Consider the following 72,089-nt stretch of genomic DNA (forward strand, 5'->3'; position numbering starts at 1 on the left):
ATTATAATTAAATTACTATTTATTTCTAATATTCTTCTTTTCAAATTTAATTTTTTTATGTTTTTCATTCGCTAGAAAATATAATAAAGAAAGGGCGTTTCCAGTTTGCGATCAAATGTCTGCATGAAACTATGCAGATTAAGCCAAAAACAAATTTTGCCTTCAATCCGTATTGCATATATAATGGACTTTTTATAATATGTTTAATGGTCAAAAGTACAATTGAGAAGCGTCTAAGACAGATTCTTCATTTATCGAGAATCAGCAAATTTAATTTGATAAATTACTGCCATATAAATAAGGTAAATATTCCTGTTGCATTTTTACATTAAATGACAGATTCTAGAATGGTAAAAGAGTCAAAATTTGCATACCAGACTGTATAAAATAACATATGAAAACATATTATGTAAGAAAAGTTCTGTCAGATTACAACCTTTATAAAGTGGTAACAATAAAGAAATATATGTTAGCGAAAAAAGATTCGCGAAGCTTTGACACATATGTTAAATTTGTCAGTGAGGATTTTTTTAACATGATAAATCTTTTAATAAATGTCAGAAACAACTTTTATCGAAATATCTCTACAATTTTGACTCTATTTACATTAAGAAATGAAGTAATCACAATTTTTAAAGAATATAACAAACACACATAAAAATAATGCCTGCTAGACTCAAAACTTGAATGAAGCAATTTTAAAATTAAAGGAATCTGAAATCTAGGAAGAATCTTACAAATATTGGTTCAATATTTTCGGTTTTAGAATGATACATTTGTGGCTTTCTGCGATTACCACCATCACTATATGTTTAAATGTTGGATTAAACGTCAAATATATTTATCTAGTCTATTACTTTCTATTTTGGACAAAATACTCAAAAAAGATGTATCCAGCAATTCTGTGAAGAAATTAAATGACATCAATAAAATATTAAAGAAAGCGATAGATTATCACATTCTTGATCCCGTGAAATTAGCCGTAGTCAAGAAAGATATGGAATTTATTTTAATGACCTCGTTGCGTATATATGTTCAAAAAGTGAAAGTTCCAACGACTCGTACATCTAACGTACGAAAAGTATCGACTATTCCTGACAAACGAAAGCGTAATAGTTGTCAGCATCTCTTTATTTTATCTGACTTACATAAATTTTTTTATATTATAATCTTTTCAATTAATCTTAAACTAAACAAAAAAATATTTTTTAACACATTTTTTCTTGTAAAAGACACAACGCGTAAATTTTATTTCTAGTAAACGTGTACCTGGGTATCCAAAGAAATTTTAAATATTAAAAATTTGTTGGAATATTTTTCTTAAACAAAATATAGAGCTGTGTTATACGAAAACAACTTATTAAAATATAACGAAAAACACAATTGGTATCCAGGTACCCATACATTAATGAATAGGCGAATAAATATGCATTCAAGGGTCAAATTTTAGACTAGTAAAAATTGCAGATAAATGTTTTTAAAATTTTTGAAAAAAAATACTCTGATTTTCACCGCTTTACAAATTATTTAATTTTTTATTGTCCAACATGTGATCAAAATGTGTTTACGCAAATGATTTTTCATTCTTGAGAATGTAAAATGTAGATTCTCAAAACAATACGGATAGGACGAATGTATATTTCTGGGTTTCATTCATCTATCATGACCACTTTCGGTTCTTTGCTATATTCTTAATGTTTTTTTAGTCTTCTGTCCAGATCTAAGCATGCACGTGAGCGAGTTCATCTACGACGATAAAACCTCTCTGTTTGTGTTCCTACCTGCTTCATTAAACTCACAATCAGGTGAATGGAAGATGAAAAAGGACTCTACCAGTACTGACATTTGCGATTTGATTCAACGATGGACGACCAAAAAAGGAATCTCCAAATTGTGGAATCTGCTAGATAATGAGAGGACTGCATCATCATCAGAAGATGATGGCCGATCTTTGAGGTGGAGAGAAATTTGAATATCCGTGAGCTGCTGCAAGTCCTAGGTGCCGAAGAATTATTGATGCCCGAAGCAACTGAGCTGGAAGCTATGGAAAAGAGCAGCAGTGTGCACATCGGCAATGTCGTGCATCGTACTCGTATCAAGGTAAGGGAAGAGGACATCCTCGGGGGTGCCATCAATGTCATCTACACCGGACAAGAGTCCTTTCCGAGCACCAAAAAAGTCGTCGTAAATTACAACTTTCCATTCGTCTGGCTGATCTATGAGAAATTACATCGAGAAATTCTCTTTGTCGGCGCTTTCAATAAATTCGCAGAGCCTGTTTTCGCAAATTAGACGATCGGATACAAATTAAGTTTAGAAATACTCGAGTCGGAAAGACACTTTGACACGATTGGGATAAGATCTGTAGTTATTGCATAATAATATGTAATTGTAGAAGCTTTTTTTCCATCTTATACGCGCGATTCAATCTTTTGACAATTTGAGCTAACATGCATTATTTATATATTTCGTGGGCGATATATTTTAATGAGCAACTTCTGTTAAAAATTCGGTGGCCAATTAAATAATCTTTTGGTCTAATTTAAATTTAATGTGTGGCTGCATTAAATTTATAAATTTTTGAAATTTCTAGAAAAAAAGAAAATTTTGTATTCTTTGAAGTTGTTTCATAAATATAGTAGATTACTCAATTTTCATTAATTTATTCTAGCATTTGTAAGGTAAAAGTATCAATGCTTGGACATGCATATCTGGACATTGGTATTTTTTTAATTTTTTAATATGGATATCTAAACTTCTAATATGGAATGTATATATATATTAAATGTACGTACATATGTTTACGGCTAAAAGTTTAGATATCTGCATTTAAAGACCAAAAAAAACGTCCAGATATAGATGCATGTCCAAGCATTGGTACTTTTACCTTATTTGATTGTATTATAATATTTTGCCTTTCTAATTTATACCAAGAAAGATATAAAACATAACTTACACTAAAAAGCGTTGATGTTATTATTTGACGATATGTGTTTTAAATTTTGATAAAGCAGTATATATACATATATACACACATATATGTATATACGAGTGTGCATTTGTGTGTGTACATGCACACATATACATACATATATGATTATACAATCTCTCTAGATTTGAATATAAATTATTAATTCAATTTTTTTGGATTTTATTGAAGAAATATGTAGAAGTGAGATATTGATTGGCTGCTGTAAGTCAACATTTATACGCAGAATATGAATATTAGTTACCATAATTTAAAAGAGAATGTAAATATGGCTGAATTTTGCTCCCAAGCCAACAAATTTCCATAATTTTTTAGTTTTTGGCCGTAGGATGATGTACTTTTGCCAATCGTTTGCTATCAAAGTATAAGCATAATATGAGTGAAAACTTCACAAATGTGATAATTATAAATAATATAATATAATATAATGTAATATAAAACAAAATAATATAATATAATATTATATCATATAATATAATATAATATAATATAAAAAATAATATTATATATTTAATATTAATATAATAATTATATATATATATATATATTATAATATATTTAAAATATAACAAAAATCGGCTACTTTATAACAAACTCCTTTACAAGATAGATATCTTTCTATTAATACTTTATATTATATTATCTGATATTTAGTTACAATGTCCAAATTTTAACTGTGATAACTAATGTTTATAACTATAATTTAACGGAGAATTTCCCGTTAAACTTAAATCAAAGCTTATAAACACTAGTTACTATATAATATAATATATTATATTTATATCCTCATTCATCAATTTTTATGGTCCAACATTAACAAAATCAATGAATTTTGATTCCTATTTCATTTGACGTACGCTATATAAATAAGTGTCTATCTATTTCTGAATATTTTTATAATTGTATTACGATGCATAAGATAAATTATATAATTATATAATTATAAATAAATTCTGAATTTTTGACATTAATATCACATGGTATATTTGAATATTTTGTTTATATGTATCTATAAATGTGTTTGTATTCGTATGTATATCGGCACGTTATAATTCCAATAGAACGGTTATTTTCAGTCTACGAAGAATTAAGCGAGAGAAGCGATTTCTATATAAGCAATAATTGTTAAAAATTCGAATATCAATGTAATAATTTTTTGACTAATTAAATTTAATGTGTGCTTGCATTTTATAAATTTTTGAAATCTCGAGTAAAAAAGACTCGTTTTCTTCTAAATTGATTCAAAAATATAATAATGGAGGGTTACTTGATTTTCATTAATTAATTTTAGCATTTAAATTTCATTGTTTTATAATTTCTTACTTTTCTATTATTTACTCTAAGGAGGAGATAAAACATTACTTACATTAGAAAGCATTAGATATTTTTATCATATAATATTTAAAATTTCGATAGTGCAATGAATATTTTTACATGTATGTTTTTACAATATATCTCTTTATTTGAATAAACATTATTAATTCATTTTTTTTGAATTCTATTGAAGAAACATGTGGAAGCGAATATCGATTCGCTGCCGAAATTCAACATTTAAACGCGGAAACTAAATATTAACTATAATAATTTAAATTTTGCAGATAGGTATTTTTATATTGCACCTGAAATTTAATTACAATGTCTAAATTTTAGCTTTCGTGGCTAATATTTGTAACTATAATTCAATGGAAAACTTCCCGTTAAAGTTAAAATGAAGCTTAAAAATATTAGATACCATAGCCAAAATTAATTAAATTTCGATGTAATATATAGAGACATCTATGTGTAAAAAGTTTACATTATTGTAGATAATATATTTTTCCCGTGTATTATATTGTGTACATATTTATATTATAATAAAATAATGCTTACAAGTTTTGTAAAAGTATTAATTTTTTGGTGGCAATGTTATAGGACAGATATTGAACTATCATTCTTTTTCAAATATGTCATCATGCCATGTACTTAACTCTATTTTAAATTTGTTATTACTTTTATTATTAATTTTACCATTAATTATGCCATAATTATTAGCAATTCAAACTTATATTTTTTCGACAATATATTATCTAAATCCTTTTTTTATGATTTTCTCCATGTGTCGAATATTATTAAGAATCGATGATAGAATTTTGATTTTTTTTTCATTTGACGCCTACGCTAAATATATCTTCTTTTTACAATTTTCGTAGTTGTTTTACTATATATAAGAATATTTATATAGTAATACATAAATTTTAAATTTTTGACATAAATGTAAAATAAAGTGTTTTATTGTGTTTCTTAAATATCTGTGCGTGCGTGTGTGTGTGTGTGTGTGTGTATCTATGTGTGTATTGATGTGTATTTATTTGCGCATGCTTTGATTCTGACAGAAATGTTTTTTTTCCGTCAAGGTTGTATAAAGCTAGAGAACGGCTTCAGATTTAAATATTGTTCGATAGAATTTAAATGTATATCGAGAGGACAAAGCTATTTCACACTCGGTTCAACTATCTGTGCAACAATTTCATCCGATAATAACGCCAACTACAACAATACACGAGCGAGACTAAACGCTGCTAAATAATATTGCGATCAAAACATTATTTAATAAATATAAGACTTGTGCGCTTCATCTAGGCCACGCGTTTGTTCCTGCTCTTGCTATTTTATAAATAGAAATGAATCGAAGACCGATAAGATACCGATCACGAATTGGTAAGTTAAAATATTCTTGTATAAAACTATGTAATTTCTTGAGTTGTTTTATCGAAAGGATAATGATCTGTAATTTATATATTAATGTCAAAAGTATTTATAGTTCGATGTAATTTAGTGGCCATAACTTAAAGAAAATCTTGCTATTTGATAGATTTTATACTTTTATTTATTACTCTAAATTTATTACTCTAAATTCCAGTACTATTTCTCAAAAATCTGCTCGAAATCAGCGTTAACTATATATATTTTAGCAAATTGTGTTTCGCGTTTTAAAAATATACACAAAATAAGTTTAATTTTAAGGTGTGACTTCGTCAGCGTAGACGACAGAAAATATACTTGAGTAAAGTATAAATAAATAAAATAATTGTGAAATGGGGGTAATTTCTTCATTGTCATTATTGATAATAATCATTATTAATTTATATCAACAATTATTCATCGAATTTAAATTTTATGATTATTCTATGTACTGTTAACACAAATAAAAAATACCGTTTTTCGAATTCGTTACATATTAAAGGAAGATTGAATATATATAATCATGTTAGTAAACATAGATGAGAATATATTCGCGAATCTTTTTCTTTTTCTTTTTCTCTTCAGATTGTCAATATATATATATATATATATATATATATATATATAGGTATACATATATATATATGTAAATATAATAATTTATTTTATTGTATTTCGATTCTAGAATTAAATTTGAGTTGTAATAAAAAAATATTTTCAACATACGAAATAATTTTCGAATAATTTTCAATACAAAATACAATAAACATATTTTTTATTATATTTTATATTAATTTTTATTATATTTATATTATTAATTGTTAGGATCAATTTATTAATTTTCATTATAATTTATTGTAACTTTTTAATTGGTATAATTTTTTCTTTTATATTTTGCTTTATATTTTGTTTACTTGTATTTTCTATTCATCAGATGAAACATTAATGGAGGCGCATTTTCAGTTTGCGATTAATTGCCTGCATAATGTTATACAAATCAAACCGAAGAAAAATTTTGCCTTTAGTCCGTATTGCATATATAAGGGACTTTTGATGATTTATTTAATAATCCATGGTAACACCGAGGAACAGCTAAAAGTTATCCTTCATTTATCAAATGATTTTAACTTTAAACATGACATGATACGACGCACATTCAGCTTACACCATCACGTACGATCACAAGAAAATAATTACAACGCATTTTTGCACTAAAGAATGGAAACAATAAGAAAGTGTCAAAATTTGTATTGCAAACTTTTTATATATTGAAATGTAAAAACAATTATTAAACAAAAATTTTGCCACTGAGAAAGACTAATTAGTGGTAATAACGGGTACAAAAAAAATATATTTTTAAAATTAAAATATTTAAAGCTTGGATATATCTTACATTTGTCACTGTTCGATATTTTATTAATAGAGCCTTTAATAAAGTTCAGAAAGTTTACATATCGAAACATTTTTATAATTTTGACTCTTTTTTCATTTTTAAATTTAATTATAATATAATAATTTGGCGCAATTTGGAGTTAATTTTATTAAAAGTATAACACGCACACTTAAACGATTTTGCCTGCTAGAATAAAAATTTGAATACAAAGATTTAAAAATGACAGAAGTCTTTTATCTAGAAATAAGTGAAAATCTTACAAACATTTTCTTTGATATTTTCAGTTCTACAATAATGCATATGTGGTTAACTCTGATTACAATGATTATATTAAACTTTGGTTAAAGTGGGATGAATACTTAAGGTTAGTGCGTTTTCGTTATTTGAACGGTGAATTAAGAGTAGAAAGATATACTTATAATTTGAATAATTATAATTTGAACGATATTCCTATCGAGACAATAAATAAAATAAATAAAAAAATAAAAAAGGAGCAAATGGATCACATGATTCATCCTGCGCAATTAAGCGTAGTCAGAAAAAATATGGAATGTATTTTGATGTCCGTGCTCTGTTTTGATGAGCAAGAATTCCAAATTTCAACAGCCAGCCAATCTGACGCACCAAGTGTATCGACAATTCCTGACAAACGAATAAGGCGTAGAAGATGGGGCAAGTAATATTTAAACCATTTATAAAAGGAATTGATCATCGAGCCTGTGTCCAAAATCGATGCGAAAAAAAAGTTAGTGGCTAACAATTGTTCGCAATGCGCATGCGTTGATATCATTGTTGTAATGGTTTTTTTGATTGGCAATGGAATTGTAAGCTTTGCTTGAGCTTGACGTTTTTATTAACAATCGTTTGAGAACAATTGTTAGTTATTATATTATTCTTTCCTATCGATCTTGGACACAGGCTAGTTCCACGAAGCATACAGACAATTTCCCTTTCATTGATGTATGTCATAAGATATCATCTTTTAATTTCATCTGTTTTTACATAACATATATGTAAAACTTTTTATAATTACATTTTTTCAATTAATTGTATCATATTTAACGAAACTAATTGAAAGCTGTTTAACGAAACATATTTTGTACACATATTTTATCTCCTAAAGCACTCAGCGCTTTAAACTTTCTGTAAATGAACGGGAATCCAAATACCCAAAGCAACTTTAAATGTTAAACATGTCGAACTTTTCTTTGTACCAAGCAAAATACAATTAGCTTTGTATTTAAAAATAACCCTCTAAAATATAACGGAAAAGAATATTCAGCAGCTAAAGAAATATCACAGAACAAAAAACACGCAATTGGTACCTGGACATTAATAAAAAATAATAAAATTAGTAATTAGGTTCATTGACAGAAGGTTCAAATTTTAGAATAATAAAAATTGTTGCTTTAAATGTTTGATGTTGGAAACAAGATGCCGATTTTTACTAATTTGCCGCTTATTTTATTTTCAATTTTCCAACATTTGATTAAAATATGTTTACACAAATGCTTTTTAATTTTTAAATATGTAAAGTATTGTAGGAATTTTCAACAATGCACAATATATTTTACGCAATTATACGAATGTATTTCCGATTTCGTTGATTCATATAAAATATTAATCACTTTTTTTCTATATAATATTCTCAATTTCTTCTTTTTTTTTAGGCTTTTGTAAGGAATTAAGAATGCACGTGAGCGAGTTTCCCTACGAAAATGGTAACATATCGTTGTTCATCTTGTTACCTGCTTCACTAATGGACTCTGGTTACTGGAGCATCAAGGAAGATGCTACCGACACTGACATTTCCAATATGATCAAACGATTGTCGACCGAAAATGGAAAGAGCATATTGCGCGATCTGCTAGATAATAATAAGCTATTGAAAGAAGATACAAGTTCTTCAAAGTTGCCGACTTTTCGAGTAGAGAGAAATTTGAATATCCGTGAGCTGCTTCTAGCTCTAGATCTCGAGGAATTAATATCATTCGACGCGATTCACAAAATTCAAGTTTTTGAGAACATATCTTTCCTGCATCTCGGTAATGCTGTGCATCGTACTTATGTCAATGTCACGGAAGAGAACACCATCGCGGGTGCGGCCACCTTGATCTATACCGGACAAGAGTCCTCTCCAGGCACCAAAGTAGTCGACGTGAATTGCAATTATCCGTTCGTCTGGCTGATCTATGATAAATTGCGTCGATATATCCTCTTTGTCGGAGCTTTCAATAAACTTGCCTCAAGTTAGACGGTCGTATAGAATGAATTGAAAGGTACATGGGTCGAACACACATTTTGAAACGATTGATATAAGTGATTTGTAATTATTGCAAAATTATATGTAATTATATAATTATATAAAGTTTTATGTAATTATATAAAGTTTTTTCCCTTCTACGCGACTCAATCTTTTGTCTATTTGAGTTAAGATTAGTATTATATTTCGTGCACGATATTATTTTACGAGCAACTTCTGTTAAAAATTCAAAAACGCATAAAATAAATTTATTTTTTAGATCATTAAAATTTAAGGTATGATTGGGTAAATTTATAAATTTTCGGAAGATGAAAAGAAAAATCTCGTATTCTTTTTTTTTGAAAATGTAGACTCAATTCTCATTAATTTTGTCCCGATTTGAATTTCATTGTTTTATAATATTTTATGTTATTAATTGACTGAAGAGAAGAATTACTAAAATTAAAGAACGCTGATATTATTGTCTCTTACTAAGTAGATGCTAAATTTCGGTAAAGTCGTTAAAATATGTACATACGTATATATATATTTTTATTTATGTACATACATATAAGTACATAAATACATATATTTATATATACATATATATATATATACATATCAGGGACCCGGATCAAACCGGAATCAAAACCGATAACCGTTCCACAATCGTTTTTTTTAGTAGAACTGAAACTGTTAACCGTTTGAAATTCTATTGAATTTATAACACCGGAAGCATAACCGGACAGTTAATTTATTTTCGTTTTACGGTTCTTTTCAATATTTTTTTTTCTTATTGCGCAAATAACGGAAATGACGGTCATAAAATCTGATAATTATTTTTTAAACGTTCAGAAACGCTTGTATCATCGCAATAATTATAGCTGTGAGGATATTATGTTTCCCGTTTATATATACATATATATATATATATATATATATATATAAATTATTTATAAAAGTATATATATATAAATTATATTACTTTAAAAAACTTATTAATTTTTATGACATAAATAAACAACACTTCATATACATGAATACTTCATTCTACATAAATACACAAAATATATTTATATATATTCTATATTACATATACCTATAACTAAATATATTTTCATGTATAATATGAAGTGTTGTTTATTTATATGTTATAAAAATTAATAATAATTTTTTAAAGTAATATAATTTAGAAATTAATTTGATTAGAAAAACGAAAAGTAAAAATTAAAAAAAACCGAAAACGTAACCGAAGAAATCGTAATTTAAACGGTTTCGGTTTTCTTCATTTAAATTTATTTAGATAAAAAAACCGAAATTGGAACCGGAATAGTTGTTACATATTTTAGTAACCGTAAACGAAACCAAACCCTAATACTGTTTTGGTCCGGATCCCTGATACAAATTTGCACATTAATTTATTTGTATATATACATAAATATGTATATGCATGTTTGTATGTATATGTATAATATATAGCTGCTATAAATGGCATAAAAATATTTTTTTCAAAAACTTTAAAAACATTCGACGAGTTAACAATGTCAAAAATTATAATTTGTATATTATTGTGTACATACGTATTTAAATAATTTTTACAAAATTTATAAAATAGTTTAATTGCAAGGTAGTAATATATATAAGAAAAAAGACTAAAGTATTTTTCTATCTCAAATATGAGTAACCATGCAATGTGCTTCACTATTTTATAAATTTGCTGTGATATTGCTATAGCCGATAGTATTAATTTTAATTTTTCAAACAAATATTCAAATTTTCTATTTATGATTCTCTTCATGTTTCAAATATTAACAGAATTAATGAGAAATTTTTGACTTCTTTTTTCATTTGATTTATTATATATATATATATATATATATATATATATATATATACTTATTTATGTATATTTTCATAAGTATGTCAAGATGTATGAGATAACGCATATTTGTATAAACATTTTTATAAATTAATTGTAAATTTTTGACATTAAAATCAAATAATATGTTTTGATATGTACCACTGTGTGTGTGTGTATTTATTTGCGCATGCTTTGATTCTGACAGAAATATTTTTTTTCCGTCAAGGTTGTATAAAGCTAGAGAACGGCTTTAGATTTAAAAGTTGTTCAATAGAATTAGAAACGAATGTATATGGGAAGGACAAAGCTATTTCAAACTCGGTTCAACTTGCTATGCAACAATTTTATCCGATAATAACGCCAACTACAACAATTTGCGAGCGAGACTAAAGCTGCAAAATAATATTGCGATCAAAGAAATATTTAATAAATATAAGACTTGTGCGTTTTTTCTAGGCCACACGTTTATTCCTGCTCTTGCTATTTTATAAATAGAAATGAATCAAGAACAGATATCACAAATTGGTAAGTTAAAATATTCTTGCATAAATCCATATAATTTTTCTAGTTTTCTTGTTGAAGAGATAATAATCTGGAATAATTTTATATATTAATGTCAAATGTATATACAGTTCTTTGTAATTTAGAAGCCATGACTTGAAGAATTTTGCCATTTTTTAAATTTTAATAAGTTAAATTCTAGTACTTTTTCTCAAAATTTGCTCGAAATCAGCATTAATATATTTTAGCGAACTTTAAATATACAAAATAAATTTAATTTTAAGGTGTAATTTCGTCAGCGTAAAAATGACAGAAAGTACACTTGAGTAAAGTATATATAGAACTTTTGTAAAATGGGTTTCTCATTGTCAGTATTGATAAATATCAGTATTAATTTATATCAATAATTATTCTGTGAATTTAAATTTTCTGATTATTCTAATTATTGGTAAGACAAATAAAGTACCGTTTTTCAAATTTTTTACATATTAAACAAAGATTGAATATATAATCATGTTAGTAAACATAGATGAGAATACATTAGCAATTTTTTTTCTTTTTCTTCTCAGATTGTTATTATATATATAGTTTATTATACTGTATTTCGATCCTAGAATTAAATTTGAGTTGTAATAAATAAATATATTCAACATACAAAATAACTTTTTAATAAGTTCTAATACAATATACATTTAACATATTTTTAATTATATATATTAATTATTAAATAAATAAATATGATTTTTTAAAACGACCAATAGAGCCAAGCACGAATATTAATTATTGTTAGGATGAATTTAGTAATTTCAATTATTTTCAATTATAATTTATTGTAACTATTTAATTGCAATACTTTGTTCTCCTATATTTTGATTAATTGTTTTCTTACTCGTATTTTTTATTTGCCAGAGGATACATTGGCGGAGAAGCGTTTTGAGTTCACTATCAATTGTCTGCATATAGTTCTGCAAATCAACCCCAAGAAAAATTTAGCTTTTAGTCCGCATTGCATATATGAAGGACTTATGGTGATTTATTTAATAGTCCACTAACACCGAGGAGCGGCTAAAAGATATTCTTGATTTAACAAATTTATCGAAACATGAGTTGTTACAATACTACGAATTAAAATTAAAGAATGAACTTCCATTACGAGTAAATAATTATAAAGCATTTTTGTACTAAATAATGGAAACAATAAGAAAAGTGTCAAAATTTGTATTGCAGACTTTTTATCTATTGAAATGTAAAAACAATCTATCAACAAAAACTTTGCCACTCAGAAAGTTTAATAGCGGCTACAAAAAAGAGAATATATTTTTAATTATACTTAAAATATTTGAAGTTTGGATACATCTTACATTTGTCACTGTTCGATATTTTAATGATAGAGCCATTAATATATTTCAGACAGTTTACTTATCGAAATATTTTTATAATTTTGACACTTTTTCATTTTGATTAATTTAAATAAGGTAATTTTGCGCAATTTAGAGTTAATTTTAGATTTAAAAGAGCATAACGTGCACTCATAAACGATTTCGGCTGCTAGAATAAAAATTTGAACAAAGCGATTTAAAAATGACAGAAGTCTTTTATCTAGATCTAGAAATAAGTGAAAATCTTACAAATATTTTCTTTGATATTCTCTGTTACAGAATGCACCTAAGGTTCACACCCTCTACAATGATTATATTAACCTTTGGTTTAGGGAGGATAATTTCTTAATACCATCGCGCTCTTTAACATCGCATATTTCGAACTATGATTTAGAAGCACTCAATTTTATCGATTCTCCTATCCAGAGAATAAATGTCATAAATAGTATATTAAATTATATCTTATTGTATTACATGTCTCGTCCTATGAAATTATTGAGCGTAGTCAGAAAAGATATGGAATTTATTTTGATGACCGTCCTCCGTTTCAATATTCAAACATACCAAATTTCAACGGGCTGCCTAATTGACGAACTAAGTGTATCGACAATTTCTTACGAACGAAAGCGTAGAGAATGTAAGCAAATCATCTTTAGACCATTTATGAATGAAAAGAGAATCGATCATCGAGCCCGTGTCCAAAATCGAAAGCCGGAAAGAAAGTTAGTGGCTAACAATTGTACGCATTGCGCATGCGTTGATATCGTTGTGGTCTTGATTAATTCTTTGGTTGGAAAAGAGATTGTAAGCTTTGCTTGACCATGACGTTTTTATTAACAATCATTTGAGAACAATTGTTAGATATTATATTATTCTTTCGTATCGATCTTGGACACAGATTAGTTCCATGAAAGATACAGACAATTTCCCTTTCATTGATATATGTCATAAGATATTATCTTTTAATTTCATCTGTTTTTACATAATATATATGTAAAGCTTTTTATAATTACATTTTTTTAATTACTTGTATCATATTTAACGGAACTAATTGAAAGGTGTTTACCGAAACATATTTTGTAAACATATATTTTATCCTCTAAAATACTCAGCGCTTTAACTCTTCTGTCAAGGAACGGGAATCCAAATATCCAAAGCAACTGTAAATGTTAAACATGTCGAAACTTTTCTATACTAAACAAAATACAAATATATTTGTGTTTAAAAATAACCTTCTAAAATATAACGAAAAAAAATATTCTGCACCTGCTAAAGAAATGTCACAGAGCAAAAAACACGCAGTTGGTACCTGGATATTAATTAAAAAATTAATAATTATGCATTGGTAGAAGATTTAAATAGAAAAATAAAAATTTTTAGAATTGGTAGAAGATTTAAATAGAAAAATAAATATTTTTAGAATAATAAAAATTTTTGTTAAATACTTTTGACATTGTTGAAAAACAAGATTCCGAATTTTACTAATTTGCCACTCATTTTACTTTCAATTTTCCAACATACGTTGAAAATATGTTTACACAAATTGTTTTCAATTTTTAAAAATGTCAAGTATTGTAGGAATTTTCAACAATGCACAATATTTTATGTGCAATCAGACGAATGTATTTCCAATTTCATTGATTCATCAATCTTGATCATTTTTTTTCTATATAATATTCTGCATTTCTTTTTTCTTTTTTTTTAGTCTATTGTAAGGAATTAAGTATTCACGTGAGCGAGTTTCTCTACAAGTATTATATTTCCTCATCGTTGTTTATCTTGTTACCTGCTTCAATAGACTCACAATCAGGTAACTGCAGGATCAAAGAAGATGCTACCGACACTGACATTTCCGATATGGTCCAACGATTGTCGACTGAAGATGGAAAGCGCAAATTGCGCGATCTGTTACATGATACGACATCGAAAGAAAGTAGAAACTCCTTGAAGTGGCCGACGTTTCTAGTGGAGAAAAATTTGAAAATCCGTGAGCTGCTTCTAGCTCTAGGTCTCGAGAAATTAATATCATTCGACGCGATTCACGAAATAGAAGGTGCTGATGACATATCTTCCGTGCGCCTAGGCAATGCCGTGCATCGTACTTATGTCAATGTCACGGAAAAACACACCCTCGCGAGTGCAATCAACATGTTTTACACCGGACAAGAGTCCTCTCCGAACATAAAGCAAGTCAACGTGAATTTCAATTTTCCGTTCGTCTGGCTGATCTATGATAAATCGATTCGAAATATCCTCTTTATCAGAGTTTTCAATAAATTTGCCGAATCCTCAAGTGAGACGGCCGTATAAAATGAATTGAGAAATACATGAGTCGGACACACATTTTGAAACGATTGATATAAGTGATCTGTTATTGCAACATGATACGTAATTATAGAAACTTTTTTCCTTTCTACGCGACTCAATCTTTTGTCTATTTGAGTTAAGATTAGTATTATATTTCGTGCACGATATAATTTTACGAGCAACTTCTGTTAAAAATTCAAAAACGCATAAAATAAATTAATTTTTAGATCATTAAAATTTAAGGTATGATTGGCTAAATTTATAAATTTTTTGAAGATCAAAAAACAAAAGTAAAACTCGTATTCTTTTTTTTTTTGAAAATGTAGATTGTCAATTCTCATTTATTTTGTCCCGATTTGAATTTCGTTGTTTTATAATTTTTTATGTTATTAATTGACTGAAGAGAAGAATTACTAAAATTAAAGAACGCTGATATTATTGTCTCTTACTAAGTAGATGCTAAACTTTGGTAAAGTCGTTAATATATGTATATACATACATAAATATATATATTTGTATTTATGTACATACATATAAGTACATAAATACATATATTTATGAATACATATATTTATATATACATATATTTATATATACATATATTTATATATACATATATTTATATATACATATCAGGGAACCGGATCAAACCGGAACCAAAACCGATAACCGTTCCACAATCGTTTTTTTTTAGTAGAACTGAAACTGTAAAGCGTATTGAAATTCTATTGAATTTATAACACCGGAACCATAACCGGACCGTTAAATTATTTACGTTTTACGGTTCTTTTCGGTATTTTTTTCTGTTATTGCGCAAATAACGGAAATGACGGTCATGAAATCTAATAATTATTTTTTAAACGTTCTGAAACGCATGTATCATCGCAATAATTATAGCTGTGAGGATATTATGTTTCCCGTTTATATATATATATATATATATATATATATATATATATATATATGCGAAGCATGTTTTGGGACATTCCCCTTTTATCGGTTTAATTAGTGCTATGACATCTCACAAACAATACAATTGAAAATTTTATTTATAGAGCAATAAACACAAAAACATTGGTAATTTAGTAGTCATTGTATACTTTGAAATATTTTTAACAAAGGCATGGTTTGAAAACTGTCCTCAAATTATGCATTGATTCGAGACTGTCCTCAAATCATACCGTTGATATACCTGACGGAAATCTCCTTGAACTAAACATTTGATCAACATTTTCTCATCACTTTTAAGACATATTTTATGTTCCCAAAATAAACGTTTTACCTCTTTTAATGCTTCTCAGGCATATTTTAGTTTAAATATTAATTTTTTTGATTCACACGTTTCTTAAAAGAAAATTAAAAATTATGAATTAGTATTTCAGGTTCAAATTTCAAGACATTTTTTATAATTAAATATTATTTTATAAATATTTAAGAAAAATATAATTGTTATTAAAAAACTTATAGTGTGTGTGTGTGTGTGTGTATATGTGTGTGTGAGAGAGAGAGAGAGAGAGAGAGAGAGAGAGAGAGAGAGAGAGAGAGAGAGAGAGAGAGAGAGAGAGAGAGAGAGAGAGAGAGAGAGAGAGAGAGAGAGAGAGAGAAAGAGAATATTCATAATATTCATTAATTAAATTATTTCAAATTATCAATTTGAGTTATTGAACGCTTATTTTTCAGTTGTTCAAGTGCATACTTTGAAAACTTTTTAAGCCTACGAAGAATACGTGAAGAAAATTGCGAAGACTAAATTACATTTATCTGTCCTTAAAGAATATATGTATGTAATATGTAATATTTATCTGAATTATAATTTGAAACTCTCCATTTACATGCAATGCATGCTTCAAAGACGACTCTTATAAAAAATAAAAATGTAAATTTCTTTAAACAATTATATTTTTTAATATTTATAAAGTAATATTTAATTATAAAAATGACTTAAAATTTGATGAACTTGAAGTAATAATTCATAATCTTTAATTTCTCTTTTAAGAAACATGGACTCAAAAAATACATTCAATAAAAGAAATTATTACTTAAACTGTGTAAAATATGCTTGAGAAGCATTGCGATGAAACGCTTATTTTGGGGACTTAAAATATGCATGTGAGATAAATTGTTTAGTTTGAAACACTTTCGTATATCGATAGCATAATTTGAGGGCAGTTTTCAAACCATGCCTTTGTTCAAAAAATCTCAAAGTATACAATGACTACAAAGTTATCAATATTTTTTTGTTTATTGCTCTATAAATAAAATGTCCAATAACGTGTTATTTGTGAGGTGTCATAGCATTAATGAAACAAATAAAAGGGGGATGTCCCGAAATATGCTTTGTGCGTAGATATATATATGCTAAACTACCGATAATAACTTAATATATATATATAATAATAATTATTATAATACACATTATACAGGGTGTCGTTCACGCTTCACCTATCGTGGGCAGGTAGAGTGGATTAAATTCTGAGTAGAAAAGTTATCTACTGTTTTGCCACCTTCGCAATAATTAATGAGAAAATAATAAAAATCAATCAATTTATGCGAGTTTAAACAAGCGGCGAGAAAAGACAGCCTACGCTTACGTGTAACTAGGCGAGCGGCGAAAAGAAAGAGTTTAATGTTACACGATTGCTCGGCGCGCGATGAAGCGGGGAGGAGTGCTCTACAAAAAATATTTATGTATGTACAAGTAACGCATAACGCTGGATCCCCGAGTAGGCTACCTCCTCTTCTCGCCGCGCGCTTGTAATCACGAATGTGAGAAATTAACTATCGGGCCAGTTGAACTACGCGCCTCGGGGCCTACAGCGCAATGGAACGGCGTCGATGGCTCGAGTGGAGGGGAGCGAGCGTGTGCGACACGCATCGGACAGACGAGATATACTTACGACACGGAGATACGCGCACGAAGCGAGTTTTGTCCATACGAGATAAAGAATAAAGTCTATTTTTACGAACGAGAATTCAGTAGCTATTTCTTTTAGTATTTCTACGAACTTTCTTACATATCAGAAGTGGGATATTGCAATAAGTGCGTGCCTAATTAGTTCGACTTATTACGATAATACAACGCGAGATATGGGTCGCCATAAATCGCGCCACGAGTCGGATCGAGAAAGATCAAAGCGGAAGAAGCGTCATCGCTCTTCTTCATCGTCGCAGAGCGACAGAGAGCGAAGAGAAGAACGTTTTAAGCGATTAGAGAGTACAGTGGAGAGTTTGGATCGACGATCGCACACGAGGGGCTCGTGCATACACAAAGGGGACGAGCTGACGATTCCTTTATTCGACCCATCAAAGGATGACCTGACAATTGAGAAGTGGGTCGAACATGTAGAGGACTTGGCCAAAATGCATGATTGGGACGACCGAGCAATAATGAGACTGATACCAGGACGTTTGAAGGGCCACGCACGGCAGTGGTACGACACACGATCACGAGTGGCAGTTACCTGGAGAGAAACAAAGGAAGCATTAAAACAGCAATTTCGTAAGTTCGTTCCATTCAGTAAGCTGTTCAAAGAAGCCGCACTTTACGAAAGCGCTCCCGGTCAGGCGCTTGGCGACTATTGTTTTCAAAAGTTATCTAAAATGCGTAAGTTAGACATACAGATACCCGATAAGTATTTAATCGACGCGGTAATCGGCGGGGTTACGGACGAAAATGTCGCGAGAACAATACGATCCGCGCAACATTGCAACGCGAACGAGTTATATGCATATACGACGACGTTAGGAAATCTTCCATCTAAGAACGAAAAGAATAAAGCGGCATTGCATACTAGAAACGATCGAAAATATCAGGCGTCAAAATCTTTATCCGCGAGCCAATCGAGCACGGTGAACGACGAAAACGCTAAATCGCCGAGTGATAAAATCACCGCGGAAAATGAGGTTAAGCCACGACCCGAATGTTACAACTGCGGGAAAATCGGACACATCGCAAGAAAATGCCGTATGCCGCGCGTGGAATGTGACCGGTGTAAACGTTTAGGACATCGCGCCGATAAATGTACGATAAAGAAAGACGTAAATGTCGTAAAGGGAGTGGGCGACGCAAAATCGAATCTGTACGAACGGCCAATATTCGTTAACGGAAATAAAATACACGGGTTAATTGATACGGGAAGCGGCTGTACTTTACTGCGGGCGTCCGTTGTTGAGAAGTATAAGATGGTTGTTTTGATTACGCCCGATAACGCGTTGCGAGGATTAGCAGGTCAAATGACAACGAGTAATCAATCGGTACCGTGCGAGATTAAAATCATGGACGCGACGGCAAGAGTTAATGCTCTTGTGGTGTCGGATAATCATCTCATTTACGATATTATCGTCGGTCGCGATTTTCTTGAACAAGAGGACATCGTAACTATCAAACGAGGAAACGATCTAATATTTAAACAATTACCCGCGATTAGCAGCGAGAATATTATTGATATTAATTTCTCTAACATCGAGACGGCAGATAATAATATCATAGAGTATACGGCCGACATTAAAGAAGAAGCGAGACAGCAGTGTACAGAACTGCTTCGGCATTTTAGGGATTGTATTTCGTTTACAATAACGGACCTAGGAAAGACCGACGCCGCCGCGCTAAGTATCCGTTGTACATCTGACGTACCCGTGGTTTATCGTCCGTATCGCTTAGCCGAAAGCGAGAAACGTATAGTCCGGGAAATTATTCAAGAACTTTTAAGCAACAATATTATCCGAGAATCGAGTTCGCCGTACGCGAGTCCCATACTACTTGTGAAGAAAAAGAACAGCGAGCACCGCATGTGTGTGGACTTCAGAAAACTGAACGCTATTACGGTTAAAGATAAATATCCAATGCCACTAATCGAGGAACAAATCGACAAGCTGGGAGGAAATCGATATTTTACAGGTCTAGATTTAACGTCTGGATATTATCAGGTGCCGGTGGAGACAGACTCAGTAGAAAAAACGGCATTCGTGACTCCAGAGGGCCACTACGAGTTCTTACGTATGCCGTTTGGCCTGACTAACGCACCAGCAGTATTCCAACGACTGATGGATAAGGTGCTGGGTGACCTGAAGAACTCGATAGCCTTTCCCTATCTAGATGACGTAATAATACCGTCCAAGACCATAGAAGAGGGCATGACGCGACTGCGTCAAGTGTTGGAAGCGTTCCGCAGGCAGCACTTAACTTTGAAATTAGAGAAGTGTTCATTTTTTTCAGAGTCCATTGAATACTTAGGTCGAGAAATCAATGTTCAAGGAGTTCGACCCGGTCGACATAAGATAGAGGCGCTGATACACATGGAGAGGCCTCGGTCCGTAAAACAAGTCCAACAATTTCTGGGACTAGCTAGTTATTTTCGGAAATTTGTCGAGAACTTCGCAACCATTGTAGAGCCGCTGACAAGGCTTACTAAAAAGGACACACCCTGGTCGTGGGAGGACGCACAAGAGCAGGCATTTAGTACGATTAAAGACAAGCTGACGACTCGACCAGTACTGACAATATTTGATCCCGATAGACAGACTGAAGTACACACTGACGCAAGTGCAATCGGCATAGGAGCGATGTTGTTGCAAAACGTTGATGGCAAGATGGCTGTAGTGTCATATTACAGCCGACAAAATACCGCAGATCAGCGTTGTTACCATTCCTATGAATTGGAAACAATGGCGGTAGTATTGGCCTTAAGGTATTTTCGAGTATATTTATTAGGAATAAAATTTAGGGTCGTGACTGACTGTAACGCAGTACGGTCGACTTTCGTGAAACGGGACCTATTACCTCGAATCGGACGGTGGTGGCTCGAAGTACAGGAGTACACCTTCGACATCGAATATCGTGCAGGATCTAAAATGGCGCACGCGGATGCGCTCAGTCGCAACCCCATACAACTCCCGTTAGAAGTGGCACAAGTAGATATAACCGAAGGTGATTGGGTGTTGGCAGCTCAATTACAGGACGAACAGCTGTTACGAATTCGAACAATTCTTTTGGAGGAGAAAACGACACCTGAGACTAAACATTACTTCAAAGAATACATAATCAAGGACAACAAGGTACATAGACGATTCGAAAACGGGACAACGGCATGGGCGGTGCCGCGAGATGCACGGATGCAAATCTGCAGGTTGTGTCACGACGATGCCGGACATCTCGGTATCGAAAAGACGCTGGAACGCGTCAAGCGGAACTATTGGTTTGCCGACATGAGACGGTTTGTAACTAAATACGTAAATGCGTGCTTGAATTGCGCATATTATAAACATACGACTGGTAAGCGACAGTGCAAATTAAACATCATTGAGAAAGTGCCGATACCTTTCCACACGATACACGTCGATCACGTTAGTCCCTTTGAAACCAGTAGTAAGAATAATAAATTTCTTTTTGTATTGGTGGACGCATTCACCAAATTCACAATTATAGAACCGGTAAAAAGTCAGAAGACATGCTATTTCGTAAAAGCTTTGACTGATTTAATTTATCTGTTTGGAGTGCCCCATAGGATTATCAGCGACAGAGGCACAGCTTACACATCCCAGGCGTTTCGCATGTTCTGCGATAATTATGGGATCAAGCACGTGTTAAACGCAGTGGCCACACCAAGAGCAAACGGTCAGTGCGAAAGATATAATAAGACTATCGTGCAAGCATTAGCTACTACGATGGCCGGACGAGATTCACGCCATTGGGACAAAGCGATAAAACAAGTACAGAGCGCGCTAAATACCACCAAAAACAAGAGTATTGATACGACACCAATGAAAGCCCTTATTGGTTGTGAAACGAGGAGCGCAACCGAAGCTTCGCTTTTGTCCCAAATTAAAGAAGTGATTCATCGGCTGGACTTGGACGAATTGCGCACCGACATCAAGGCGCATATTAGTCAACAACAGCAAGAAGGAACGCTACGATAAGACACGACGAGACGCAACGAAGTATAGCGAAGGTGATTTAGTGCTGGTACAGATTACGAGCGACCCAGCTACAGGCAGTAGTAAGAAGCTGCATCCAAAGTTCAAAGGACCATTTCGAGTAAGCAAGGTCCTCATCAATGATCGCTATGAAGTAGAAGATTTGCGAGAAGGTCGTAGACGAAACCGAACGGTTGCTGCAGCCGATCGCATAAAGCCCTGGATCACAATTCAAGGCGAATAGATGTACAATGTCAAGCTCATTACGGACTGGTCTTGGTTGGCACGACGGTGTTTTTCCAAGTCAATTAGCACGGACTGATCTCAATTAACACGGACTGATCTCAGTTAGCACGGATTGATCTCAGTTAGCACGGACTGATCTCAGTTAGCACGGACTGATCTCAGTTAGCACGGACTGATCTCAGTTAGCACGGACTGATCTCAGTTAACACGGACTGATCTCAGTTAGCACGGACTGATCTCAGTTAACACGGACTGATCTCAGTTAGCACGGACTGATCTTGGTTAGCATGACGGCGCTTTCCCAAGTCAGTTATTTCTTACAGTTATCACAAATGGATCCCGAATGATACGGCGATGTTTAGCGGATGCTGTGAGGCAAGCTGAAAGGAAGTTGGAGTATGCAGGAGATGCCTGAGGACAGACATCAACGTCGGATGGCCGAATGTGAGAAATTAACTATCGGGCCAGTTGAACTACGCGCCTCGGGGCCTACAGCGCAATGGAACGGCGTCGATGGCTCGAGTGGAGGGGAGCGAGCGTGTGCGACACGCATCGGACAGACGAGATATACTTATGACACGGAGATACGCGCACGAAGCGAGTTTTGTCCATACGAGATAAAGAATAAAGTCTATTTTTACGAACGAGAATTCAGTAGCTATTTCTTTTAGTATTTCTACGAACTTTCTTACACGAATTGATCAACTTTTTAAAATTATTTTCTCATTAATTTATTGCAAAAATCACAAAATGGTAGAGGACTTTTCTGCTTGTTTTTTTTAATCCACTCTACCTGCCCACGAGAGGTAAAACGCGACATCCTGTGTAACATCTTGTGTATTATACATATTATTATTAAATAATTATAAGTAGTTATTTAGCATTAATATATTTATATGCAAAGCATATTTCGGGGCATTCCCCTTTTATTTGTTTAATTAATGCTATGACACCTCACAAACAACATGTTATTGGAAATTTTATTTATAGAGCAATAAACAAAAAAATATAATTGTATATTATATTTAGAAATTTTTTAAACAAAGGCATTGATTGGAGACTGTCTTCAAATTATGCAATCGATATACGAAAGTGTCCTCAAATTAAACATTTTGCCTCATAATTTTTAAGGTATATTTTATGCTTGTAAAATAAAATTTTATCTCAATATTTTTCAAGCATGTTTAAGTGCTAATTTCATTTGTTGAACTTATTTTTTTAGTCCACATTGCTTTAAAAAGATTAAAGTTTATGAATTATTATTTTTCATTTTAAGATATTTTTTATAATTAAATATTATTTTATAAATCCCCTTTCAAAAAAGGGCATGTTATTGACATTGTTGTCGGTTTTCCGCGATACTGATTGGCTGTCTCGATTTGCGTTGTGCTTTATATCCATAGCATCAAGCAGCTGTCATCGCGAGGGTTAACAGTTTGACAGTTGTTCAAAAATAAAATTACAATTATCAAAAATTTAAATTATTACATTAAATCGGATAGTGGCGCGCGCGAAGCGCGCACTTGTGTTGTCTAGTATTTAAAAAATACAATTATCATGAAAAAAATTTGCATTAATATTTTTCATAAAAGCCGTCTTTGAAGCAATCATTGCATGTAAATGTAGTCTTAAATTATACATTCAGATTATATACATATGTTCTTTCGAGACATACAATTGTAGTTAATTCTCATTCGTAAATTTCTTTATGTATTCTTTATAAGATTAAAAAGTTTTCGAAGTAAACAACATGCAATTGGGAAAGGACCCCGCATCATTCTTATGGGAAAATATATTTCTACGGACTTGGCTAATTTTTAGATATGTTGTAGTTCACGCCGTTTTGAACAATGTCTTAATAGGCAACTTGATTTTATGAGCCATTTCCGCGGTACAAGCCCTGGAAGGTCTTGCATGTAAAGATATAAGTTTTTTGACTCGATATATATATGATCCTCTTTCGAATGTGTGTACGTGCGCGTGTGTGTGTGTGTGTGTGTATCACAGCAGCATATATAAAAATATTATGCATGACAAAACATACATTATGTTATTTTCGCATATACAGGGTGGTTTAAAAGTCCGGAAACGGACGAATCTTAAACAATGCATTTTAGAAAAAATGTTTCAGAAAATTGTAGCGTTAAAATATATCTATTAATAATATTATCACTTTGACCTTGGGTGCTGTTGCCAAAATAAGAGCAAAATCATCTTGTATTTTTTAAATGGAACCATCATATTTTTTTATATAAATCGCTTCTTCACAATATTCTGTATAGAATATTACAAAAGTGGTATGGTTAAAAAAGTGAATAGTTTACGAGATATTTTTTAATTTATGTAAGATTATATCAAATTAAAATATAAAATATCTGGCTATTCTCTTTTTGATCATCCTACTCTTATAACTTTTTATGCACAATGTTGCGAGAAATCAATTTATATAGTATATATAAAATATGTTTCAAAAAAAAATTCAAGATGACCATGTCCTGATCTTGGCAACGCCATCCAAGGTCAAAGTGATGAGATCAGTAAATTGATATTTTTAAACCCTACAATTTTTATCAAAATCATTTTTTCTAAAATGCATTGTTTGAGATTCGTCCGTTTCCGAACTTTTAAACTACCCTGTATATGCGAAAAAAATATAATGTATGTTTTGTCATGCATAATATTTTTATATGCTGCTGTGATGCGCATGCGCGCACGCACGCGCGCACATTCGATCGAGGGTCATATATCGAGTCGAAAAACCTATATCTTTATATACAGGACATTCCAGGGCTTGTAGCGCGGAAACGGCTCATAACCCCTTTTATTTGTTCAATTAATGCTGTGACACCTCACGAGCAACATGCAATTCAAAATTTTATTTACAGAGCAATAAACAAAAAAATTAAGATATTTTAAGGCTCTCAATATCAAAGATATATATAAAAATAGCCTAGCTATAAAAGCCGAACGCGGATGTCGATTATAGAGAAAATTAATTTTTCGCTATAACTAGATAATTGTGCATAAGGCACGAATTTTTGCTTGGTACACTGCCAAGACTTATTTAGGAAGTGTATCTCAATTCGAGATTACTAAATTCCTGTGTTTCCCTCTGACCCCCCTTTAGAGATGTAGACAAGAAAAATATCGGTCCGAAGTCGCTGAATCGGGAATTCAACGATATTTTTCTCGCCTACATCTCTACAGGGGGGTTAGAGGGGAACACAGGAATTTAGTAATCTCGAATTGAGATACAATTCCTAAATAAGTCTTGGCAGTGTACCAAGCAAAAATTCGTACCCCGTGCACAATTATCTATAGTTATAGCGAAAAATTAATTTTTGCTATAACCGTCGCACCGAGATCCGCGTTCGGCTCTTATAGCCAGTCTATTTCCATATAAACAAAAAAATATTGATAATTTTCTAGTCCTTGTATACTTTGAGATTTTTTTAACAAAGTCATTGATTAGAGACCTAAATTATGTAATCAATATATGAAAGTGTCCTCAAATTAAACATTTTTAAGGTATAAATTATGCCCTTAAAATAATCGTTTTTTCTCAATGTTTCTCAAGCATATTTAACAGTTTAAATGCTAATTTCTTTTGTTGAATTTAGGACAGTCAACGCATAGTTTGAAGACATATGTTTTTATTAATCACCTAATAAGTTTTTCCTTCCATATTATTTTCACGTTTTCTCTATCTTAATAATAAATAGAATTCATAAATCTACTTTATAAATAAAATACAGTCAACGTATAGTTTGAGGACATATGTTATTGGATGGCGTCACTATGCAGTCAAAATCATATAAAAAAAAGTCTCAAAATATACGTTGGACATAAGAATAAAAATGTCCCCAAAGTATGCGATAGACCTCTAAAAACTTTGAGACCAGATCCCAAAGTATCGAAATGTCTCCGAAGCATGCGTGCGCTCCAAAAAATGTCACCAATGGATTCTCTGTACATATATATATATATATATATATATATATATATATATATAAATTATTTATAAAAGTATATATATATATAAATTATATTACTTTAAAAAACTTATTAATTTTTATGACATAAATAAACAACACTTCATATACATGAATATTTCATTATACATAAATATATAAAATATATTTATATGTATATAACTATATTACATATACCTATAAATAAATATATTTTCATGTATAATATGAAGTGTTGTTTATTTATATGTCATAAAAATTAATAATAATTTTTTAAAGTAATATAATTTAGAAATTAATTTGATTAGAAAAACGAAAAGTAAAAATTTAAAAAAACCGAAAACGTAACCGAAGAAATCGTAATTTAAACGGTTTCGGTTTTCTTCATTTAAATTTATTTAGATAAAAAAACCGAAATTGGAACCGGATTAGTTGTTACATATTTTAGTAACCGTAAACGAAACCAAACCCTAATACTGTTTTGGTCCGGATCCCTGATACAAATTTGCACATTAATTTATTTGTATATATACATAAATATGTATATGCATGTTTGTATGTATATGTATAATATATAGCTGCTATAAATGGCATAAAAATATTTTTTTCAAAAACTTTAAAAACATTCGACGAGTTAACAATGTCAAAAATTATAATTTGTATATTATTGTGTACATACGTATCTAAATAATTTTTACAAAATTTATAAAATAGTTTAATTGCACGGTAGTAATATATATGAGAAAAAAGACTAAAGTATTCTTCTATCTCAAAAATAAATAACCATGCAATGTGCTTCACTTTTTTGTAAATTCGCTGTGATATTGCTATAGCCGATAGTATTAATTTTACTTTTTTAATCAAATATTCAAATTTTCTATTTATGATTCTCTACATGTATCAAATATTAACAGAATTAATGAGAAATTTTTGACTTCTTTTTTCATTTGATTTATTATATATATGTATATATATCTACTTATTTATGTATATTTTCATAAATGTGTCAAGATGTATGAGATAACGCATATTTGTATAAATATTTTAATAAATTAATTGTAAATTTTTGACATTAAAATCAAATAATATGTTTTGATATGTACCAGTGTGTGTGTTTGTATGAGTATTTATTTGCGCATGCTTTGATTCTGAAAGAAATGTTTTTTTCCGTCAAGGTTCTATAAAGCTAGAGAACGGCTTCAGATTTAAAAGTTGTTCATAGAATTTGAAACGAAAGTATATGGGGAGTACAAAGCTATTTCACACTCTGTTCAACTATCTATGCAACAATTTCATCCGATAATAACGCCAACTACAACAATTTGCGAGCGAGACTAAAGCTGCTAAATAATATTGCGATCAAAGCAATATTTTATAAATAAAAGACTTGTGCGTTTCATCTAGGCCACACGTTTGTTCCTGCTCTTTCTATTTTATAAATAGAAATGAATGGAGAACAGATATCACAAATTGGTAAGTTAAAATATTCTTGCATAAATCCATATAACTTTTCGAGTTTTTTTGTTGAAGAGATAATAATCTGGAATAATTTTATATATTAATGTCAAATGTATTTACAGTTCTTTGTAATTTAGAGGCCATGACTTGGAGAATTTTGCCATTTGTTAAATTTTAATAAGCTAAATTCTAGTACTTTTTCTCAAAATTTGCTCGAAATCAGCATTAATATATTTTAGCGAATAGTTTCGCGTTTTAAATATACACAAAATAAGTTTAATTTTAAGGTGTAATTTCGTCAGCGTAAAAACGACAGAAATTACATTTGAGTAAAGTATAAATAGAACTTTTGTAAAATGAGTTTCTCATTGTCAGTTTTAATAAATATCATTATTAATTTATATTACTAATTATTAATTTATATTAAGAATTCATTTAATTTGAATTTTGTGATTATTCTAATTAATGGTAATACAAATAAAGTACGGTTTTTCTAATTTTTTACATATTAAACAAAGTTTGAATATATAATCATGTTAGTATACATAGATAAGAATACATTCGTGAATTTTTTTTTTTTTTTTCAAATTGTTATTATATATATAGTTTATTGTACTATATTTTGATTCTAGAATTAAATTTGAGTTGTAATAAATAAAAATATTCAACATACAAAATAATTTTCAAGAAGTTTTAATACAATATACATTTAACATATTTTTCATTATGTTATTAATTGTTATTGTATATATATATGTTATTAATTGTTAGGATCAATTTATTAATTTCAATTATAGTATATTCTAACTATTTAATTGGAATATTTTTTTCTTCTATATTATGCTCGATTTTTTTTTACACGTATTTTTTATTTGTTAGAGGATACATTGGCGGAGAAGCGTTTTGAGTTCGCCATCAATTGTTTGCACAAAGTCATGCAAATCAACCCCAAGAAAAATTTAGCCTTTAGTCCGTATTGCATATATGATGGACTTATGATGATTTATTTAATAGTCCATGGTAACACCGAGGAGCGGCTAAAAGATATTCTTGATTTAACAAATTTATCGAAACATGAGTTGTTACAATACTACGAATTAAAATTTAAGAAAGAACTTTCAACACGAGTAAATAATTATAAAGCATTTTTGTACTAAACAATGGAAACAATAAGAAAAGTGTCATGATTTGTATTGCAGACTTTTTATCTATTGAAATGTAAAAACAATCTATCAACAAAAACTTTGCCACTCAGATAGATTAATAACGGCTACAAAAAAGAGAATATATTTTTAATTATAATTAAAATATTTGAAGTTTGGATACATCTTACATTTGTCACTGTTCAATATTTTAATGATAGAGCCTTTAATAAATTTCAGAAAGTTTACTTATCGAAATATTTTTATAATTTTAACACTTTTTTATTTTGATTTACATTAATAAAGTAATTTGGTGCAATTTGGAGTTAATTTTAGATTTAAAAGAGCATAACACGCGCACTTAAACGATTTTGGCTGCTAATATAAAAATTTGAATAACGCGATTTAAAAATGACAGAAGTCTTTTATCAAGGAATAAGTGAAAATCTTACAAATATTTTCTTTGATATTTTCAGTTATGGAATATAAGTCATATGGTTTACCCCTTCGACAATGATTGTATTAATCTTAGTCTTAGGGAGGATAATTTCTTAATATCATGGCGTTATCATATTTTGAACGAAGATTTAGAAGGATCCAATTGTTTCTATTCTCCTGTCCAGGGAATAAATATCATAAATGAATCTATAAAATATAACTTAATGGATTACATGATTCATTCTATGAAATTGAGCGTAGCCAGAAAAGATATGGAATTTATTTTGATGCACATCTTCCGTTTTAAGTTGCACAAATTCCAAATTTCAACGGCCTGCCAATCTGACGCACCAAGTGTATCGACAATTCCTGACAAACGAAAGCGTAGAGAATGTGAGCAAATATAATCTTTAGACCATTTATAAATGGAAAGAGAATTGATCATCGAGCCTGTGTCCAAAATCGATGGCGGAAAGAAAATTAGTGGCTAATAATTGTTCGCAATGCTCATGCGTTGATATCGTTGTTGTTATGATTTTCTTGGAAAAAGAATTATAAGCTTTGCTTGACCTTGACGTTTTTATTAATCGTTTGAGAACAATTGTTAGTTATTATATTTCTATTTCGTATCGATCTTGGATACAGGCTAATTCCATGAAAAATACAAACAATTTCTCTTTCATTGATATATGTCATAAAATATCATCTTGTAATTTCATCTGTTTTTATATAATATATATATGTAAAGCTTTTTATAATTGCATTTTTTGAATTAATTGTATCATATTTAACGAAACTAATTGAAAGCTGTTTAACGAAATACATTTCTTTATATTCTAAAGCATTCAACGCTTTAACCCTTCTGTCACGGAACGGGAATCCAAATATCCAAAGCAACTTTAAATGATAAACATGTCGAACTTTTCTTTTTACCATGCAAAATACAATTAGCTTTATATTTAAAAATAACCTTCTAAAATTTAACGAAAAAGAATATTCAGCAGCTGCGAGGAATGTCACAGAACAAAAAACAGGAAATTGGTACCTGGACGTTAATAAAAAATAATAACAATAATAAATATGCATTGACAAAAGGTTTAAATTTTAGAATAATAAAAATTGTTGTTAAATGTTTTTGATATTGTTGAAAAACAAGATTCCGATTTTTACTAATTTGCCACTCATTTTACTTTCAATTTTCCAACATTTGTTGAAAATATGTTTACACAAATGGTTTTCAATTTTTTTAAATGTCAAGTATTGTAGGAATTTTCAACAATGCACAATATTTTATATGCAATCAGACGAATATATTTCCTATTTCATTGATTTATTAATGTTGATCACTTTTTTTCTATATAATATACTCAACTACTTTTTTTTTTTTTTTTTAGCCAATTGTAAGGAATTAAGTATGCACGTGAGCGAGTTTCCCTACCAGAATGATAACATATCATTGTTTATCTTGTTACCTGCTTCAATAGACTCACAAGACTCAGGTGACTGCAGGATCAAGAAAGATGCTACCGACACTGACATTTCCAATATAGTCCAACGATTGTCGACCAAGGAAGGTATGTGCAAATTGCGCCATCTGTTACATCATGATGCGACATCGCAAGAAGATACAAACTTCTCGAAGCGGCCGATTTTTCGAGTGGAGAGAAATTTGAAAATCCGTGAGCTGCTGCAAGATCTAGGTCTCGAGGAATTAATATCATTCGGCGCGAATCACAAAATAGAAGTTCCTGACTACATATCTTTCCAGCACCTCGGTAATGCCATGCATCGTACATATGTCAATGTCACGGAAAAAGACACCCTCGCGAATGCAATCACCATGTTTTACACCGGGCAAGAGTCCTCTCCAAACCTCAAGCAAGTCGACGTGAATTGTAATTATCCGTTTGTCTGGCTGATCTATGATAAAACACGTCGAAATATCCTCTTTATCGGAGTTTTCAATATTGCCGAATCCGTTCGCCCTCCTCAAGAGACGGCCGTATAAAATGAATTGAGAAGTACATGAGTCAGACACACATTTTGAAATGATTGATAAAAGTGATCTTTAATTATTGCAAAATTATATGTAATTATATAATTATATAAAGTTTTATGTAATTATATAAAGCTTTTTATCTTCTACGCGACTCAATCTTTTGTCTATTTGAGTTAAGATTAGTATTATATTTCGTGCACGATATAATTTTACGAGCAACTTCTGTTAAAAATTCAAAAACGCATAAAATAAATTAATTGTTTAGATCATAAAAATTTAAGGTATGATTGGGTAAATTTACAAATTTTTGGAAGATCAAAAAAAAAGTAAAAACTCGTATTCTTTTTTTTTTGAAAATGTAGATTGTCAATTCTCATTAATTTTATTCCGATTTGAATTTCGTTGTTTTATAATTATTTATATTATTAATTGACTGAAGAGAAGAATTACTAAAATTAAAGAAATCTGATATTATTGTCTCTTAGTAAGTAGATGCTAAATTTCGGTAAAGTCGTTAATACGAGGGCAGTTCGATAAGTCTGTGACTTTTACAAGATATGGCACTCAAATCGCAATCTAATTTTATTTCTGATATTTACCATCTTATTTAAGTATACACACCAAGTTTCAAGTAGATCTGTCAAATAGAAACTTTTTGACAGCGTTCTAAAGCGGATAAGTTTGTATTTTTTGCTAAAATGGAAAAAAGTGAATTTCGTGTGCTAATAAAACATTACTTTTTGCGTGGAAAAACCATTAAGGAAACTGAAGCTAAAAAAGTATTATGGGGACTCTGCTCCGTCGCATGGAATGGTTCACAAGTGGTTCACTGAATTTCGTTGTGGTTTTTGGTCGATTGTGAGCAAGCGCGGCACCCATCTGGCCGACAGCTTCTTCATGCCCAAATGTTTATGCAAGATATTAAAAACACGTTCGTTTGAGATGTTTACCATCTTGGCTATCTCGCGTATCTTCACTCGACGGTCGTCCAATACAATATCATGGATTTATTGACTGTTTCTTCAGTTGTGACCTCATTCGGACGTCCCGGGCGCTCAGCATCATTCGTGCTTGTACGACCACAACGAAATTCAGTGAACCACTTGTGAACCATTCCATGCGACGGAGCAGAGTCCCCATAATACTTATTTAGCTTTTCTTCAGTTTCCTTAATGGTTTTTCCACACAAAAAGTAATGTTTTATTAGCACACGAAATTCACTTTTTTCCATTTTAGCAAAAAACACAAACTTATCCGCTTTAGAACGCTGTCAAAAAATTTCTATTTGACAGATCTACTTGAAACTTGATGTGTATACTTAAATAAGATGGTAAATATCAGAAATAAAATTAGATTGCGATTTGAGTGCCATATCTTGTAAAAGTCACTGACTTATCGAACTGCCATCGTATATAGCATCATACAAACTCTTTCAAGTGAAAGAGGAGTCAAATATCAATCGATTCTGTTATTGCTGGATCATAAATAGAAAAGATGTAAATATAATTTAATATAAAAAAGAATAAAGTATAATGCTATAGCATTATTATAGCAAATTTAAAACAGATGAGTTAAGCAGATCGCACGGTTACACATATTTGAAAGAGAATAACTAAATACTTTTATCTATTTCTTATTACATTATGATAGCACAAGTAACATTTTAACTTTGTAAGCATTATTTAAATATATAGTAATATATAATGTTAAATTTCGATTACAATCTATTTCTTCGCTTCCAAATATTTCTTCTCCGAAAAAATAATTTAATGATATTAATGACAAGAATATTATACATACATACAAACATACATATGTACATGTGTGTGTGTGTGTATACGTATATATGTACATATGTATGTTTATGTTAGTATACATAAACACTGGTTTATCGAAATTTAGTATTTATATATCATTATATAGATAATATATATTAACGCTTCATAGTTGAAAAATTTTTGTCAAATTTAACAAATATTACATGTACCAAACGGTCTACAGAAATTTTTGTGTTAATTTAACATAATACGGATATGTTAAATGATTATACAAATATTGTGTTAATATTTTAACACAAAATAAATGCAAACTTTAAGTAAACTTAAAATAAATTTTGTGTAAAATTAACATAGTTTCAATATAAAAATTTTAAAAAAATGTTAATTTTACATTTGATCATTTCTACTTATATTATAAAATAAAATTAACATTTCTTTTCTGTAAATTTTAACAGATAAATATTGTCACTATTAATACGAAACATATTTATTGTGTAAAATAAAAAATAGATGCACATTGTGTTATTTTTACACTTTTTCAGTTATTTTAACAATTTAACATTTCAGTTCAATTATCGCAACAACAATAAGTTAAATTAACATATGAATGTGTTATATATTTAACACAAAAATTTTAACGGGGACCGTTTTTAACAAGAGAACACAAATTTTCCAACTGTGTTTCTAATGTTAGTTAGTTAATTAAAACGACAAAAAGATATAAAACAATGAAATTCCAATGCAAAAATTAATGACAATCATCTAACAAATATTTCTAAAATACTTTGAAAGGTACAAGGATTTCTTTTTTCACCATTCAGAAAATTCATTAATTTAATAGGAAGCAAATATAAATTTGTACTAACCCAACAGATTGATCTCCAAATTTTTAAAAGAAGCTAAACATAAAATATAATGCACTCGAAATATAATGCAACCAAACACAACAAATTAACTCTAAAAAAAATATAGTTTCAATAATTAAAACATTAGCCAATAATAACAGAACCATTACTTATTAATAGCCGTTTCACAAAATATGTTTGATTCGTCAATCTCGGAACTTAATTAGTATTTGATCGTCTAGGAATTGGACTCATTGAATTCGTTGAAAGCGCCGACAAAAAGGATTTCTCGTTTATTTTTTTCATAAATAAGCCAGATGGAAGGGTAATTGCAATTTCCATCAACAATCTTGGTGCTCGGGGAGTGCTCTTGCCCAGTGTAGATCAAGGTGGTGGCACGGCCAACGATGCTCGTTTCCGTGACCTTGACATGAGCGCGATGCACGATATTGCCGAATTGCAAACTGGCCTCGCAACACGAGAAGCAATAGTCCACATCAATCTTATCGGGCGTCAACAATTGTTCGGCGCCTAGTGCTTTGATCAGCTCATGGATTTTTAGATTTTTCTCTACCTTGAATTCCGGCAAAAAAGAGAAGTTTGTATCACTTTTTGATGTCGCATGACCATCTAGCAGATTCCGAAATTTGCAGATTCCCTCGTCGGTCGACAATCGTTTCATCATAGCGTACATGTCAGCATTGGTAGCGTTCTCTTCGACCACCCACTCGTCAGAGATTAATGAAGCAGGTCTGAACACAAACAACGACATGCGGTTTTTGTAGAAGAACTCGCTTACGTGCATGCTTAATTCGTGACAGAAAACTAAAAAATAAAAAAGAAATTAGAACTTAAAAGACAACAGAAAATTGTCAAGATATATCAATGAATTAATAAAATTGGAAATATATTCCGCCCTTGCTTATAAAATAACGAGCACTTTTAAGAATCCATATAATATTTCACATTTTCATGAATTAAAAGCCATTTACGTATTTTGATTTAATTTTAGAAATGTAAAATCGAATTAAGTGGCAACGGTAAAAACAGAAATCTTTTCGTTAACAATTTTAAATATTTAAAAGCAATTTTTATTACTAAAATTTAACTTTTCTGTTAATGCATAATTTTTCTTTTTCCACATTTGTATCGATATATATACATCCGGGTACTATCTTTATGTCATTGCGCATTACAAAGCGACAATTATTTATAAGAACTGATAAGAAACGAAAATTATTTCCCGTTGTACATGAAAAGCTTTGCGAATACAAAGATCCTTTCTATTTTGTTCGTGGAGATGGAAAGTTTCGATATATATTTTTAACATTTAATATTGCTTTGGGTACCCGACTATCCGTTCATTGACCAAAAAATAAAGCGGTTTGTTTTGTACAAAATAAAATATGTCTAGAAAATATGTTTCGATTAATTTAAAAAATTTGATAAAAGATTTATAATAAGTAAAAACATGTAAAATTAATGGCATGCTCACAGCTTTTACGCTCTTGATTGTTAGGAATGGTCGGTTCGTCTGTATCGTTCCAATGAATGACCCTTGTTTGTAATTCTAAATTATGTAAAATTATCAAAACAATATCCATATTATTTCTTATTACGCTTAATTTTACCCAATTATGACAAAAAGAATTTATTATTGTATTGATATATTTTATCATCCCAAAAATAGCATCGGGTTGATCTGCGAATAAATATCCAAAGTTACAGCTGAAAATTCTTGTCATTCTCGACATGGAGTTTTCGGAAAACTTTTTTTCTGGAAAACAACACGCAGTTGCATTTTGGACGACAGAATTCTAGAATCAAAAATATCGAAAGAAATGTTGATAAGATTCTTAATCATTTCTAAATAAAATACTTTTATTTTATTTTTTTAAATAGTTTCATTTACCATTTTTATACGTGTATCTAAATCATTATATTAATTTAAAATACACGCCAAGTGACTTCATTCAAATTAATCTACATATATAAAGAGTCAAAATTAGGTGACTTTAGGTTTGTCTAGATTTCATTAAAGATTTATTATTAAAAAATTATTCAGTGACATACTTAAGATGTATCAAAGTTTCGAATCCTTATTTCGCTTAAAAATATATCCTATTATTTTTTTGTTTCCGTTATTACAACTTAATAAATTCTTCAATGTTGCAGTATTTTAATTTGATAATAATCTTTACATGTTATTTTATACAAAGTAGCATACAAATTATGACTCTTTTATGATTATTATTTCCATTACTAATGCAAAGATGCGTCAGAATTATTTACCTCACCGAGTGTATCGAAGTATTTATAAAGTTTAATATTATTTAATATTAAATAATGTTTGCAGAATTTATTTAAATATAAAATAAGTTTTAAACGCTCTTCAATGACACCACTTGGCATAATAAGGTAAACCATTAAAAGTCCTTCATATATGTTGTACGGACTGAAGACAAAATTTCCCTTTGGCTTGATCTTTATATATTTACGCAAACTTCTGATCGCGAACTTGAAGAGCGCATCGTTGATTATATTTTCTAACGAATAAATAATATAAAAAAATTAAACATAATTGATAAAAAAAACATTTTAAAAAAAGTCGAAATAAATTACAATTAAAATAATAAATTAATTATAACAATTAACAATAATTGTAATTCAAAAAGATGTTTAATACAAAATATGATGTAATTAAAATGTTCTCGACACTTTGCATGTGTATAGAAAAATTGTTATTATTTCTTATATTTAATTTTGAATTTAAAATACAATAAATTCAAAAATATTAATATACTGTTAATCGAAATAGGAATAGAGGAATCTATTCGTAAATATATTCTTACATATGTTTACTAACATATCTACATTCAAACTTTTTTAAATATGTAACGAACTTGAAATGATGATTATATTTCCACCAAGTAAAATAAACGCAAAATTCGAAATCGGTCGATTATTATTATTGATGAAATTTAATAGTAACATTTAATATTTAACAATTAGAAGAAATTATATTCTGCAATAATTCTATATATTTAAACATCTGACATTTATTCAAATATGTATATAGTCAGTTGTCTACGAAGTGAAAGCTATACCTTAAAAGTACACTTATTTCGTGTATACCTATATCGCGAAACGATTTTCTAAAATATTGTTAATACCGTCAAACTTCGAAATAATGTACGCAACTCTATTTGAATCTACATAATTGCGAGACTTACTATGCAATGGTCGTTATAACAACGAAATATACAAAATTACAAGTACAGTAAGTTAAAAATTAATATAACACAAAGAAAATATTAGCACTGCATATTTTAATTATCAATTTGTGTAATCGGAACCAAAATTCTTTGATTTTGTAAAAGATCTTTCGATTCACCAACTTCTTCCTGTCGAATTTTCTGCTCCATGTTTTGGCTATACAGTAGCAAAACCGTGGCGAACTTCTCTCGTATATTTGAGTCTGGATATTGTGTAGCCGCCGCTTTTGGATATATTTATATTGAGTGGCGCATGCGTACATTGTCGCCGAATCTTTGTGTTCGACATATTAAATCGACATATTAAATGTGACTTTAGTTTTTTGTATATTTTCGTCGTCTAATTGTAAGACTTTTTCTTTAAGATTATAAGTCTTTTTCTGTACAAATCTAGGGTCACTTTTTGACTTGGTCTTTATCCTACATAAGTATTATAATAGAACAGTTTGATAACTGAAATTGTCAGCGTTAAGAAAAAGTTGTGGAAAATGATTACTCTTTTTATTTGGTTTTTTTTTATGATTGAGGATTATACTACATTTTGCTGAGCTGTCTTTTTAAAATCGTTGAAAGATTCAAAATTTTGTCTTATCGTTTATGAGAAGTTTAGATTTAATTAATAGTATTAATATTTTTCTTCTAATAATAATTTTTAAATATAGTAATAAAGCATTAATATTTTTTAAATATAATTTTTTAATAATTATGTTATTGATAACTCGTAATGAAGAAATTATATTATGCAATTAATTTAATATAAAATAGAAATATATATAACAATAATATATGTCGATGGTTAAAAAAGAAACAATTCAATCCTAAATTGATTACCATCATGTTGAATATAAAGAACAACTCGTCAAAAAACTCACAAAATTGACAAAATAAATTAATATTATTACGCAATGTTAATGTGCGTGAGTGTAATTTTTGCGCTGATATAATTAAGCCAAATGTGAGATAATTTTGTTCTTTTGGTCTTATATCTTGACCTGAAATTTTTTTCTACAATTTTCAAATCAAAAACCGTCTTCCCGCTGAATTCTTGATATTAGATTGAATATAACCGTTCTATCAAAATCATAATTAAAACGAACATATACATACGAATACAAACACATTCATATATAAATAAACAAAACATATTTGATTTTAATGAAAAGAATTTTAATTTATATATAATTATACAAAAATACGTCATCTCGTACATGATGATGGCAATTATGAAAATATAAGAAAATAGATAGACAGCTATATATATATGTATATACATATATATGTATATAGCATACGTCAAGTGAAAGAGAAGTGAAATATTCATCGATTCTGTTATTGCTGGATCATAAAAAAAAGGATATAGATATAATATATTATCAAAAAAATTAAGTACAATGCTATAGCAATATTATAGCAAAATTAAAACAGTGTTGAGCACATCGCACGTGGTTACACATGCTTGGGAGATGAATAATACTTTTATCTCTTTCGTATTACGTTATGATAGCACAAGTAACATTTTTACAAACTGTATAAGCATTATTTAAAAATATAATAATATAAATGTTGAATTTTGACTACAAAATTATTTCTTCGCTTCCAAATATTTCTTCCATAAAATCCGAAAAAATAATTTAATGATATTTATGACAGAAATGTTATGCATATACATACATACATACATACATACGTACATAAATATGTACATATATAATATATAAATGTATATATATTATAAATACTTATGTACGTATATGTATATGTATATGTATATATTGTATATATGTATATGTTTGTATATGCATGTGTATTATATTAATAACTAGTTTATCGAAATTTAACATTTATATATCACCAAACATAATATCATCGCTTTCTAATGTTAGCTGTATGTCCTTCTGTTTAGTTAATTAAAGCGGCAAGAAATTATATAAAACAATGAAATTCAAATACAAGAATAAATTAGTGCATCTAACAAAATCTCTTCCCTTTTCTCGAGTTTAAAAAAATGCATAAATTAGTAGCAAGCGAACATAAATATGTACCGACTCGAATTGATTTCTCAATCTCCAAATTTTTAACAGAATTTGATCATAGAGTATATCGCGCCCGATATATAATTCATCTTAAGGCTCCTGCATACTCGATTGCCAAGTCCGTAAAATTTGTCCAACAGCGCCACATTTGGCAAAACTATAAACTATTAAGCGTGAAAATGACATAAATTATTCTTGCGACTTACAGCGTCATTTATCATTTTAGTGCAGTGTTTCTATTTTTAAAGTAATTGTTATAGTGTTAAAATATACCGAAGACTCTCATTTTGTTATAATTTAATATGTAAAAGCAAATATTTATTTCATTTCGATACCTGTCAAACAGCTGGTTTTCGTCCTTGATTAGGCTCAATTCAATTCAACATATACAATGTTATTTATTGCTTACCCAAACAAAAGGAGAGTTTTCGGTATATTTTACAAGTCGGTTCTATCGGTTACAAACCCTATTTTTTTGAAAAACATTTTTATTTTAGCGTAAGTCGCAAGAATTTTCATGGTATATTTTCTCGCTTCTGACGTCATCAATTCAAGATGGCTGCAGTGAGTATGCAGGAGCCTTAAACAAACAAAAGATTGACTCGACAGAAAAAAATAGCTGCAATAATCACAACATTTTCCAATAATGACAGATCTGTCACTAATAACCCTTTATATAGTATGCATCTGATTCGTGTGTACCTTTAAATAAATTATTTTAATTTATATTCGTTTGTTTAATCTGAGGACGGAGCCGACGAATTAATTGAAAGTTTCGACGAAGAGGATGTTTTGATGCAGCTTGTCATAAATCAGCCAGACGAACGGAGTACTGTAATTCACTTGGAGCATCTTGGTGCTCGAAGAAGACTCTCGTCCGGTGTTAAATAAGGTGATTGCTCCCGCGATGGTGTTCTTTTTCGTGATCTTGACGTGAGTTCGATGCACGACGTTATCCAAATGCATCCTGTGCTCGCCTTTCGCGAAAGATTTGTCCAGACCGATGGTGTCGGCAATCAATAATTCTTCCAGACCTAGAGCTTGCAGTAGCTCGCGAATTTTCAGATTTTTCTCTACCTCGAAGACCGGCCAAAACGAGAACTTTGTATTTTCTCTTCTCGTATTATCATCTAGCAGATTGCGTAATTTGCGGATTCCCTCGTCGGTCGACAATCGTTTGATCAAATCGCGAAGACCAAAGTTGCTAGTGTCCTTTCTGACATCGTTGTCTGGGATCAACAAAGCAGGTAACAACACGAACATAGATGCATTTCCATTCTTGTAGGGATACTCGCTTACGAGCATCCGTAATTTGCGACAGAAAACTAAAAAAGGAAAAATATAGGTAGAAAATATAGGTAGAGAATAACGAAAAGTGGTCAAGATACATGAATCAATAAAGTCGGAAATACATTCGATCTTGGCAAGTAAAATAAAAAGCATTTTTCAAATTACATATAATATTTTACATTTTCAACAATTAAGAACCATTTGTGTAAACATATTTTGATGTGGTGTTAAGAAAGAAAAAAAAATGAAATAAGTGGCAAAGCAATAGAAATCAGCAATTTTTATTAGACTAAAAAAAAATTTTTTTTTGTAAGTGCATAATTTTTTCTTGCATATTTTTACAAACGCGTACCCGAGTATTAACTATATTTTCAACATTTAAAATTGCATCTCGATTTCATTGACAAAAGGGATAAAGCGGTGTGTTTTTTACAAAATAAATTATGTCTATAAAATATGTTTTGTTTACAATTAATTGAAAAAAAATTTGATTATTAAAAAAGATTTATAATATGTAATTAAAGACAGTTGAAATCAAAAGAAGACATACTCACAGTTTTTACGCTTTCGTTTGTCACGAATACTCGGAACTTTTGATGCGTCAAATAGACAAGCTTTTTGAAATTTTTGAACATTGAAACGCAGTATAGTCGTCAAAATAATATCCATATTTTTCTCATTAACTTCACCGGACCACGAATATGATTCTTTGTCTTACTTTTTATTATTTTATTGATACCACTTATCTCCGCCATAATATTATCTAAGATTATGAATCCACCGTTGAAAACGATGTTCATCGGTGAAGGGTCTGCGGAAAATTTACTTTTTGAAATAATACACATATTTTCATTCTCGCAATCAGGGGAAGCCGCAGATGTATTTGCCTAGAGGAAATGTTTGTGAGATTTCTATTCATATTCCTAAAATATTCCTAAATAAAAGACTTCTGTCATTTTTCTAAATTGTTTTATTCACATTTTTACTCATATAGGTTGAATCTTTTTTATATTCTAAAATCGCGCAAAGTTACTTCATTCAAATTAATCTATATAATTAACCTATATTTTGAAAAATCAAAATTAGCAGATAATTTGATAAGCAAAGTTTCTTGATCTTATTAAAAAATTTTTATTATTATGTTGTAGCCATTATTATTGTATTATTATTTTGCAAGGGTTTTATTTGCTAGATATCTTTACATGTTATTTAATACAATGTAGCATGCAAATTTTGATTCTTTCACTATTATTATTTCCATTCATTTAATGCAAAAATGTCAGAATTATTTACCGCTCCGTTTCAAAGCTGTCGTCATTTTTATCAAAATTAGTAATATCCATCAAATAATATTCGCGGTCTTCCGTTAAATAAAGGATACGTTTTATACGCTCTTTGATAGCACCACTGGACATAAGGTAAACCGAAAAAAGTCCCTCATATATGCTAAGCGGACTGAAGGCAAAATTCTTCGGCTTGATCTTCGTATATTTATGCAGACATTTGATCGAGAACTTGAAAAGTGCCTCCGTCATTAATTTCTCTGACAAATAGAAGAAAGATGAATAAGAAAAAACGTGAAGCAGAAAGAGATATTATGGAAATAGAAAGCTCAGAATAAATAATTATAATTAAAATTAATTAATTAATTAAATAATTATAATTAAAATTAATTAATTAATTAAATAATTATAATTAAAATTAATTAATTAAATAAATAATTATAATTAAAATTAATAAAATTATAATTAATAAAATTAGTTAATTAATTACAACAATATTAACAACATTTGTAACGAAAAAGATGTTAAATACAAAGTATAACGTATTGAAATTTTTTTCGACAATTATTTTGTATGTGCGCATAGATATATGTTTATTATCTCTTTAATTTTAAACTCGAAATACGATCAAATCAACAATATACATATAATGATAATTGAAGGAGAAATACAAATGTTCAAACTTCGTTTATACTTACCGAACTCGAAGAATAATATTTTGTTCATATTTTTAGCAAGCAGAATTAATGCAAAATGCGAGATCAGTAGATTATTGTTGATAAAATTTAATAGTAATAACTAATACTTAACAATGTGAAGAAATTATATTCTGCAATAATTCTATATATCAAAAATTCTGAAATTTTTTCGAATATTACTTTCTGTTTAGTCGCTGTAAAAGTCATAGCTTAAAATTAAACTAATTTCTAGTATACCTAAAACGCGAAAATATTCGCTAAAATATAATTAATGACTTTGAAATAAAATGTACGCGGTTTTATTTGAATCTCACAAATCGCGAAACTCGTTATATGCAATGGTCACAAAATTATATCGAAATGTACAAAATTACAGAAAAATATGTTAAAAAATAATATAGCACAAAAGAGATATTAGCGCTGTATATCTTAATTATCTGTTTGAAATCGGAAGCAAAATCGTTTGATTTCGTTAAAGATCTTTCGACTTACCAAATTGGCCATCAGACTCCATTGAATCCTCGTGCTCCATTTTTGGTTCTTTAGCAAAACTGTGGCTTTCTGTGTCTATTTGTGCCTCAGTATTGTGTAGTCGCTGCTTTTATTTATTTATATTATGTGGCGCACGCGCATATTGTCGCCGGATTTAATTTTTGCACGAGAAATTGAACCGGATGTGATTTCAGTCTTTTGTACATTTTCGTCGTCAAAGATTTTTCTGTACAAATCTATAGCTTATCTTTTGACTTGATCACACCATCCTAAATAAATATTGTAACAGAATAATTTGGAGACTGGAACTGTCAGCGTAAAAAAAACTATAGAAAATAATTAATCTTTTTTATTGATTCTTTTATAAACTGTGTAATTGAGGATTTATTTTGCTGAGCTGTTTAAAATCGTTAAAAGATTAAAAATTTTGTCTTATCGTTTATAAGATATGGTTTATAAAACGTTTGAAATTAATTAGGTATTAATATCGTTGCTTATAATAATCTTATTTAAAAAGTGTTAAAGCATTAATAATTTTTTTTAACATGTTTTTCAATAATATGTTATTGATAACTGGCAATGAAGAAATTATATTCTGCATTAATTTTATAAACAACACAAATATAACAAAGTAATATATGTCGAGAAAGAAACAATTCGATCTTAAATTAAGTATCATCGCGTCAATTAAATGTAGCAATTCGTAAAGAAAACTGACATTATCGACAAAATAAATTAATAATTATTACAGTAATGTTAATGTGTGTCAGTGTAATTTGTGCGCTGGTTGATCCAAATGTAAAATAATTTTGTTCTCTTAATATATCTTGGCTTGATATTCTTTTCTACAATTCTCAAATTAAAAGTCATCCATCGCTTTGTTTTTTATTTTAGACTGAATATAACCACTCTATCAGAATCATATAATTAATATGCACATATACACACAAATTCAAACACATTTATATACACATAAACGAATCATATCATTGAATTTTAATCGGAATATTTTTAATTTATTTATAATTATAAAAATATGTCATTTCGAACATTGTGATACAATTACAAAAATATAAATAATAGAAATGTATATATTTACATAGCGTATATTTACATACCTCAAGTGAAAAAGAAGACAAATGTCCATCGATTCTGTTATTGCTGGATCATAAAAAGGAAGGATGTAAATATATTAAAGTATCAAAAAAATAAAGTATAATACTATAGCAATATTATAGCAAAATTAACACAGAGTTAATCACATCGCACGGTTACACATATTTGAAAGAGCATAATACTTTTATCTTTTTCCTATTACATTATGATAGCAAAAGTAACATTTTTAATTTGAAAGCATTATTTAAAAATATAGTAATTTGTAATGATGAATTTATACTACAAACTATTGGTTCGCTTCTAAATATTTTTTCCATAATATCCGAAAAAATTATTTAATGATATTTATGACAGGAATATCATACATACTTACATACATACAAACGTGTATGTACATATATATAAATGTGTATATATTATATAAATAATGAAATATATGTTTTAAATATATGTAGTATATGTATGTTTATATTAGTATACATAAACATTGATTTATCAAAATTTAGTATTTATATATCATTAGATAATATCAATGATAGTTAAATGTCTAACTGTTCAGTTAATTATAACGACAAAGAGATGTAAAACAAGATAATTCATATGTAAGACTAAATTAATGACAATTATCTCACAGATACTTCTGTAATACTTTAAAAGAAACAACGATTTCTTCTTTACTTATTCAGAAAATTCATAAGTTTAATACGAAGCAAATATAAATTTGTACTAACCCAACAGATTGATTCATTTCATCGATCTCTAAATTTTTTTACAGAAGTTAATCATAAATATAATGCATTCTAAAACAAAAGATTGACTCCAAAGAAAAAAAAATAGTTTCAATAATTACAACATTAACCAATAATTACAGATCTATTATCTATTAGTAGCCGTTTCACAGAACATGTTTGATTAGTCAATCTCTGAACTTAATTTGTATTCGATCGTCTAGGAATTGGACTCGTTGAATTCGTTGAAAGCGCCGACAAAAAGGATTTCTCGTTTAATTTGTTCATAAATAAGCCAGATGAAAGGGTAATTGCAATTCCTCTCGACAATATTGATGCTCGGAGAGGACTGCCCGGTGTAAATCAAGGTGATCGCACTCCCAACGATGTTCTCTTCCGTGACTTCGACATGAGCGCGATGCACGACATTTCCGAAGTGCACACTGGCTTCGCAATGCGAGAAGCAATAGTCCACATCAATCGCTTCGGGCATCAACAATTGTTCGGCGCCTAGTGCTTTGATCAGCTCATGGATTTTTAGATTTTTATTCACCTTGAAGACCGGTAAAAATGAGACGTCTCTATCATCTTTTGATGTCGTATGACCATCTAACAGATCTCGAAATTTGCGGATTCCCTCGTCGGTCGACAATTGATTCATCATAGCGCACATGTCAGTATTGGTGGCGTTTTTATTGATTACCCACTCGTCTGAGATTAATGAAGCAGGTAACAACACGAACATCGACGTGAAGTTCTTGTAAGGAAACTCGCTTACATGCATGCTTAATTCGCGACAGAAAACTAAAAGATAAAAAAAACGTGAGAATTTAAAAAACAACGCAAAATTGTCGAGATACATCGATAAATCAATGAAATCTAAAATACATTCGATTTTTGTCTGTAACGTAACATAACAAGCATTTTTGAGAATGCATATAATATTTTACATTTTCAGGAATTAAAAACCATTTACGTATTTTGATCTTAAGGTTCCTGGTACATTGTCGACCATGTCGGAATCGTGACGTCAGAGGCGAGAAAATACACGCTAAAATTTTTTAGATGCCATTTCTAAATAAAAACATATTTGCATAAAATAACACTTAAGATCTCTTTAATACACTTCTAAAAAACGCCGAAAACTATCCTATTCCCTTTATAATCAATCAACAGCTGTAAAATATAATATTATGAGGCCCAGTCCGTCTAGTCTTTGCACATGCGCAGTCATTCCGCATGTCAAATTCTGATATCTCGATCATTTTACGGTTGTTGATTGACTATCAAGGGAAAAGAATAGTTTTCGGCGTTTTTTAGAAGTGTATTAAAGAGATCTTACGTGTTATTTTATGCAAATATGTTTTTATTTAGAAATGGCATCTAAGAAATTTCAACGTGTTATTTCTCGCCTCTGACGTCACGATTCCAATATGGCCGCGGTGAGCACCCAGGAGCCTTAAGTTAAAAACGTATAATTGAAATGAGTGGTAAAGCGGTAAAAATGAAAATCTTTTCCTTAATAATTTCAAACATTTAAAAACAATTTTTATTATACTAAAATTTAACTTTTCTGTTAATGCATAATTTCCCTTTTTGCACATTTGCATTAACGTATGTGTACATCCGGGTACAAACTGTATGTCGTCGACACATTACAAAGCGATTATGCAATTATTAATAAAAGCTGCTCAACATCGAAAACTATTTCTTGTTATACATTAGAAGCTTTCCGGATACAAAAATCTATTATTGTTTTTGGAGATGGAAAGTTTCATTTATTTGTTTACATTTTTAACACTTAATATAGCTTTGGGTACCCGGCTATCCGTTTATAGACCAAACAGATAAAGCGATTTGTTTTTACAAAATAAAATATGTCTACAAAATATGTTTCGTTTACCATTAATTTTAAAAAAATTGATAAAAGGATTTATGTAAAAATATGTGAAATAAAATAATATGGCATGCTCACAGCTTCTATGCATTTGTTTGTCAAAACTAGACGACACTCTTGGTGCGTCAGAAAGATAAGTACTTGAATCTTGAAATTTTTGATTATTGAAATTATGTACGACCATCAAAACAATATCCATATTTCTTCGTATGATGCTTAATTTTGCATGATCAGGACGCTCTACTATAAATTTTATTATTTCATTGATACGATTTATCGTCGCGATAATATTGTCGTAGAGATTTGAGAATCTAAATCCGAACCCACAGTTAAAAATTTTTTTCATTCTCAAGAAGGAAGTTTCGGAAAACTTTTTGTTTGTAATAAAACACATTGTATGCTTCTCGGCGGGACAATCATCCTAGAATCAAAAACATCAAAAAAAATTTTGCTAGATTTCAGTTCATTTCTAAATAAAATACTTCTATTTATTTTTGTAAATAGTTTCATTTACCACTTTTATATTATTTTAATGTATCTAAATCTTTATATTAATCACGCCAAGTTTCTTTATTCAAATTAAATCTACATATACAAAAAAGTCAAAACATAACTTGAAGTTATATATCCTATCTTTTTGTTCCCACTATTACAACATATTTAATTTTTTATAGTGGCAAAATTTCAATTTGATAAATACCTCTCCATGTAATTTTATATAACGTAACATACGAATTTTGACTCTTCTACAATTATTATTTCGATCACACACACACACACACACTTAATGCAAAGATGCGTCAGAATTATTTATCGTAAATATGGTATCACCGAGGTATGTATGGAAGTACTTATGAAAATTAATCTCATCTAATAAATCATGTTTGTAGAATGTATTTAAATAAAGAATATCTTTTAAGCGCTCTTCAATGGCACCACTTGACATAAAGTAAACCATCCAAAGTCCATCATATATGTTGTACGGACTGAAGATAAAATTTTCCTTTAGCGTAATCTTTATATAGTTACGCAGACATTTGATCGAGAACTTGAAAATCGCCTCCGACTTTATTTTCTCTGGCAGATAAAAAATGATAATATGAAAAAATCAAGCAAAATTAACAAAAGAGACATATTCAAAACAGAAAGTCAGAAAAATTTACAACTAAAATTAATAAACTAATTGAAAGAATTAACAATAATTATAATTAAAAATATGTTAAATACAAAATAAAATAAATTAAAATTTTTGCGACACTTATTTTGCATGTGTATAGAAAAATTTTTATTATTTTTTAAATTTAATTTTAAATTCGAAATACAACATAATCAAAAGTATAATTACAATGATAATTGAAATAGGAATTGAGAAATAGATTCGTAAATATATTCTTACATATATTTACTAATATATCTACATTTAAACTTTTTTAAATATGTAACGAACTTAAAATGTTGATTATATTTCCAGTAAGTAAAATAAACGTAAAATTCGAAATCGGTCGATTATTATTGATGAAATTTAAGAGTAACATTTAATACTTAACAATTAGAAGAAATTATATTCTGTAATAATTCTATATATCTAAACATCTGATTTATTCAAGTATGTATATGGTCAGTAGTCTATGAAGTGAAAACTGTACCTTAAAATTGAACATATTTCGTGTATACCTAGATGGCGTAATGATTCGCCAAAATATTGTTAATACAGCGGCAAACTTCGAAATTATGTACGCTTTATTTGAATCTACATAATCACGAGACTTACTATGCAATGGTCATTATTACATCGTAATATACAAAATTACGTAAGAACAGTATGTTAAATAATAATGTAACACAAAGGAAATATTAGCACTGTGTATCTCAATTATCTGTTTGTGAAATCGGAGACAAAATTGTTTGATTTTGTAAAAGATCTTTCAACTCACCAAATTCTTCCTGTTGATTTTCCTGCTCCATTTTTGGCTATACAGTATTATAGCAAAATCGTGGCAAATTTCTCTCGTTTATTTGAGCCTCGATATTGTGTAGCCGCTGCTTTTGTATATTTATATTATGTGACGCACGCGTATATTGTCGCCGAATTTTTGTGTGCGACAAGTTAAATCGCACGTGACTTTAGTTTTTTAAATATATTTTCGTCGTCTAAGATTTTGATCTGTACAAATCTAGAACCATCTAGAACTTTGACTTGGTGTCTATCCTACATAAGTATTATGACAGAACAGTTTGATAACTGAAATTGTCAACGTTAAGAGAAAACTGCAGAAAATGATTACTATCTTCTTTTTTTGTTTCCTTATTTATGATTGATTAAACATTTTGCTGAGCAGTCTTTTTATAATCGCTGAAAAATTCAAAATTTTGTCTTATCGTTTATAATACGTCTAGATTTAATTAGGATTTAATATTGTTCTTATAATAATTATTTTTAAATAGTAATAAAACATTAATATTTTTTAATAATAATTTTCAATAATTATATTATTGATAACTCGCAATGAAGAAATTATATACTGAATTAATTTTATAATAAACAGAAATGTAACAAAGTAATATGTGTCCATGGTTGAGGAAAAAAAAATTCGATCCTAAATTGAGTATCATCGCGTTAATTATAAGGAGCAATTTGTAAAAAAAGCTGACATTATTAACAAAATAAATTAATATTATTACGGTAATGTTAATGTGTGTGTCGAGTGTAATTTATGCGTAGTTGAGCTAAATGTGAAATATTTTTGTTTTTCTTGTATATCCTGACCTGATATTATTTTCTACAATTCTCAAATCTAAAATCGTCCTCTCGCTTGATTCTTCATTCTGTACTGAATACAACAATTCTATCAGATTCGTATAATTATTATGCACATATACACAAATACAAACACATTCATATACACATAAACGAAACATATCATTGAATTTTAATGCCAAAGAATTTTAATTTATTTATAATTATATAAATATATGTCATCTCGTACATCGTGATAGAATTATGAAAATATGAAAAATAGAGAGACACCTATATTCGTACGCTATATATATATAGCGTACAAACTCTTTCAAATGAAAGAGGAGTCAAATATCAATCGATTCTGTTATTGCTGGATCATAAATAGGAAGGTTGTAAATATAATATAATATGAAAAAAAATTAAGTATAATGCTATAGCAATATTATAGCAAAATTGAAGCAGATGAGTTAAGCAGATTGCACGGTTACACATATTTGAGAGAGAATAACTAAATATATTTATCTCTTTCCTATTACATTATAATAGCACAAGTAACATTTTAATTTTGTAAGCATTATTTAAATATATTATAATATATATATATATATATATATATATATATATATATAATGTTGAATTTCGATTACAATCTATTTCTTCGCTTCCAAATATTTCTTCCATGGAATCCGAATAAATAATTTAATGATATTAATGACAAGAATATTATACATACATACAAACATACATATGTACATGTGTGTGTGTGTGTATATATACATACATATGTACATATGTATGTACATGTTAGTATACATAAACACTGGTTTATCGAAATTTAGTATTTATATATTATATCATTATATAGATAATATTAACGCTTCACAGTTGAAAAATTTTTGTCAAATTTAACAAATATCACATGTACCAAACGGTCTACAGAAATTTTTGTGTTAATTTAACATAATACGGATATGTTAAATGATTATACAAATATTGTGTTAATATTTTAACACAAAATAAATGCAAACTTTAAGTAAGCTTAAAATAAATTTTGTGTAAAATTAACATAGTTTTAATGTAAAAATTTAAAAAAAAAATGGTAATTTAACATTTTATCATTTCCACTTATATTATAAAATAAAATTAACATTTCTTTTCTGTAAATTTTAACAGATAAATATTGTCACTATTAATACGAAACATATTTATTGTGTAAAATAAAAAATAGATGCACATTGTGTTATTTTTACACTTTTTTTCAGTTATTTTAACAATTTAACATTTGAATTCAATTAACACAACAACAATAAGTTAAATTAACATATGAATGTGTTAAATATTTAACACAAAAATTTTAACGGGGACCGTTTTTAACAAGAGAACACAAATTTTCCAAATGTGTTTCTAATGTTAGTTATATGTTTAACTGTTCAGTTAATTAAAACGACAAAAAAACAGAGATCTTATTTATTATTCTACAAATAAATTTTTAACAAAAACTGAGTTTTTTTATGATTTTGAAAGAATCTAATAATTATTATCTCATTTGCAAACGTGTGTATTACATAATAATATTATTGTACAAAATTGAAATTTTTATTATGCATGCGATGACCTAATATTAAAAAAAGAATTCATAAATTCTAAGAAGAATATTTAAACAGTAAAGGACAACGATTATTTAAGAGATTAATTTAATGGCATTTTAATAAAAGATTAAATAAATGTTAAATAATTCATATTATGCACAAATCACATTATCGTTATAAAGGTTACATTTTGAAAATTGTGCGGAAAAAATGACTTACTTATATATGTACACAGATATACTTACATTGCTAAAATTACAATTTTATTAAACAAAAGAAAAGATAAAATAGGGTGACAGACGTTTTTTATTCAAATGTAAAAGTAAACTAAAATAAAGATAATCTTATTAATTAAGGTCATTTAAAGACCGAAAAGTCGTAGGGTTTCGAAGCTCTGGGTCTATAGGAATTTTCAGGTAAGAAGGACTATGAGGATATAACATCCATTACAAAGAAAAAAAAAACCTTTTCTATTCAGAACAAAACGGAAAATAACGGTCAAATTATACGATATTACAATAATTTACTTTACTGGAAATACTGTACAATTTTAAAAATACTATAACGAAAATGATATGTATAATGTTGACTTTTCGAAGAAATTGACGTTACGCTACTTGGTTTCGAGGCAGTGACGACGCCTCTCATTTATTAAAAATCACAACAAAATCTTCACAGAAGAAAAAAACACGCCAAGTATATAAAAGAATTCATTGTATGCCTATGTCTTTGTAAAAACTTTCCCAAGTTTAAAAATAAAATTTAAAAATATATTAAGAAATGTGCAGCTCAAAAATAAATATAAAACAAAGCTCAGCCAAGTATAAATGTATTAATTTATTATCTGATATAAAATTTATCAAAAGAATAGTACTTTTATATTTTTAAGAATGATTATCTGCATAATTAAAACGGCGTTTAGACCGGCATTGAAAGAATTAAAGTGACAAAAACTCGGGCATGCCCGGTTCAGAGCATTAAAATGATATAAATTTTCTAATAAGATTGCTTGAAAACTAATTTATAAAATTAATTTGTAGAGTAACAAGGAAGATTTTTTGTGTTTAAAAATGTTTCATATTAAACGATATTGCTTTTTTTAATTCTTTTTTTCTCTTATGTTTTTATATTTCAAACTTTATTTGATAGGACTGTTTTTTAAAAATAATTCTTAAATAAAATATAATTTTTAAATAAAATATATTCTTAAAATAAATATTAGAATTTTAATTAATTTGTTGATATTTTAAATTTTTTTGCTGCATTATGCTAAGATCATGTATTTTTAATTAATTTTATTCAAGATAAATATATATATATACTACACAATTATTATATTATTATAAAATCCTAATAAAAATAACAAGTAAGGCCCTGTGTACAATAGAGAAATAAATATTAAATATTAAAAATAGGAATTATTTTAAAATAATAAAATAAAAAAAACTCTGATATAAAAATACAAATTCAGGTATAAAAGACTAATAATGGCTAATAAACTAGTAAGAGCCCTTTATACTCGTATTTGTATTTGTATATCAAATTTTTTTCGATTTCATTTTATTATTTTAAAATAATTCCTATTTCTAATATTTAATATTTATTTCTCTAATGTGCGCAGGGCCTAATCGAAGAGAAAATTTATTCGATTAATAATTAATCAATTTCAGCGATTAATTAACCGCAACCGTATTAACCGATAAATCGATTAGTCGAATATTAAACGTTTTTTTCAGTTACAACCAGTTAACCGATTTTAAAATAATCGACTAATCGGATACAATCACGAGCCCTATTACATAAGCAAAGTGTCATTAGATTTTCGATTAAGGATTTATTTGTGGAAATATCTTGATAAGACGATCGTATGACAGATAAATATCTGAAGCGACGCCTTCGTTCTCCCACTACCGTTCAAAAATTAGACGGCCGAGCCGCTGATCACAAGGGCAACGTTATGCCTGAGGAGTGTTTCTACAAAAATTGAATGACGATTTAGCGGAAGTTACAATATCAGCATACTTTTTTTTGTAGGGACACTTCAGAGGCATAGCTCGAGTGACCGCCGGCTCGGCCGTCGAGCCTCGAACGGTAGTGGGGGACCGAAGGTGTCGCTTCAGATAACGGTCCAAAAAGGGCAACTAATTCCGAGCACTTTACACAAAAGACAGTGCTCGTTCGCAGACGCATCACAGTGCCAATAGAGTAAATTTTGTGCGCTCTCATTGTCAGTTGTATACATGTAAGTATATAAATGAAATTAGTGATACGAAATCAGAGTAAATAACGTCCCAGTGAGCATTACTGAGAGGAAGAGCTCTTTAAGAGAACTTTTTTCTCAAAAATGATATTAGTAAGTTATCTTTTTGTAAGATATCTTTCAGAAGAGCTCTTTAAGAGAACTTTTGAAGACCTTATTAATTTCTCTTCAAAATGATATCAGTAATTACAATTATTAATTGGCTCGATAATTAGAAATTAAAAGGTAATAAATATTAGACCTTTTCTCGAGCAGGAAATAAATAAAGTGACGATGTTGATATGTAATATTGAAACTACTTGGTATACTGCCAAATCTTATATGGAATAATCTCATACTTGAGATTTTTATTCCATACATCCCCTCTAACCCCTCTAAAGAATTAGATGCGAGAGAAAAATGTAGATCCCAAAGTCGCTGAATCGGGAATCGAACCCGAGACCTTTCGCTTGCCGGGCGACTGCTCTTCCAACTGAGCTATTCAGATCCTTTCGATTCTATATTTTTCTCTGCTTTTAAGTAAATACTTTAAATATTACTATAACAACGCATTATGACCTGCGTATAATTATTACAATTATTAATTGGCTCGATAATTAGAAATTAAAAGGTAATAAATATTAGGCCTTTTCTCGAGCAGGAAATAAATAAAGTGACGATGTTGATATGTAGTATTGAAACTACTTGGTATACTGCCAAATCTTATATGGAATAATCTCATACTTGAGATTTTTATTCCATACATCCCCTCTAACCCCCCTAAAGAATTAGAAACTGATATCAGTAAGTTATCTTTTTGTAAGATATCTTTCAGAAGAGCTCTTTATGTTATCTATTCATAGATGTCTGTAGAGTCTCTAGCAAGCGTGCTATTTTACGAACGCCGCACATGGGCAAGCCACATATATATGTGTGTGAAATGCGTGCTCTGAGTTGAATTTCAAGGAGATAGCATTTACGTTCTTCGATATTAACGTTTAATCTTTCTTTCTTAAATTATAAATATTATTAAATATGTATTTGAGCATAAAATAGAGATTATATATTTTCATATATATTTTTGTTATTTGTTCTATGTTGCCTCTATATCCAACCAAAGAAGTTGGGTTATGTCTGCAAAAAGCACGTTGCTATCATAAAGTTTTTTTTATTCAAAGTCTATGGGCATTTTGAAACCTGTTTTAATTTTAATAAAATGTTATAAAAGAAATGTATACTAAGAGTTATATTTTTTTAATATAAAAAAAAAAATATCTAAAAATATAATACTACAAATAGCAATTCTTAACGGTAACCTTTTTTTGATATTTAAAAGAAGTCAGATTGTGGAATTCTTTTAGATGTCGTTTATGTGATGTCTTTCTTTCCTCTAAAATCGACGCATTGGAGGACTTATTGATATCATAATGTTATCATTTTGATGGAGTTATCGGAAGTCCGACTCTTAAATTTGAGTACTTTATGAATTTCTTTTGATAACATATTGCTCACTGGGGTGCGTTGCGAGATTTTTTGATTGTGAATTTTTTCCAATGGCTGTGCTAACAGCACTCCTTGCCCTTTGAAGTGATTATTGCTATTCTTATGGGATATGACGATATCACACACACAGTATTGAGGATGTCGTAAGTTTTACTTCCACGTGTAAATGTTTCAGCATATAATGGCGAGCAAATTTTGAGAAAAGGAATATTACAAGTGGTACTTTTTTATTTAAAAAATTAACTTTTTATGTGTGTATGTAGTCATTTTCTATTTATAAACATTTTTGTAAATTATTTTAAATACAAAATTAATTAGCAATTTTGAGCCTGGCGTAGACGGTCGAACGCAAAAATAAAAAACAAAAAGAAAATTAAAATTCTTACTTAACTTATATTAGATAATGTGTACAGACTAAATTACATAGCGGACGTTTCGGACCCATTTTTGGGCCATCTTCAGCGCAAATGACATAATTCGTAGAAAGTTATAACATAAAAAATAAAAGAAAAAACGATTATTGTAAAGTTACATATCGAGATACTTTCTTTCATCGACTTGTCCGAGAAAAGCTTTCCGTTCTTAAGTTAAATTAAGATCATCCATAATGGGTCTCTAGCCACATTGTTCCAAGGTTCATGAGCCAAGAAACGACTAGACAGAATGCGTGATACCCCTCTGAAAAACCCCTCTAAAAAAAATCGATAGAAAACAATAGGAACCGATACGATAGAAAATCTTATCGTTTCTTATCGTATCTTATTGTTTTACTTTTTAGATTTCGAAAGAAATGTTATCGTTTTTTATCGTTTTCTTTCATTCTCTGTTAAAAGCGGATTTAGTCGTTAGAATACGATAAAATTCTTATTGTGATATATTGTTTTTTATTGTTTTATTGGAATTTATCAAGAAAAAATGATTGAAAATCTATTCGTAATCAATTGTATATTTACAATAAAAAAAGTTTTAAGTTTTTTAACGTACAATTACGAAAAAACCTATAATTTTTAATCATGCATCAACCACAAACAATTGAAAACGTATTTTATAAATGTATTATCGTAAAGTTACAACAGAAAACATCCCTGATAAAATATCGATAGAAAACAATAGGAACCGATACGATTTGCAAAAACAGTACATTGCAATTACATTGCAGTAATATTACAATCTTGCAAGTTGCATTGTAATACTGTAGGGACATTATAGAAACATATAACTGTAATATTTTATGAAAAATCTTACAGCAACATTCCAAAAATATTATAAAAAGATAGTATTCAGTCAAATCGTTAGTTCCTTCATTTACCGCTATGCGACGCGCGATTCACTATCTATCTCGTACTTAAGTTTTAGTCAGGAGAATTATATAAAGTTGATGAAATTAGCTCTAAGACTAAAGGTACAATTATCTCTTAACTTTAAAATGTCGAGTAAATGCTAGATTTAACGTTTGATGTTATAACATCAATAATGTTTTATAACATCAGCATAAATTATAATTTACTTAATTTAAAGTTAATAATTATAGAAATATATATATTTTACTACATTAAATTACTATAAGTAAACATAATGATGAAAGCGCGTAATATATCGAAATAAAAAGTTTTATTTAATATTATTTTTAATATATTGCACCGTAATAATACCATGGTATTCATTGTAATTTTTTTAAAAGCGGAAATTTTACTGTTGCCACATTCTTGCAGTAATATTACAGGAATATTTCACAACTCACATGCGATATTATAATGTTAGATCTATGCAATATGTTTCTACAATCATTCAATGCTGTATGGGTTAGCGAAAAGAAATAATAAGAAACGATAACATATTAATAGGATACTTACGAAAGGAAACGCTAGAGAATCAATCGTACATTTACGATATTCTTTCGTTAACTTTCGATTCATAACTACGATTAAAATCGAGATAATCGTTTTCTGTTGTTTTCTATCAATTTTTTTATCAGGGACGTCCATCATATTCATTAGTGTCCGATTTTAAAATTCATCGAACAAGCAATCCAATTAAACGCAGTTTGTTAAATGTATGATTAATGTATATAATTCGGTATGATAAAACGGTCGCAAGAAAGAAATGTTAAATAATTCCAAATTGTTTTAACAAAGATCGTCCGTTAACTCAGTCAGTCAGTCGGAATTAAAACGTAAATTTATTAATTTAAATTAATTACGAAAGATTCTTATGGTTTATTACGCAATTTGTTTGTAATTATTCTTAATTTATTCAGAACATTTTAGTACTTTCTTTGGACCATCCTCAGCTTATTGTATAAATAGTGAATGTTGTTTTTTATACATCATACCGAACACTTGTATTATTAAACGATAAGCTAAAGATGATCCAAAGAAAGGACAGAAACGTTCTGAATAAATAAAGAATAATTACACACAAAATATTTGCGTATTAAAATGCCGACGCATCGGCTCTTATTAGTTCATTTCCTTGAATCTTTTTATATATCTTTTCATATTTTATACATTTTTTTATATTCTAGTTATTTACACATTATCATAAAATCATGATACAACCAGCGCATACGATTCATTTGATAATAACAAAAATATTACAACACTTTTAATGAACGAGTTTGCCAAAGAACTAAAAAATATATCCGGAAAATGTATGGATGTTGGTTGTGGACCCGGAGATATAACAAAGAATATTCTTCTTCCAGCGCTTGATCCAAAAGCAACAATAATTGGTAAAAAATTAATAAAATAATAAAAAAATAATAAATCAGATTATTATAACATCTCGCGCGCGCGCGCACAAACACACACACATACATTGTGATAATAATTAATATTAATTAATATAACAATAATTATATATTATAAAGATACATTATGGAGAATATAATCGAATACGCGAACAATACGTGTGGTGACAAGGAATGACTCAAATTCGAAGTGTTCGATATTCAAACGAAAAAATTGCCCAAGAAATATATTTCGAAATTCGATCACATATTCTCATTTTATGCTTTGCAATGGTGCCATGACATTCGGTAAGTAAAATTATTAAATAAATGTAAATTAAAATTTTTTTTTGTTGGAAAGAACTTTTGCATATTATTTTACTAATATATTTTTACATAACTATATTTCAAAAATTAATTCTAATAGATATATATTTTCAAAATTACAATAATTAACATTCATCTTCATTGTTTAACAGCCAAACGTTTGAGAATATTTATCGTATGCTTCGACCTGGTAAAACTATGCTAATATTAACATAGCACGTAGCACAGCTATCTTTGAGGCCTTAGAAATTTTGGCGCAAGATATGCGATATACATCGTATATGGGGGTGAATATTATTACATTGAAATATGATGTAAAATTATATTGTAGCATAATTTCTGATTGTAAAAATATCATTAGCAATATTTTAAAATCTGCCGAGTGTACATACACTTATAAATGACTGACATATAAAATAGATTTAGTTGCTTTACATTCTTGTATTATTTAACATTTACTTTTGGATACACTTTTTTGTTTTACTTACTGATCGGTCTGCGAAGATATCAATATCAAATATATAACAGATGGCATTATCTATAAAATCCCTTTCTTTATATATAAATATTTAAATATTACATGTGTGTGTGTATTGCTTCTATTGCAATGTTTTAACTGTAGACTGTCAATTATCTTTATACAGGACAAAAAAAAGTATGTTGGAGCATTTCATTATTCGGCCCGACCTCGCAAAGAGCTAATAGAAATACTTGAAGATATCGGATTTCAAGTTCATCATTGCAGTCATCGGGAGATAACACTTATGAGAATACAGAAAAGTTTCTACGTAAGTATTTTCCTTGACATGCATGCAAAAATTAAATTCCAGAATATGTGATTAATATAATTTTTTTAATATTATTTCTTCTTATTTATTTGATTTGTAATTGTAAATTAATTAAATTTTTTTAAATTCAATAGCCATACTTACTTCACAATATACTTTTATATTTTTGAACAATATGTCGTATAATCTAAGAGAGGAGTTCATGAATGAGTTAGCACGTAGATATACGGAAATAAAAGTTAAAGAATACAGAGATAGTCAAGGTAATTCTAAGCTGCATAATGGAAAAGAAGAGACGGATATTCTTACTTTATATTCTGTACTAATAGTTTATGCTCAAAAAAATGTTTCTTAGTTGTATATATATCTCTCCATGATCTACGGCAAAAATGGGTATAATTTTTTTCTTTCCTATTTCTTTTTTTAACCCCCTTTTTACAAAACGATTGTATTGATAATATTTACGTGTGATAATATATACAATGTCGAATTTTTTTATATACTTGGCGTATTTTTTTTCTGTGAAGATTTTGTTGTAATTTATTATACTTATATACAACCAAAATTAGATCGCTCTATACACGTTATTGAAGAAACTTTACTTATACACTAGTTTCTTAATTATGTTCAGTAGTATCAACAATCAAAAATCGGATCGCGGTGCAGTTTTACTCGCTCCAAGCATGTATGCTAGCGGCCGAACGTGAGAAGCAGTACCGTCCACAGACGTATGTATATATAAACAATACATATAAATATATAAATTATTTGTTAGATTTGTATCAATGAGAGAGTGACAAAATATCAACTTAAATTATTAAATTTTAAATTTTGTCATCTGTCTGTTAATATCATTTTATATCGTGAAAAAGTGCATTCTACCTTAAACAAGACAATGGATGCGTACTTTAGAAGTATCAAAATTGTTGTAATTTCATAGTGACACATCAACTGGCTGTTTATTTTCAGAAATGTTAATTAAAATTTGCAAGCCATTATTTTTGTTAATATTGTAGCTATTTTAATTTCTTATTTTATCCAGAATGTGCCCCCATGGAAAAATATATATTCAAAAATATATTCTAAAATATATTTTATACATATATAAATATATATTAATACATATATAAAATGTATAAGAAATTAAATCATTTTTTGCCGCTTATAATATATTTATAATATATGCAAAAGTATATATGAAATATAAGTCTGCATATACAAAATTATATAATTTTTTGTTATTAAAAAATATAAATAGTATATATTTATGTATATATGTAAAAAGATATTTATACATATGCAAAAATATATTTATATATATATGTAAAAATATATTTATAATATATATGAAATATAAGTTTGCATATACAAAATTTAATCATTGTTTGCCGTTTAGGGTTATATAACAAATATAAGTAAAGAATATATACATATATTTGTAATATATGCAAAAATATATACATAATATAAATATAATATATATATTTGTATATATATTATATATATATATATATAATATATATATATAATGTAAATATAATTCTATTTATAAAGTTAATATATACCATACATATATGCAAGAATCCTATATTAATATATGTATAACTATATAAAGATTATATGTGATATATATATATATATATATATATATGATAAAAATATATACACATATATTACACACACATATATATATTTCTTTATACAGTTTAAGTGATATCACACATATATGGAAAAATCCAATTATAATAATATATACAAATTATTATTCAAAATATATAGCATATATATATATATATATATATATGCATATAATATTTATTTGTTATAGATTATATTCAAATTCAATATAATAAAACTATATTTTTACTTACATATATTTTTTAAATATATATATAAATTATATTATGCAAGTATTTATATTATACATATATTTCAAAATATATATAATATATTACATATATTTCTACATATATTTTTACATATATATTTTTCCATGGGGGTGAGGCTGCTCACTTTCTCGTACTTCTGACTAAATGTTATATTCAGAGAATTACATGAAGAAATTCCAGATTTTTCTAATTGTTTTCTTGCCGATATAATGGAAGTAAAATTGTTTTTAACTATATGCAAATTTTCTTCAAGATTACGGTTAAAATATTATTTTGCAATTTTAATCGAAATGGCATCAACAGGATTCACTTGGATAATCAATTTTATTTTTAAGTAATAAATATTAAATGAGATATTGACATATGATATAGAAATAGAATATAGAAGTCAAAGTATAAAAATATAATCATTTATTTGTTCTAATAATTATGTTTAATTATCATTCAATTACTATTTATTATGAATTTATTATCAGTTCTAAGATCAAGTACAAACATATATCATAGATAATTATTAAATATAAAAACACAATAGAAAATGACAAAACAATATACATTGTTTATATGCAATAAAAACATACATGGTGTTATTTAGAATTGTAACCATATTAGAGAGTAAAAATAATATTTACAAATTTATAAAGTATATACATTGTTTATGGAATCAGTCAATCTATAAAAAATATTTTTTCTTTTATTTTCGATACGTTCCATCAATTAAAAAAAAAAAACTGTATTAAGTATTTTTTACTATATTATATATCCTATATAATATATTTTGTACCTTATGTAATATAAATAAAATATAAAATATTTAGTTCACACACACAATATACTTACTTCAATACATACTTCAATATACTTGTAAAATAAATTTGTTAATATTATTATTTTAGATTAGTCTATAAAGGGAGAAATACAAATAAATATTATCAATTTAACAATCGTTTTGTGAAAAGGGGGTTAAAAAAAAATAGGAAAGAAAAAAATTATACTAATTTTTGCCGTAGATCATGGAGAGATATCTGTACAACTAAGAAACACTTTTTTGTGCATAAACTATTAGTACAGAATATAAAGTAAGAATATCCGTCTCTTCTTTTCCATTATGCAGCTTAGAATTAACTTGACTATCTCTGTATTCTTTAACTTTTATTTCCGTATATCTACGTGCAAACTCATTCATGAACTCCTCTCTTAGATTATACGACATATTGTCCAAAAATGTAAAAGTATATTGTGAAGTAAGTATGGCTATTGAATTTAAAAAAATATAATTAATTTACAATTACAAATCAAATAAATAAGAAGAAATAATATTAAAAAAATTATATTAATCACATATTCTGGAATTTAATTTTTGCATGCATGTCAAGGAAAATACTTACGTAGAAACTTTTCTGTATTCTTATAAGTGTTATCTCCCGATGACTGCAATGATGAACTTGAAATCCGATATCTTCAAGTATTTCTATTAGCTCTTCGCGAGGTCGGGCCGAATAATGAAATGCTCCAACATACTTTTTTTTGTCCTGTATAAAGATAATTGACAGTCTACAGTTAAAACATTGCAATAGAAGCAATACACACACACATGTAATATTTAAATATTTATATATAAAGAAAGGGATTTTATAGATAATGCCATCTGTTATATATTTGATATTGATATCTTCGCAGATCGATCAGTAAGTAAAACAAAAAAGTGTATCCAAAATTAAATGTTAAATAATACAAGAATGTAAAGCAACTAAATCTATTTTATATGTCAGTCATTTATAAGTGTATGTACACTCGGGGGATTTTCAAATATTGCTAAAGATATTTTTACAATCAGAATTTATGCTACAATATAATTTTACATCATATTTCAATGTAATAATATTCCCCCCCATATATGATGCATATCGCATATCTTGCGCCAAAATTTCTAAGGCCTCAAAGATAACTGTGTTACGTGCTATACTTAATATCAGCATAGTTTTACCAGGTCGAAGCATACGATAAATATTCTCAAACGTTTGGCTGTTAAACAATGAAGATGAATGTTAATTATTGTAATTTTGAAAATATATATCTATTAGAATTAATTTTTGAAATATAGTTATGTAAAAATATATTAGTAAAATTATATGCAAAAGTTCTTTCCTATAAAAAAAATGTTAATTTACGTTTATTTAATAATCTTACTTACCGAATGTCACAGCACCATTGCAAAGCATAAAATGAGAATATGTGATCGAATTTCGAAATATATTTCTTGGGCAATTTTTTCGTTTGAATATCCAACACTTCGAATTTGAGTCGTTTCTTGTCACCACACGTATTGTTCGCGTATTCGATTATATTTTGCATAATGTCTGTACCTTTATAATATATAATTGTTATATTAATTAATATTAATTATTATCACAATGTATGTGTGTGTATTTGTGCGCGCGTACGCGAGATGTTATAATAATCTGATTTATTATTTTATAATTTTTTTACCAATCATTGTTGCTTTTGGATCAAGCGCTGGAAGAAGAATATTCTTAATTTGTTATATCCCCGGCTCCACAACCAACATCCATACATTTTCCGGATATATTTTTTAGCTCTTTGGCAAACTCGTTCATTAAAAGTGATGTAATGTTTTTGTTATTATCAAATGAATTGTATTGCGCTGGTTGTATCATGATTTTATGATAATGTGTAAATAACTAGAATATAAAAAAATATATAAAATATAAAAAGATATATAAAAAGATTGAAGGAAATGAACTAATAAGAGCCGATGTCGGCATTTTAATACGCAAATATTTTGTGTGTAATTATTCTATATTTATGCAGAACGTTTCTGTCCTTTCTTTCGATCATCTTCAGCTTATCGTTTAATAATACAAGTTTTCGGTATAATGTATGAAAAACAGCATTCACTGTTTATACAATAAGCTAAGGATGGTCCAAAGAAAGTACTAAAATGTTCTGAATAAATTAAGAATAATTACACACAAATTGCGAAATAAACCATACTGTGAAACTGGAGATAATAAGTTCAAATAAATGGTCAAAAGAAGTAGAAAAAAGTAGAAAAGAATCTTTACGAGTTACCTGAGTAAACTTGTCTCCGCCGCGATTCGGATGAAAATAATAAAGAACTTGTGAGAATGTGAAAGACATGTCTTAACCCATTTTTATATGATACTCGAGATAATCAATTCATTTTGCGCCGAGTTTAATATTATGATTATGCAAAAGAACTAGTAATAATTATTACGAGTTATTTGAATAAATTTGCCTACAAATTAATTGCGACTGGGTTAAACATGCACTTTTTTGTAAGAGAGATTACGAAAACGTGAAACATACTTCTAAACTTATTTGTATACATATCAAGCAACATTCCTGACAGGATTGTCCCTACAAAAAAAAAATGCTGAGATTGCAATTTCCGCGAAATCGTGATACAATTTTTGATGGGGGATCGAAGGCGTCGCTTCAGATATCGGCCCGACAAGGGCAACTAATTACGAGCACTGATGTAAATCATATTAGCATTTTATTATATACTTGACTTCGCACTGATACCGCGTTGCTTGATACGTATACAAATAAGTTTAGAAGTATATATGTTTCACGTTTTCGTAATCTCTGTTACAATAAAGTGCATGTTTAACCCAGTCGCAATTACTTTATAGGCAAATTTAATCAAATAACTCGTAATAATTATTACTAGTTCTATTGCATAATCATAATATTGAACTCGGCGCAAAATGAATTGATTATCTCGAGTATCATATAAATATAGGTTGAGACATGTCTTTCACGTTCTCATAAGTTCTTTATTATTTTCATCCCAATCGCGGCGGAGACAAGTTTACTAAGGTAACTCGTAAAGATTCTTTTCTACTTTTTTTCTACTTCTTTTGACTATTTATTTGAACTTATTATCTCGAGTATCACATAATTTTAGTTTCATGTAAATTATAATTTTGCATTTTTCGCTTTTTAACATTATTTGAAAGTCAACTAGTAGCTTTTAAATGAGACAGACAAGACTAGTAAATAGATATTTTTAAGCCCTACCACTTTTGTTTGAAAGATTTTTTTCTAAAATGCATAGTTTATGAAATATTCAACCATTTTCAGACTTTCAACACACACTGTATGTGTAATGTAAATTATGTATATCTAAACATTAAATTCTCTACATCTAGTACTTATTTTTTAATAAATAAATATACAATTGATTTTATTTTGAAGATACATTAAGTGTAAAACTTAAAAAACACTCATATATGACTGTTCCAATAATATAATCGATAATAAAACTTAATTTTTATAACAATTCCCGCTAATAAAAGCTAGTGTGTCGGAATTAAAACGTAAATTTATTGATTTCAATTAATTACGAAAAACTCTTATGGTTTATTACGCAATTTGTGTGTAATTATTCTTAATTTATTTAGAATATTTTTGTACTTTTTTGTACCATCCTCAGCTTATTGTATTAAAAGTTAAAAATGAGTGTTGTTTTTATACATTATACCGAACTTGTATTATTAAACGATAAGCTGAAGATGATCCAAAGAAAAGACAGAAACGTTCTGAATAAATAAAGAATAATTACAAACAAAATATTTGCGTATTAAAATGCCGACGCATCGGCTTTTATTAGTTCATTTCCTTCAATCTTATTATATATCTTTTCATATTTTATATATTTTTTTATATTCTAGTTATTTAAACATTATCATAAAACCATGGTACAACCAGCGCAGTACGTTTTATTTGATAATATGTGCAAAAACAATGCATCACTTATAATCAACGAGTTCGCCAAAGAACTGAAAAATATATCTGGAAAATGTATGGATGTTGGTTGTGGACCCGGAGATATAACAAAGGATATTCTTCTTCCGGCACTTGATCCAAAAGCAACAATGATTGGTAAGAGAAAATAATAAATTACGAAAGATTATAACACTCGCACGCGCACACAAACATACACACAATAATGTAATAACAATTAATATTAATTATTGTTAAAATATATATTATAAAGGTACAGATATTATGAAGAATGTGATCGAATACGCAAACAAAACATACGGTGACAAGGAACGACTCAAATTCGAAGTGTTGGATATTCAAACGAAAAAATTGCCCGAGGAGTATATTTCGAAATTCGATCACATATTCTCATTTCATGCTTTGCATTGGTGCCATGACATTCGGTAAGAAAAATTATTGAATAAAAATAAATTAATATTTTTTTTTGTAGAAAAGAACTTGTAATTTTACTAATATATTTTGACATATATGTTTCGAAAAATAATTCTAATAAATATATATTTTCAAAATTACAATAGTTAACATACATTTTTGTTGTTTAACAGCCAAACATTTGAGAATATTTATCGTATGCTTCGACCCGATAAAACTATGCTGATATTAAATATAACGCGCGACAAAGCCCTCTTTGAAACCTTGGAATGTTTGGCACAAGATGTGCAATATGCATCGTATATGGAGGTGAATATTATTACATTGAACTATGATGTGAAATTGTATTGTAGCATAACTTCTGCGTAATTGTAAAATTTCAATCTTTAGAAATATTTTAAAATAATTCGAGTTCACACTTATAGATGAGTGACATATAAAATAGATTCAGTTCTTTACATAAAAACTTGTATTATTCGACATTATTAATTACAGTATCAAGTTTGGATACACTTTTTTGTTTTACACACTGATCGGTCTGCGAAGATATCGATATCAAATATATAGCACAAATGGCATTATCTATGGAATCACTTTTTTTTATATATAAATATTATGTGTGTGTGTGTATTACTTATATTGCAATTTTTTAACTATTGATTGTCAATTATCTTTATACAGGACAAAAAAAAATATGTTGGGGCACTTCATTATTCGGCTCGACCTCGTGAAGAGGTAATAGAAATACTTGAAGATATCGGATTTCAAATTCATCATTGCAGTCTTCGGGAGATGAAAAATTGTGTGAATACAGAAAAGTTTATATGTAAGTATTTTCCTTGTCATGCGCGCAGAAATAAAATTCTAGGCTATGTGATTAATATAATTTTTTTATATTACTTTTTCTTATTTTGTAATTAATAAATTAATCTTATTTTGTTCAATTCGATAGCCATGGTTACTTCACAATATACTTTTACATTCTTGGACAAGATGCCGCATAATCTAAGGGAGGAATTCAAGAATGAGTTAGCACGTAGGTTTACGGAAATAAAAGTTAAAGAATATAGAGAAAGTCAAAATAATTCTAAGCTACGTGATGGAAGTGAAGAAACGGATATTCCTGCTATATATTCTGTACTGATTATTTATGCACAAAAGAATGTTTCATAGTTGTATAGATATCTCTCCATGATCTACGGAAAAAATAATTATAATTTTTTTCTTTCCTATTTTTTTCTTTCTACCTTCTGCTTACAAAACGATTGGATAATATTTACTTGTATTACTTTATAGACTAATTTAAAAAAATATATATTAACAAATTTATATTACAAAGTACGTTGATTATATATTTCATATTTATTTTATATATGGTACAAAATATGTTATATAAGATGTTTATAATATATGGTATTAATCATTTAATACACAATTTTCTTTTTAAAATTAATATGTACGTATCGAAAAAAAGAAATATTTTCTATATACATATATAGATCGACAGATTTCATAACCATTGCATATATACTTTGTAAAATAAATATTATTTTTACTCTCCACACAACGTAGTTCAATTTTAAATAACACCATGTATGTTTTTATTGCATACAAACAATGTATTTGTAAATATATTCATAAGATGGACTACTTTCTATTGCGTTTTCTTTAATAATTATCTATGATACATGTTTGTACCTCATATTAATATTGCTTTATATCGTGAGAAAGTGCATTCTACCTTAGACGAAACAATGGGTGCATACTTTAGAGGAATCCATTTTTCCGATTTTTAGTGGCACAACAACTGGCTGTTCATGTTCAGAACTGATAATAAATTCATAATAAATAGTAGTTTAATGATAATTAAACATAATTATTAGATCAAACAAATGATTATATTTTTATACTTTGATTTCTATATTTCACATTTCTATATCATATTTTAATATCTTATCTTAATATTTATTACTTGACAATAAAATTGATTTTATCAAAATGTATCCTGTTGTTGCTATTTCGTTTAATATTGCAAAATAATGTTTTAACCGTAATCTTGAAGAAAATTTGCATATAGTTAAAAACAATTTTACTTCCATTATATCGCCAATAAAACAATTAGAATAATCTGGAATTTCGTTATGTGATTCTCTTAATATTTTGTCAAAAGTACGAAAAAAATATGAAGCAGCCTCACATTCCGGATAACATAAGAAATAAAATGGCCACAATATTAACAAAAAATATAATTGCTTTTATATTTTAATTAACATTTCTGAAAATGAACAGCCAGTTGTTGTGCCACTAAAAATCGGAAAAATTGATACTTTTTAAGTATGCACCCATTGTCTCGTCTAAGATAGGATGCACTTTCTCACGATATAAAGCGATATTAACAGACAAACAACAAAACTTTAATTTTAATAATATAAATCGATATTTTGTCACTCATTGTTACTTTTGTAAATCCAACAAATAATTTATATATTTATATATATTGTTTATATATACGTGGACGATGAGTCTATTGAACATATGATTAAATAACTAGTGTATTAATAATGCCTTTTCAGTAACACGTATAGAGCAATCTGATTGATTGAAAATGAGATTAATAAATATACATAAAAATAAGTTTAGATTTATATTCACGTTTCACGTTTTCATAATTTCTCTTACAAGGGAAGTGTCCCTCACCAATTTTGATACGCTTTGGATATGTTGTAGAGCATAAAAAAATATTTGATCTATATTTTTTTTAGGTACTTATCTCAACGTTTAAGAGCTGAAACAACCCTTTGAAAATAACGGATTTTTATATATTTTCAGCGAATATCTGTAATAATATAAGGAATATAAGAAAATGTTTTATACAAAAGTTTTGTAATATTTTATATTCTTTAGAATGGCTTAATCATATATTTTGGAAACGTCAAATTTTTTAATTTACACTCTTTCCCCCTCCTTATTATTTTACGAAATTTAAGAATTTTGTTCAAACAAAAATTGAAGAGCATCGAATGCCAAATCCATCCATATATATTAATATTATTTCCATGATTCAATTTTTGGGAAAATGAAATGACAACGTCGTGATATAGGAGCCACGCTGTTGCATTATTTTTCTTCAGTTGCGCTGATCTGTTAATATATAACATAATATGCGATGGAAGTACATAAAGAAAAAGATATCCGAAGTGCCGTGTGCACAAAACAGAATCAAACAGTGTGTCGAAATAAATCATTAAGCAATGTTCACGAATATATTTTCTGTTTCTTTTTACGCTTAAAATAAAATCGTTCACATTGTGCTTATTTTTAATAATCATCTGATTTGGCTTTATCAATAGAACTACGAATAACTTTCTCCGGAAGATATACATTATCATCATCTGTGTTAATAGATCAACTCTTTCCGCTTCTGATTTATACTTAATTTTAATTTATCTATCGGGATACTTTTATCTATTTTGAACAAATGTTCGTATCAAAGTTGCTAGGATAACTTTCATCGAAATCATTGCATATCTTGTACCTGCAAAAGTTTAGAAATTACATGCAATTCAATTTTATTGTGATACATGCTGCTGTTTTATGATTTGTCCATATTTACCTATACAATTTCTGGTTCCTATGCTAAATGGCATGTAATTCTTATAAGATGTTCCTATTTTCTCAGGGAGAAATCTGTCCGGGTCAAATACCAACGGATTGGGCCAATATTTTTCGCTTCGATGTAATGTCATAATACTTATAACGACATTAGAATCTTTTTGTAAAATAACCTCTCCTGAAACATATATTTTTGTTTTTAATGTTATTATAATAGAAGCATAACAAACAGCTTATGAAATAAAACAATAGGAAATAGTAATATAAAATCTATTTTTGTTTTATTCTACAAGCGTGTATATTTGATTTACAAAACAATATTTGTTGTTAAAATTAGATATAATTTTTTCAAATTTCTTTTGTATTAAACTTAATGAGCACAATTTCTTGTGATCTTTTTTATATTTGATTTATTATATTCGACTTTTTCGATTTAATAATTTTTTGAAGATACATTATTTATAAAATATAGTTTCTTTAAAAGTAAATTTTTTTACATTTAAGCTATATACATACAATAATAATATGCATATAAAACTATTTATTTTTGAATGTAAACCATTTGTACGTCTTCCGTTAGATATCGCGCAATTATAGGAATAGTAGGAAATATTCTCATAGTTTCTTTTATAACACGATTTAAATAATCCATATGTTGTAAATCTTCGTATTTAACTGGGACAGATTTTAGAGTTTTCGTCCCATAAATTTTCCATAATTCCTTATATACGTTTTCCTATATATATATTATTCTATATTATAAAATTATATAAGATACTTAATATTATATAAATATAAACATATGAAATATCTATCGTAAGAGAAATGTAATCTTATTATGCAATCATATTAATTATATTTATGAGTTATTATGCAATCTTATTAATTACATTTATTTATATATCATTCTGGAATATAAATACTGACAGTGATAAATATTAATGTATACATTTTTCTACGGCTTTATTAAGATTCTTAATTTTATTAAAACATTATACACAAAGTTTTTATTTAAATAAATTTATAATTTTATAACAAATTAAGTTATTTTTATATGAAAAGATACTCTAACAATAAGCGCGTTATTACTTGAAATTTAGATGAAGCATAAAGGAGATCTTGATTTTAATATATATGTTGTCAAAATCATCCTAAATAATCTTCAAAAAGTTTTAACTGTCGACCATTATTTATTCAAAAGTATTAACAAATAATAAATTTTTATGCAAAACAAAATTCTAATCTGAACTGTCACAATAAAAAATTTAATTTTCCTTTAGTATTGTTTTAGAAAAAAAATTTTTTTTCTGTATCCTAAAACTATATCATTTGTAATACTTTTTAAAACAAGTGAATAAATTATTATTGAGTAAATTTTAATTTGTACATACTTGTATATCTGGAAAATTTGCTAACATTAAGATCACAAAATTTAAAGTAACAGCAGTTGTGTCGGCGGCCTGATAAATAAATAATTATATATATTTATTTTTTATATACAATTATAATCATATATGTAAAAATACTTTACATACCCCAAGTAGCATATTAATTAAGTTATCGCGTACCATCTTTCGTGTCAACTTATTTTTATAAAATGCTTCCAATAAAACATGAAGAAGTGACCTATCTATATAATTTAAGGAATATAAGCTTTTTTGTGAATGTTTAAGTGCATGCGTATGTACATTTATAAGTATATATGTATATATGTATATGTAAGTATGTTCATTATTTTCTCAATTTTATGATGAAGATTTTATAATTATTTAAAAATTAATAAAAAAGAAATAAATAAATAAAGCAAGAATGAAAAAAAGACGCTACAATGAATTTACAACAATGAAAAATATTAAATATTTTAATAATAAAACACATTATAATAATATTTTATCTAAAGCTATACATAAAAGAAACTCATTTTGTTATCTGTGCAATATCAAAATGCAAAGAGCTCAAAACGTACAAATAAAATACCAACAAACTTACGACTTGTTTTATCTTTAGTCTTGGTATTCATTTCATTTAATATATACATTTGCTGCTGTATTACCTATGTAATAATAAATTGTGTAGTATATAATATGCTATGCAAGCAAGAGTAATAATATTTGCAATATTTACTTTATCCATAGCTGAATTTGCGATGTTTATAGTTTCTCGCTGTTTTCGTCCCACAGCAGTGAGATTGAATATAAAATTAGGGAATAGAAGTATATTTTTTAATCGTAATTTGAAAGTTTCTTTGAAGCTGAAAAATGTTTTTGTTTAAATAATATTTTGTAAAATATAGAAGCATATTTAACTAATCGTGTTTATTAAGTTCCAACAATAAAATTAAAAATAAATATTAATTTCTATAAATTTATATGTCAATAAATCTATTTATATAACAAAAATTTTATTTAGAATTCAAGTGTTTCCTTTATAAAATATTCTCTTAAAAGAAATTTAATTATCTTTATTTATATC

The 72,089-nt window shown here is 28.4% G+C and overlaps 6 protein-coding genes and 1 pseudogene across 6 annotated transcripts in view; 2 read left to right on the plus strand and 5 right to left on the minus strand.

The window, feature by feature from the left end:
• Window positions 1-22,949: 22,949 nt before the first annotated feature.
• On the plus strand, window positions 22,950-31,568 carry LOC145947420 (leukocyte elastase inhibitor-like). The gene is made up of 4 exons (XM_083057200.1): window positions 22,950-23,205; window positions 28,860-29,107; window positions 29,599-29,953; window positions 30,955-31,568. Exons 1-4 carry the CDS (start codon window positions 22,950-22,952, stop codon window positions 31,566-31,568), a joined length of 1,473 nt encoding a protein of 490 aa, XP_082913326.1.
• A 2,852-nt stretch (window positions 31,569-34,420) lies between these two features.
• On the minus strand, window positions 34,421-34,987 carry LOC145947421 (serine protease inhibitor 88Ea-like). The gene has a single exon (XM_083057201.1). It carries the CDS (start codon window positions 34,985-34,987, stop codon window positions 34,421-34,423), a length of 567 nt encoding a protein of 188 aa, XP_082913327.1.
• A 5,265-nt stretch (window positions 34,988-40,252) lies between these two features.
• On the minus strand, window positions 40,253-43,293 carry LOC145947422 (serine protease inhibitor 27A-like). The gene is made up of 2 exons (XM_083057202.1): window positions 43,254-43,293; window positions 40,253-40,815 (listed from the first exon to the last, which is right to left on the minus strand). The coding sequence occupies exons 1-2, from the start codon at window positions 43,291-43,293 to the stop codon at window positions 40,253-40,255; spliced, it is 603 nt and encodes a 200-aa protein (XP_082913328.1).
• A 2,024-nt stretch (window positions 43,294-45,317) lies between these two features.
• LOC145947423 (serpin B4-like) lies at window positions 45,318-48,959 on the minus strand. Its single transcript, XM_083057203.1, has 2 exons — window positions 48,929-48,959; window positions 45,318-45,901 (listed from the first exon to the last, which is right to left on the minus strand). Exons 1-2 carry the CDS (start codon window positions 48,957-48,959, stop codon window positions 45,318-45,320), a joined length of 615 nt encoding a protein of 204 aa, XP_082913329.1.
• Window positions 48,960-61,830: 12,871 nt separating this feature from the next.
• Window positions 61,831-63,475, minus strand: LOC145947415 (juvenile hormone acid O-methyltransferase-like; annotated as a pseudogene).
• A 1,174-nt stretch (window positions 63,476-64,649) lies between these two features.
• On the plus strand, window positions 64,650-67,310 carry LOC145947417 (juvenile hormone acid O-methyltransferase-like). The gene is made up of 6 exons (XM_083057197.1): window positions 64,650-64,664; window positions 65,519-65,729; window positions 65,845-66,016; window positions 66,179-66,314; window positions 66,687-66,831; window positions 66,958-67,310. The coding sequence occupies exons 2-6, from the start codon at window positions 65,543-65,545 to the stop codon at window positions 67,176-67,178; spliced, it is 861 nt and encodes a 286-aa protein (XP_082913323.1). The 5' UTR covers window positions 64,650-64,664; window positions 65,519-65,542; the 3' UTR covers window positions 67,179-67,310.
• Window positions 67,311-70,158: 2,848 nt separating this feature from the next.
• The window catches only part of LOC145947424 (cytochrome P450 4C1-like), a 3,981-nt gene continuing 2,050 nt past the window's right edge, over window positions 70,159-72,089 (minus strand). Inside the window, exons 6-10 of the mRNA XM_083057204.1 lie at window positions 71,742-71,868; window positions 71,607-71,670; window positions 71,153-71,247; window positions 71,009-71,077; window positions 70,159-70,353 (exon numbers count right to left, since the gene is read on the minus strand). Of these exons, the coding sequence (XP_082913330.1) occupies window positions 70,159-70,353; window positions 71,009-71,077; window positions 71,153-71,247; window positions 71,607-71,670; window positions 71,742-71,868 (550 nt within the window). The remainder of the gene's footprint in view (window positions 70,354-71,008; window positions 71,078-71,152; window positions 71,248-71,606; window positions 71,671-71,741; window positions 71,869-72,089) is intronic.

The sequence above is a fragment of the Prenolepis imparis genome, unplaced genomic scaffold, assembly GCF_030444845.1.
Source record: "Prenolepis imparis isolate NDT839.2.m4 unplaced genomic scaffold, iyPreImpa1.0 SCAF_78, whole genome shotgun sequence".
Lineage (NCBI taxonomy): Eukaryota > Metazoa > Arthropoda > Insecta > Hymenoptera > Formicidae > Prenolepis > Prenolepis imparis.

Bases quoted from the DNA above. Each gene is read 5' to 3' on its own strand.
- LOC145947420 (XM_083057200.1), top strand. From the start codon at position 22,950: ATGCAGGAGATGCCTGAGGACAGACATCAACGTCGGATGGCCGAATGT. The intron at 23,206-28,859 runs GTAGCTATTTCT...TTTATTTGTTAG, and splicing joins TTTTTACGAACGAGAATTCA to AGGATACATTGGCGGAGAAG. The intron at 29,108-29,598 runs GTAAATAATTAT...TGATATTTTCAG, and splicing joins AGAAAGAACTTTCAACACGA to TTATGGAATATAAGTCATAT.
- LOC145947421 (XM_083057201.1), bottom strand. From the start codon at position 34,987: ATGCACGTAAGCGAGTTCTTCTACAAAAACCGCATGTCGTTGTTTGTG.
- LOC145947422 (XM_083057202.1), bottom strand. From the start codon at position 43,293: ATGGAGCACGAGGATTCAATGGAGTCTGATGGCCAATTTG. The intron at 40,816-43,253 runs GTAAGTCGAAAG...TTCCTTTTTTAG, and splicing joins GGAGTCTGATGGCCAATTTG to TTTTCTGTCGCAAATTACGG.
- LOC145947423 (XM_083057203.1), bottom strand. From the start codon at position 48,959: ATGGAGCAGGAAAATCAACAGGAAGAATTTG. The intron at 45,902-48,928 runs GTGAGTTGAAAG...TTTATCTTTTAG, and splicing joins AAATCAACAGGAAGAATTTG to TTTTCTGTCGCGAATTAAGC.
- LOC145947417 (XM_083057197.1), top strand. From the start codon at position 65,543: ATGGTACAACCAGCGCAGTACGTTTTATTTGATAATATGTGCAAAAAC. The intron at 65,730-65,844 runs GTAAGAGAAAAT...TATATTATAAAG, and splicing joins TCCAAAAGCAACAATGATTG to GTACAGATATTATGAAGAAT. The intron at 66,315-66,686 runs GTGAATATTATT...ATCTTTATACAG, and splicing joins AATATGCATCGTATATGGAG to GACAAAAAAAAATATGTTGG.